This window comes from Ammospiza nelsoni, chromosome 3 (assembly GCF_027579445.1).
Source record: "Ammospiza nelsoni isolate bAmmNel1 chromosome 3, bAmmNel1.pri, whole genome shotgun sequence".
NCBI classification, from domain to species: Eukaryota; Metazoa; Chordata; class Aves; order Passeriformes; family Passerellidae; genus Ammospiza; species Ammospiza nelsoni.
This window is the reverse complement of record NC_080635.1, coordinates 44,446,215-44,518,303: the sequence shown is the minus strand read 5'-3', so window position 1 is coordinate 44,518,303 and position 72,089 is coordinate 44,446,215. Positions and strand designations below refer to the sequence as shown.

The 72,089-nt window shown below is 41.0% G+C and overlaps 1 protein-coding gene across 1 annotated transcript; it reads right to left on the bottom strand.

The window, feature by feature from the left end:
• Positions 1 to 40,601: 40,601 nt before the first annotated feature.
• Positions 40,602 to 71,841, bottom strand: KCNK1 (potassium two pore domain channel subfamily K member 1). The gene is made up of 3 exons (XM_059468851.1): positions 71,415 to 71,841; positions 46,157 to 46,552; positions 40,602 to 43,234 (listed from the first exon to the last, which is right to left on the bottom strand). Exons 1-3 carry the CDS (start codon positions 71,767 to 71,769, stop codon positions 42,975 to 42,977), a joined length of 1,011 nt encoding a protein of 336 aa, XP_059324834.1. The 5' UTR covers positions 71,770 to 71,841; the 3' UTR covers positions 40,602 to 42,974.
• Positions 71,842 to 72,089: the final 248 nt, after the last annotated feature.

Sequence of the window (72,089 nt, the reverse complement as noted above, 5' to 3'; positions counted from 1 at the left end):
CATCACAGAAATTCAATAAGGGCCTCAGAACTGACCCTTGATCAGATTAAAGAACTAAAGTCGAAGTCAGAGATAATCTATTTTCTGTGGCCAGTGAAGATGCACCCGTTTCCCTTGAGGATTGCTGTGGGCAGACATATGAAAACACTGTCATGATAACACCTCTGGGATAACATAATTAGTTTAAAAGGGGAAGTTGCTGTGCAGGAGCAATTACAGCTGGAGAGAGGAGTGAGAATATGTGGGAGTAACAGCCCTGCGGACACCAAGGTCAGAGAAGGAAGGGAAGGAGGTGCTTCTCATAGAGCAGGTTTGTTGGCAGTTCCCAGGAGGGGCTCATGCTGGAGAAGTGTGTAAAAAAATGCAGCCCATTGGAAAGACTCCTACTGAAGAAATTCACAGAGAACTTTCCTGCATGGGAGAGAACCCATGCTGCATCAAGGGAAGAGTGTGAGGACTCCTTCCCCTGAGGAAAGTGCAGCAGAGAAAACATGCTGAAGTCTTCCACAGCCCCCATTCCCTGTCCCTCATGAGGAAGATGCTGCTCATGAGGAAGGAGGTAGAGAAAATTCGGAGTAAAATTAAGCCCATGAAGAAGGGAGGGGTGAGGGGAAGTTGTCTTAAGATTGCAGGCTTTTTCCTCAGGATCCTACTGTGATGTGATCTGTAGTAAATTAAAACTGATTTCCCCACATCAAGTCTGCTTTGCCCCTTGCAGTAATTGTTGAGTGATTCCTCCCTGTCCTGATTGCAACTCAGGAGCCTTTCATGCATTTTCCTCCCCCTTCCCAGCTGAGGAGGGGAGTGACAGAGCAGCTGTGGTGGTGAGCACCTGGTGTCCTGCCAGTACCAACCCACCACATTTCTCTACTTAGCCATCAACACAAAAGAATTTTGTTACTGAAAAATATTGAGCTGCTTGAATTTTAAGAACTGTTTTTCTTGCTAGAATGTCAAGGCTGACACTGACACATGCATACCCTTCATTTACAGGGAGAAAATGCATTTGAACAGAAGGGAAAGCAGATCAGACTTTGCAATACTTTCCAAAATACCATCCATTTGCCTCGACTAGATAAGCTTTTATCAAGATCTTATAAAAAAATTTAACAGCATTTTTCTACTCTTGCCTGCTTTGATCAGTTGTGAGGAAATTAAAAAGGCTGTCACTATTTGGCCTTTGCACCAGAATCCTATTGAGATGAATGTTGCAATTAACACCTCTGAAAACATTTGCTTGACCATTCAAGCAGTCCAGAACATCATCTTTCTCCATGTAAACTTTTTTATAGTTGGCATTTTAGTAATATCAGTAAATGTCAGAGATATTAAGTAGAAAAATTGTTCTAATTTTCAAAACTCAACCTGTAGAGAATTCTTTTTCCTAACAGGACGGCATAACCTTTCACTGTCCTGGCCTGAACTGGAAACTTAAATATCATTAATCTGCAGGAAGAAACATTGCATCCAGGTTTTGATTTTTAAAGCACATTACCCTAACAAGTTAACTGTGTCCTGTTCTGACCTCCTCTGTTCAGGAAGGACATTGAGGTTCTGGAGTGTGTCCAGAGAAGGGCAATGGATCTTGTAAAGGGTCTGGAGCACAAGTCCTATGAGGAGCAGCTGAGGGAGAATTGTTTAGCATTGAGAAAGGAGCTCAGGGGCACAACTGCTTGAAAGAAGGTTGTACCCAGGTGGGGGCTGCTCTCCCAGGCAGCCAGTGACAGGATGAGAGGACTTAGTCTAAAGCTGTGCCAAGGGAGGTTTAGGTTGGACATGAGAAAAAAAAATCCTTAGACAAAGGGTGATTAAATATTGGAATGGGCTGCCCTGGGCAGTGGTGGAGCCACCATCCCTGAAGTTGTTTAAGGAAAGACTGGATATGAAAGTGTCATGGTCTAGTTTGCAAGTGGTGTTTGGTCATAGGTTGGAGTCAATGATCTTAGAGTCTTAGAGGTCTTTTCCAAACTAATTTGTTGTTTTTTTTTTTTTTAATTAAAAAGCCCCAAACCAACAAACCCTTGTTCTACCTATTCTTAGCAGCTCAGTTGTTAAGTTTAATCAAAAAGCCCTGTTAGAGTACAGTAGAATCAAACTGTATTCTAGTATTAAAGTGTTTGTCTACTCTTCATATGAAATAGGAGATCTAAAAATCTGGAGAAGAATTTGGGCAGGTGCTGTGGTTATGCAAATGTTAATAGTTGTGTTTGTTTGGGTCTTTAGTTTTTGGAAAAGTTTGATCTGTTAGAACATGGGATGTTCACCAAATCTTTTAGAAATTATGTATTTTTAGATAACTAATGCACCTTTTCCCAAGACAAAGTATTCAGAAAGTATAAAGTCAGCTCCTTTTTGTGTGTATATCTACTACTACCTATTTAGGACTACTTTACAAAATGAACTATTGAATTCAGAAGCAGCCACTTACTTTCATTCAAAAAGGGAATGTAGGGAAGAGCTCAGTACTTCATCATCATGTTTTTAATGCTATCTGGAGTCCCAAGCTGGTGGAGGGTGTTACCACCCCCTGTAAGCATTCCCAGTGCCAGACAGAAACAGATAGCATTACTGTGGTTTGAAGTCAGGTATCCTCTCTGAGATGATTAAGATAATTCAACTCATTCATCAGGATTCACAGGGTTTTCAGAATATTTTCCTATAGATTATCTGTCTTCAGGAACAAGAGAAAAAAGAACTATTAAATCAATATCAAGGAGATGGGAAATTTCACCTCCTGCTTTTCTTGAAGCATGGCAAGAGAGGGCAATCTGAAAAACCAGTGTGCACAGCAAAATACATGAAGATGTTTATAGAGGTTCCCTTTACTGAGCTTTAATTATGGTTTTCATAGCTCCACAAGACAAATATCTTAATTTTGCAGTTCCATCAGATCAGCATTAGCTATTGCAGAGATATTGTTGACTTTATACTTCAGTCTGTAAGATGCAGCAATAGTGATTATTTTCCAACGAACTGAAGATCAAACCCAGCTTACCCAAACAGACACTTTGGAACAGAGTGAGGATGGGTTTAGATGGGTCCCTCAACAGCAATAATAGAAACCTGCTGAGCACATAGATCACATGCCAGAGCAGGCATTAATGCCAGCTTTATGTTAGTCCTCCTTTTCACTCTGGATAGGAGTAAAAATTCAAACAATCACCTGATGGTGTTAGTAAGATATACATCATTTCCTCAGTCCCACTTTTCCTCCATGAATATCAATCCTCTCAAGCAAAGAAGAAACAGGGACTTCAGAGTAAGCAAGAGACCTGTACTCTACTCTCCTAAGCAATACAGTGTGAAACACCTGGGAGGTTTGTCTTTACTAACACAGATTATGCAATATCTATTTTCCCACACTAAAAATCTATACTTCAATGTTCAGTATTCTGTATTACAAAGATACATATCCTACTTCTTGTTAACACAATGAATATTTGTATTCCACTAGCAACTTGTGATAGGTCCTATGATCATGAAGAGAAAGAGCAAGTAGAGTATTTATATTTCTTGTTAAGATGGTTAAAAAATTGTTATAACATATTCCTCCAATTAAGTCAAGTAAACCATAACACAGCAGCATACCATAACAGCAGCCTAACACAGAATGTACCTACTAGAGATCACTGATTAAAAAGCTTTTCTAACACAGTTAATTCATGATGTATGGAATAAGGGGCTTCCCCTTCCAGCTTAATCAAGATTAACTGCTTGGATCACAAATACTCTCTATTCTCACAGTACTGAAAACAATTACACAAGTACAAAGAAATTTTATATAAGAACTATGTAACTGAAAGTAGGAATCAGCATTGATCTACATTATGTTTAAATTCTGCAGTTCTGTACAAAAGGCAATTAATATTCAGTGATCACATAAAACATCATCTGTAGAGTTGGAAGTATGCCTGAAGTGCATCAGCTTCTGACGGGGGAGGTCACTAGAAGTACTTTAAGGAGAGCTACTTTAAAATGAAGACCTGAGTGTTGTGGATTTCCTAGCAATTAACAAGTGTTTCTATTCTTTCCTTGAGAAATCCCAGTCCTAGGTTCGTTATCCCTATTTCTCATCACATGCCTAACTTATCTTTGGCGTAAAATCCCCAGCCATTGCTCAGAAGCAAGTTTCTCAATGAATAGCTCCTCTGGCAGCTCAGCCTGTCCTTCAGCAGCCCTTTTCAGGCTGAAGCTCCAGCCTGTCTCAACCCTTACCAGCAAAGACCTTATTCCATTTCTTTCCTTCTGTCTTCCAGTCTCTGCAGTTACATGATCACAAAAGTAACCACAGATTACTTCAGCTGAGGCAGAATTCCTAATGAGATTATTCAGACACAGCTCTTCCTATTTTGAGGGACATACACTTCGGTAGCAAGCATTCATACAGAAGCAGTAGGTCCACACTGTATTTGTGGAAACATAGAGCTATTTGTAATTGTTTAATTTAAAGTTTACTTCAGAAAGTATCACTGTTATGAAGAGCTCATGATACTGTGGGTGCAATACTTATTCAATATTTTTTTTCCAAAATAAGAATGAATCCCTTACTCAGAAAGTATCAATTTGGTTTTCTTGTAGCCTTTCTGTCAAATATTTTATAAAAAGCATTGTATGAATTGCCATTATCATGTCATCTTGGTATCAGTACGGTATTTTTAAAATATTTTCACAGTTAAGCAGCATCAGAGGTCCAACATGTTCATCCTCTATGACTTAAATTTGAAGTCTTGTGTGGTACAGGGAGGGTTGTGGATCTTGTCCTTTTCCCTCAAACAAGTATATCTTACGGCACCACTGAATCTCAGAACAGAGGATATTCCAAAACCAGTTTAATTATTCTGTGTTGAGGGGTGCTTTACTCTGATTAAAAGATGTGTTAAATTCTAAAAGACCTTATGTTTGAGTGAGGGAGCTGAGGAACTGTGGGGCATTGCCCTGTTGCTCACTAGCACTGGAGCCAGATATCCCTGCATGGTTTGGGCAATGTCTCACTTCTCAAGTCTCTAAATTACCAGTTTTGCACTGGATTCTCACCAGGAGTCTCTTTTGAGCTACATGGAAGGGAGAATGGGTCAAGCTCATGTCTTCTAACAGTAGACCAAGAAAAAGAAAGAACCAGATTCCAATTTCACTGCTCTGATGTTGTCATATAATTACAGAGCTTCATTTCCTGCCTATAAATGGAAAAGCTCATTGCAACACATTTTTGTGAGCATAATCGCATACCCGTGTAATTCAATCCTCACTGTATTTTATACTCTGCATTTACAAAGTTGCATTAGAAAAAAACTTGATGGTTGTTAGCTGTTAACACATTTAGGGAATTAAATCAAGCTTAAAAGCAATGCTGAAATATTTGACACAAACATCAAAGGCAAATTATAATACAAATATCTACCATGTACCCTATTCTGCAGCTCCATATTGCCTCTTTGGGTAGGAGAGGGAGCACGAACCAATTTACCTATACTAACAACAGCTTCTAACAGAGTTGTGCACCTGATAAATAATGATTTGCATGCCCCTCATTAAATGTGTGGCAGGTGGAGTGGGTGGCTGGGGAGGCAGAAAAAAGCCCTTTCTCCATGGTGGCACTTGGGTGTAGTTCCAAGGATGGCTTTGTCTTCATTTTGCCCAGAAGAGCAGACACTGACCAACGTACTCTGTGCCCCCAAACCTTCATCTGCAGGCATTCTGGGTCTATGGACTGTGCAACATAAGGCCAAGAAAGTCTAGCCACCTCTAGACTAAATTTCAAAAGACAAATGTGCTGCCTGTGGTCTGTCAGGCTGTTAAAAAAAAATAAATTAGCAAAACAGTTTAACAGAAGCAAAACATATACTCAGGTAAGGCTATTTATTCCTTGATGCCCAAGTATATGCAGTTGCCTCCCTCAAACCTTGTGAGACCAATTCTTTTATTCACACTATTTCAAAATCCCATTTTGTTGCTTCCTGCTGTGTAATGGAGGCATAACTACGAGAGGGGCCTGAACCTCTGTCTTACACAGTCCAGTCAGGTACAATTTATTTCTTCCCTTTCCAGTTCCCTCACCGTTTTTTCTCTTGTTCTTTGTGAATTTATAGGTGTGTTCTTCAGTGGCAAACACATCTCCTTTTTATTTCTGCTATGACTGACATAAAATGAGAGAGTCCAAACAAACTTAGCATGAGTGGTTGGCACTCTTCAAGCAAGCCCATGGGAACATACTTTGCATAAATCTGTTCACACAATGCCCATAAACTATTAGGTGGAAAGTGTAGGAAAGTAAGAAAGATATCAGTTATCTTAATACAATTTTCTTCTTCGTCATGAAAATCAATTATGTCTTTTTTCCTAGATCTGTGCCATTATTTGTAACCTGGACCATTTTAAAGCTTTATGAAGGACAAAACAATAAAGCAAACCCTAATCTTTATGTAGCATAAGCTCTGTGTGATGAGCTTAGATCTCAGAGATCCACGCAAACACTTTCTACAAATTTCACAGCATAACACTTTCAGAAGAACAATTGTCTTTCTGACAAAACACAGTCTCCCTGGTGAAAGCAAGATTGCACTTAATGATATTTTAAAAAACCTAAACCTCATTATTGAAAAAAAAATCTATTAAACAAGTAATGTAATATTTATTTAAAAGGCTTGAGAAATTGTTTATTCTGATTATTTTAAAATTTGATGCTTTCAAGTTGTGATTCCAATTAGTGTAGGATAATAAGACAGAATAATAAGATTGTGTAGGAAACAGGGATTCATAATGAAGTATTAGTTTCAACTGACAATTGCTGTGAGTCATTTCTTTTCCCATCCAACCTTCCACCAGTGTGTTCCTGATATCCAAAACCCCACTAAGCAAAGTTAATATTGTACATTGTAATAGGCAAAACAGGGAAAGTGAACCACAGTCCCCCACATGCTGAACCACAAAGTGGGAAGGGAAGAAGGAATTTACTACTAGACCAAACCAGAGGAAGAGATAGCATACAGGGGCAGGCTGAAGGACCCACACCAGTAATTATTCATTCCATGCTCACCAGTTGTCAGCAGCTGGCAGCTTCCTGAAGCACAGTTGTGCCAATGACACCACTTCTGAAAGAAGGATTTTGAGCTGACATCTCCCAGCTGAGGTCACACTGCACCTCCTCCAAAAGCCTTCACCTGCTGTGCTACAAGCACAGGCATCTCCCTCTTCCCACAGCCGCCTGCAGGAGCCCCAGGTAAGGGCTTTTTAGGGGTGCCTGGGGCAGAGACACCTACCCCACCTAGCCCCAAATAAGAGACCACAAATTAGCACCACTGATACTACAGCAATAGTGGGGGGGAATTTCATACCAGCAGATGGACTCTGGACCTCATTTTTGTTGGTATAAGGGACATGGGGAGTTTTGTTTAAAACATGATTCCTCACCCTTCCCATGAGAGCCTGCAAAGGGTTCTCTTACTCATTTCCTACATGTAGATCTCCTATGAACCTTTCTCATTTTTCACCCTTTCCAGGACAGTCTTGAGGAGCTTCCTTCTAGAGTAATCCTGCCTAATAGGCAATTTGGGCAAGAGGAGGAAGCAGGCTTCTTTTAACTCTTTCCAGGCTGCTGGAAAGAACAGTGGAAAGAAATGAGTGCTTGTACCTCCACATGGGTTATGAGGTGTTAAACTAATTGTATGGGAAAGTGGGCTGATCTGATGTCTAGGGGTAAAGGTGCAGAAGGCAGGGGAACCCTTTGTGGGCTGGTGAGGCTGATATTGCAGTAGAGCATTGTGCTTACCTACTCCATTTTTTTAAGGCTGTTACAAAATCAAATGAGTGCAAAGAATTGTTGTGAAGTGATTAAAGGGCTGAAGCAAATTCCTCACAGGGAAAGATTTTAAAATGTAGTTCATTTATTTTTTCAACAGTGAGGCTAAGAGTATTGCCTATAGTACACAGCTGCCTGCATAGAAAAAGAGAATAAACCCCTGTAGTAATTATCCATGTAATCCAAAACTATAAAAAATTTCAAATGAGAAAGCCCATGTTTTAGCATTGCATGCAATTTAACTTTCAGGAAACCACCCAAGGAGCAAATGAATGTATTCCTTTTTTTGTTTGTTATCCTCATTTTTTTCAGAGGTTATAATTTGGTATTACTTTTTTTTCTTCATAATTTAAAAACCATTATACCTTTGTGTCATCAATAAAAATTGTTATCCAGATTAGAATATATATTTATTTAACACAGAAAAAATGAGGCAAGTATGTGAGTCTGGTTGCTTGACTATTAATTATGACTTTGGCAGAAACCCAACTTTCAGTATCTTTTTTTTAGAAAGGATCATGAGTTTCTGAAGGCATTTTAGGACTGAGAGGCAGGGGAGGGCTAGAAATAAACTCCTCAGACAAAATAGAAGCAAAGTCATGTACTTTCTGGTTTGGATAATAACCAACTTATGGGAGATTCCTAGAGAGTCTGATATAAAAGTTAATGGGTTTTCTCCATGGCAGATCTCTTTAGAAAGTTTCCTCAATATCCATAGGGAACTTAAATCATCCTTCCAATTGCATTTTAAATTGATGTTCTTGAAATATCTCAGTAGAGAACGTATTCTGATTAACTTCTGTAGTTTTGACAATAGTGTTTCAAGCAATCTTCTGCTTTAATCTTTATTAAACCCTGTAAAGAGCCTTCCAAGAAAGTTTAACTGTGGTTGAAATTGTGTTAGCTTTGGCATAATTTTACCTTCTTCATGATGTGTGGAGAGAAGCCAGCAGCTCAGCCTGCCTCCCTCTGGAGCATTGTGCTGCCCTTGAGTGGTACGGGTGACGCTGAGGTGGAGATGTGCCTCAGCTGAGCAGGGCCAAGGGGAGCCCTGGCCTGTCACAGACATGTTTTATGAAAAATCCTTTTGGTAGGATTTTTTCTCCTGAGAAGGTGAGAGGCCTCAGAAACTAAATATAAACAATGATTATCTGCTGCTGTGGAATGCAACAGGTGCACCTGTGATTGGTCTCATGTTCATTGTTTTTAATTAATGGCCAATCACAGTCCAGCTGTCTTGGACTCTGGTCAGTCACAAGATTTTATTATTTCATTCCTTTCTATTCCTTGCTAGCCTTCTGATGAAATCCTTTTTTCTATTCCTTTAGTATAGTTTTAATATATCATTTTCTTTTAATATAATATATCATAAAGTAATAAATCAGCCTTCTGAAACATGGACTCAAGATTCTCATCTCTTCCCTCATTCTGGGACCCCTGTGAGCACCATCACATTTGCTGAGCCCTGAATGAGGAACATTACCACGCTGGCTGCCTGCACGGCCAGGCTGGGGACACGCTGGATGGAGTGCAGTGCACATCTCTTCCACAGCACTGCTGCTCTGTGTCTGTCCTTGGAAAGAAGGCATGAGTGTATGGATGTGGCCTGGCTACTTCTGGGAGAGCCCTGGGTCAGAAATGGCTACTGCAAGTGCCCTCTCCTTTCTTACTTAGCCTGAAGGACCTGTATATAAAGGTCCTTCCCTACCTTCCCGTGAGATTTTCTGTGGTACTTTGCAGGGAGCATAAGAAACTTAATGGAAAGTTCAACTAGCAGGTTTTTGGGTGTCTTAGCTTCTCCCTGACTTCTAAATCCAGCAGTCTGTGGATGTTGTGGCCAGAGACCATGGCTGTCATCTCAGCAAGACATCTTTTGCTCCCAGCAAGGAATGCCATGGGTACCAACTCCATCGATGTTCGTCTTGGCATGGTGTGCTTCTGGGAACTGCCACAAAGAGACAGAAGTGAAACCACTGGAAGTCTCTGTGCCACCCCAGGCGCGTCCTGCCTTTCTGTGTTCTGTTTGGCCAACAACCTGGCTTATAACCTGTTGTTTTGGAACTAAATCACTGAATTGGTGGCTAAGGGAAATACAGCCCAGCTCTGGCTCCTGGGGGCTTTTTGCCTATGTAGAGGATGGGCTCCAATGGCTCTTGAGAAAGTGACAACAGGGAAGGTGGAAGCATATGTGCAATGTTAGTAAAACCTAAAAGAGAGCAGTGGTGGAATGGCGGAGGAAAGCATCCATACTCTCTGAAGCCTGGGATTTTGTTACATTTTTGTGTTCCTATATTAGATAAAACTTCAGTAATAATGTTGTCCATTCACTTCAAAAATTTGTGCTGCAGTAGTTGTCCGAGTGGCTTCCTGCAGCAGCACAACCCACCAGCTAATGAAAGTCTGCTAAAAGAAACATCACATTTAAAAAAAAATATTTTTGAAATGAGGATGCCAGAAGGCAGGGACATGACCACACTGCAGGTTCACAAGGGCTACAGGATGACATTTTTGGTCTTGAAGCTGTAATTACATAACTGTAGATGTGTTTTAGCTGGAGATGACTGAGACCGTTTTGGCATTGGGTTCTGTAACACACAGCCTGGTGGCTGAAGGAAAAGACCCCTCAGTGCCAGCTCTGAACAAAAACTTGCATCTTGCTCAGTCTGTTTTACTGAACAGGGCAGGAAGTGCTTTTACCTCTATGCTTCTCTGCCCTGTGCTTACCATCGTCCCCATCAACCAAGCTGTGACAGGAGAGTAAAACTGATTAATGAAGCAAATTCTCCCTTCTTACCTCACAGTGAAGTTCTGGATGTAGGCATGTTTCTATAGTAACAATAATGTCCTCAGAAGAATTTGTTGGTTTATCTCCTGGTAATAATTCTTTGGAGCCTTACAATGTTTGGAATTTAAAATATCTTCTCCACAGAAAGCAGATTGTTTCTTCATTTATAAAGAACAACCAAAATTAAAGAACATACTGACTGACGTTTAATATTACTAAAATAGGATATTTTTACAATTTCATAATGCAAACAAACACCCCAAACCAGCCCTTCCCCACCCCCAAAATAACTAAGCATGGGAGGAACATCTGTGAAATATGCTGACAAGGATGGATGGTCTTTTCATCTTGTAGAGCAGGGCAACATCTCATGACAAGAAGGAAGGCAAAGGTGTTTTTTCTAGAACACAATAATTTCATTTCAAAATTAAACCATTCTATACACTCCAGAATACCATGCAGTATCTTTTGAGGATGCAGGTTTTGAGACACACTTGTCTTTTTTACAGGTGTCTTTGTACAAACACTCAGGAGCATGTATTTTTGTGACAATATGATAGAAAAACTGTTTGAATTTCCAGAAACACTTGGAATTTTTTTTTTTATTTCCCTGACAACAGAAAAATGATACAATGCAATTCCGTCATGCTGCCTCTTTTCAAGGGGTCCTCTACACTTTCAGAAGGATCAGTGTATTTCAGTTGATCTTTGCATTGTGCTGAAATTAGTTTGTTGAGAACAGAGTCCTTAATTCTTCCCATTATTTTTTCTAAATATGAGCTCTATGCTTTTTCTTCCCATCTAAAAAGATCTTTTCTTCCCATCTAAAACAAGTGAGTTTATAGGTCAAACCTGTTGTACAGGTTAACTACACAGAATATAGGAGTTTTATTTATGTGACATTCTGTGTCCTTGCAGAGCATGTTCTGGTACACTCCTGGGGTTCTGTAGACTGTCCCTTCCATTCTAAAAGGTGTTGGAGACTACTATTCTGGCCTTTATTTGTTTATTTTAAAAACTGTCCTAAATCTGGACACGGTTCTGGGCAACCTGCTCTAGTGAAAGCCTTGTTGAGCCAGGCTCTCAACTAGACTAGATCATCCCCAGAGGTGCCTTCCTGTCACCATTGAGCCAGAAATGACACAAATTCACTCAAAGGCTAGTTTGCAGAAGAAGGAGATTTTAATACGAAAATCCTCTCTTTTATAGACAGATTCGACACAGTCTACTTGAATGGCTGATTAACAAAAACATCTTTCTCACAGACATTTCTTGAGAAAAACAGAAAAACAGAGTAGGAAAACACCACCTGCAGGTTGCCTATGCTAACAAGTTATCATCATTTCTCTACAACTCCCTAAAAAGTCTCACAATTTTCACTGGAAGAAAATGAAGCCCTTTTTCTCACTCCCTGACCAGGCTGTTCCATCCACACTTTCCAACCTCAGCCATAGTGTGACTGGAGGGGGTTATGTTTTGCCTTGCCTGCAGCTTTCTGCAGAAGTATTCCCATGCATCTCAAAGCTGTAAGAGCAGGCCAAGGGTTCTTTTTAGACACACTCATTTTATGCAGTGCTGGCCACAGGGACAGAAGCTTGTCAGACAGTGGGAGGCAATGAGACACACAGAGATTACTCAGGACATGCAGAAGTCACTAGGGAAAACACAACTCTCCTCATTACCTGGGAGGAGGTAGCAAACACTCAGCAGGCTGCAAGGTGAGCAGCAGAGCTCTGGCAGATGCGCTCTGTGCTGCTCTGGGACCTCACGGCTGCACTCCAGTGGCCCCAGGGCTGTTGTGCCTCTTTCTGCTCCAACAGGGACCTGGAACAGAGAGAGGAAAAGCTGATGTGGCTCATCAGGAGGGTTTAGGAGACCTGCCAGTAGGATACAGAATCCTCTGATATCCTATATCCTCCTCAAACACTGTTAAACTGCTCTTAGGCTCCAGTTTTCAGTATCCATAATTGTTGGTTGACTTATCTGAACAGATACAAGCATAGATAAACTTACAGATTTTTACCAGTTTGAAAAACGTTGCATAAAACCTGTGAATAAGCATTAGTAATGGAATATTAAACTTTTCACTATAGCTAATAATTTGTTTAAAACTTATAATCCTTGAACACAGAGAGAATCTGAACTGTGGCAAAGAAGCAGCTACAAGTACAATGTACTCCATGATTTTTTGTGGTTTGTATTCTGTAAATACTTTCACTTGTGCTCTGACAGAACTATTAATCTGGGCAAGCAAAACTTGTCATAATTAGTGTTTAGAGACTATCAAACTGGGAAGCAAAACAAAAAAAGTAGTTCTATTTATGGGAGGAATACCTGTGGATATGACAGATGTCTATGTCATAGCTCCAACACATGGAGCCAAATAGCTCTGCAGAGAGAGGTGACTTTGCAGCCTTAAAGTATTGGGAATAACTTTAAGATAATTTGTAATTATTTGTCCTTGCTTTCGGTATTTTTCTCCTCAGAGTTTTCAAGATAATGCTCAGAAACTGACAATCACATTTACATCCTTCACAGAAACTATAATTTCTGTCATGATTTTGTTTATTACTTCCAAATATGCCAAATCCCCCGCACGCTACTTGTTTCTAAGCTGGCAATGTGCAAAGTTTTAGTCTATTTCAATGCACCTTTTTGGTATTTGAACCCAGGCACATAACATCTAAAAACCCATGAAAACCTAAACCAGTGAAAACAGCCATTTGTTTTTTCACACAGTTTGCTACGTCCTAAGACTTTAGATTTTACAGCTTCAGCATCTTTTGTGTTGGACTCCATAAAATAAGCTAAAGAATTATATTTTATCTTGGAGTTTTTTTAACTGGTGAAAATTTTTCATCTCCTTAAAACAAGGCACTGTAGAAGGTGTGTATGTTTTCTGTATGTAAGAAACATCACTATACTTATAACTCACAATAATAAAATGGATGGATAGGTTCTCAATGACCATTCATAATATGATGTTCACACTGATATGCATAGAAAACCTGGGAAATAGACAGAGATAAGATTTATTCCTGAGAAAATTGTTTGTTTTCATTTGATGACTTTTACTTGCTCATACTAGGATTCATGAAAATATTTTTCAATATACATGATCTCTATCTTACCTGTCAAGTTCTTACTGCCTGAAATAAAACCAGTGCACTCCTAGTGGATGGACTGTGGTTAGGTCTGCAAACAAAGACAAATCCTAATAATACCTGTTGGAATGTCTCTCCACATTTCTGTGGGATGAAGCAGAATTGATGTGTGCAGTAAGCACCTTTTTATGCAGTCCCCTCTTCTGCTGAGACTGAATCCTGGTTATTTTGTCAGGAGAGTCCTGCTTTTCAGCACTTCTCTTCTACAGGTCCCTTTTGCAACTTCATGAAAAGTTATAGGGTTTTTTTTTCCCCTCAAGACTATCCCAAATGAGTGTTGGATCATACAAATTCCTTGGAAGGGTATCCCAGCTTCTCTCTGAATAGTGAACATGCCAGACCACTTTCTCCTGAAATTTGTTGGGATATAGCTTTGAGTCTAACTGAATACTCATCAGCTTCTGAGGGATCATTAAGATAAATATTCTATTTTTCTGTCTAATATTCTGTCTATTTTAAGGTATTAGAAAGCAAAACACCAAGATTTTTAAGCCATGAAAGAAACCAGTTCCAAAGTATATAACCAGCTCAAAGTTTTTAACTGCAAACATCCCATGCCTTTCTGTCAGTGGTGTCATTTTAATACAACTCTTCCTTGTCACAAGATCTTTCATGAAAACAGCCCTTTACTCAAATAGCATTATCTGAGGGAGGATGAAGTTAAAGAGCTGTGATGGAGTGAAGTAAAGAATTTAAAAACTTGTATTATCAAAAGGAGTCTTGTGTGACTCATTCAGTTATTTCATGGCAGTATAAGCCCATACTTTCACCATGTTTTCATTGATTTTCATCATATAAAAATAATGCTTAATTTTGAGTTTAATGTGTTCTGTATAAAGACAGAAAGATATTTAAAAGTATAATGGTAATCATCTGCCTATAGCACAGAATGTGATACCTCGATGAATTTTATTGCCTTTCTTCATGGTACTCTGGAGCAGGAGTTGGGAGACTCTGCAGTCTTCCAAGCAAGAAATGGAATAGATGGAGCAGATGATTGGTATATCTTGGACAGTGAGGTTTTACTTTTTGATTAAGCACAATTTAATTACCTTTTGGCTTACTTGTGTAGCACTGGCTGTTCAGTATGGTGACCAGAGATGTTGCACTTAAAATTATTATACACCAGAGTACAATAGGGAGTTGGAAAGAAAAATGTTTGGAAATCAAGAAGGGAGAGAGCTATTATTCCTCTTGCAGCTTTACCATGCTGTGCTTACTGCACACTCTCTTGTGGTTGCTCTGCACAGGACCTTCCTCCTTCAGATCATGGGATGAACCTGCTTGCAGAGTGAGCCAAGGCTGTGCAAGTTGCTAAACCAACTCCTGTGCCTGTTGTAGGAACTGGAAAGTACTCAACAGATGAGTCAGAAAGGATGAGCTCATGGCTCCAGCAGATTAATGCTGCAGAGGATACAGTTTTCCTGTCATTGCCTCAGCCTCAGATGACTGTCAAGTGCTACAAGTCACCTACTGTAATGCACTAATAAGCTGCATTTGATGAAATCCAGGGTTAGATTTGCCCAAGAACTGGGTGTTTGCACACACAGCAATGACTGCTCCCAAAAACCCAGGCTAGTCCTTGTGACCCAGCTGCTCCTTCCCCTGGAACAGTGCACAGCAGGTAACAGTGAGCACAGGTCCTCTGTATTCAGGATTGCCCTCCCACATGGTTCATCAGGCTAATACTGTGAACATGAAAAACTTAATGGTTTAGAGCTCTCTAAAGCCACAGAAATATGAATTTCCACTTTGGAGGCGCTGGTGTGTGCAGTATAGTTGCTAACCATTTTGCTTTACCCCAAAACACTCCAAACCCTAATCTAGCCTGGAACCAGCAGTAGAATGAAAACCGCCCTGAAGATGATTTTGCAGCATCAGTAGCCTCTGTGCTGCTAACAAAAATGCATTCAGACAGTATTACTTTTGCAAACCAAACAACATCATATAGGAAGCTTTGACACTGTGACAGACCATGAAATTGCAATATTGTATTGCCTATGGATGCCTTAACATAGCCTTCATTTAAATGGTACTTTGGCTGGAAATAGACTGTGCAACAACAAATTGCATACAGATTTTTCAGGCTAGAAGATCTTTAGTGCTCACCTGGCAAATTCATGTCAGATAAGAACTTTTATTCCATGATCCCCTGATCCACACAAAGCTCCGTGCCAATCTCCACTGCCTTCAGTGGGTAAGGTATGTTTGTATAAACTGTAAGTCAAACTGGCATCTGGGTAAAAATAAACCGCATTTGCAGCTTTTTGGCCAGCTTTAACCTGAATACCAAAGAAAGATTATGCCTCTATTTCTAGTACTGCTCTCTCCTAAGTCTTTTTGAGACTGCACATTCTCCAGCTATCCGGAATGCAATCCTTCACATTTCCAAGACCAACAGGTCTTTCAAGACAATGGGAGGCAATGATCTTATTTTAAAGACAAGCAAAGAGAGGAAGATATGAAAACTGTCTAAAAACCTGGTTAAGCAAATGGAGTCCACAGTTCCTTACTTATCTCTTTGGACCTAAGTATCTAATGAAATACAGAAAACAATGTTCATTTAAACAAAAAAAACCCCACTATAAATACAAAAATATTGAGTCCAAGATTATGATACTGACTACATTATTTTTGTAGTAATCACAATAGATTTATGGAACATTTTTGTCTTTGGTTTCAAACCATTGACCAGTTTCAGGCAAGACTCACTTAATTAGTTTACTGCTGATGAAACTAAGTTAACTGTCCAAAGTCTATGCTGCTGAAGAATGCTCTAGCAAAGGGACAGAGCTCTAAAACCCACATACATTGCAGTCTATCACTTGTGAAATGCTTATCAGTAATATTCATTCATGTGAAGAGCAGAAATCTGAGATACAGTATTGGTTTCACTTCAGTCTGTTCACAAACGCTAGGAATTATTTTACAATTTTAAAGTAAGTTTTAAATTCAAACACAGTAATTCAAGAAACACGTTACAAAATATTGTTTCTCCTATAGCTACATGATTCTTGAAGAATATTTTATGTATAATATTAACAGAAATCTTTACAGACTTTGGCTGTCAATATTTTTTTGTTTTGGAAGGTGCAAATTCACCAGGCAAACAGTTCCTTTGTGTTGCTAACAATTAGTGTTCCTGGTAATTAATGTATTATATAAGTTGGGTTTTTTTTTTTTTTTATTTCAAGTCCATGCAGTACCTTGGTTGTCCATTCACTGCCTGTTTGACAACCTTAAGAGAAAAGATCTGCAGGATAACCAAAGTTCTCACTGCAGCAATAGTTTTACTTCTTTGAATGTCCAGGTATCACCAGCCTCTCTGGATTACCCCACATTTCTGGAGGGTGGCCTCCCATGTTACCTACATTGCAAGAGAAGGTAACATTTTAATGTTTGGGCCGTACTGCAGCAAATTTATGCACAAGACTGGACACCGCAACTCTAATTATCACTAAAGGAGAGAGAATTTTCCAGATGCATCCATTCCGTTACAAGCACACCTGGGATTTGATTATACCAAACACAGAATGCCCATAGCCAACAGTTTGTAGCTGTTTAGGGCTGGCAACAGGATCACAGTCACTGCAAAGAGAGTATTCACATGGATTGCTACTGTCACAAAGCCATGGCAAGCTCTGAAAGAAGTGTGAGAAAAGCTATTTTGTCTTATGTGGAGGTGCTGGCCAAAAAAAAACAACCCAGAACACCCCAGAAAACATACAACCAGCAAGAAGGCAACAACCAACATAACACTGCATGTCTGCACTGTGAAATATCACTGCAGCTCACAGGAGTAGAGGTGCCAGCCACACGGAGCACTCACTGCATTTTGAGCTCAGGCAACAACTGCAGCATAACACTCACCAGAGAAACCCTAGGCCTGAGGCAAAGCTAAAGCGCTGAGGAGTCATTTGCCACACACTGATAGGTGTGGCAAGGCTTGCCAGGAGGTTTTGGTCAAGTCTGTGCTGAGTAGTAAGGCCAGTAAGTAGTAAGGCCCTTTTTAATTGCTCCCTCACCCCCAGTTCAGGGTCCTGAAGCACAAGATAACAAAATAAGAAGATTTCACAGGGCTTCCTGGCAGGCAGACTTCACTCTGGTTAGGTTTCTCTGTAAGACATCACACAGTTATGTTGAACTGGCTTCTGTTGGCTTCAGCTCTTCGGAAAAACTCTTCAAGATTGTTCAAGACTCAAGATTCAGGTGGGCTGAGATTAGTACATTTTGCTCTCTCACAGGTGTATGTAGCTGCTGATGCTAGAGGCAAGAGCAGGACAAAGGAGGCTGAAGATCTGAAATACAGCAGGCAATGAGTGCCTCTGGTGGAGATTAGAGCCAATTTGTGCAGAAACACACTCTCTGAACAGCACTTATTTGTGCACTGTGGGTGTTAATACAACTCAGAGCCATCTTCACAAGCTGCATCAAAGTCTTTGCAGAGACTCTGAGGAAGCGTCTTATTCTCTCAAAGCAATTCCCATTAGTTTCCAGAGGAGATCCAGAGTGATATCATGGGAGGTCATGGGCCCATTAAAATTTGCAAATGGTAACTGTAGCTTCCCATTGGTGAAACACTTTTACAGAGATGCCCAGCAAATTTAGACAAAATTCAGTGTATTCAAGCCTGATCAGAGATCACAGTGAGTGAGAATAGTCACCATTTTAAAATCAATTGCAGCTTTCATGAGTTAGGTGCAATTTTCAGAGCAATTCTGCAGATAATCATTCTGCAAGATTCGAATATAAATTGTATGATATGAAAGAGAGAGAAAAAGCCAATTCCTTTTGAGTTCACATGATTGCAAGTGAAAGGCAGCAAGAAACATCAGGGAGTCACTTTTAACAGAAGTACAGATAGCAGGTGTTTAATTAGCCTCAGATCATATGTATCTGACTGAAAATGCGTCATGCATAGGTAGCACTTCTACAGGAGACTAGGCTGATAATCTGTACTTTCAGAAATACGTAAAGAAATCATCCTGGCCACAAATAATCACAAACTGACGGCTGCAGACCTGCACAGATGATAACTTTGGGCATAAAACATCTTAAACTATACATTCAGCAAGGCTGTAGTTTGTATATGATAGAAAAAATCTTTCTGACAGACCTTGCCCATGCGCAATTTACATTTGATGAAAACAACCTACAGTAAGCTTTTGTGTTTCTTGGATTTATTTCCCATCCATCTCACTGAGATGAAGACATGTCATGTTTAGGATCTATACTAGTACATTTGGGGGACAATTTTGTAGAGCTATATTAACAGCTATAGGTTTTAAAGCTGCTTGACTTCTTGTGCCAAGAAGAGAGAAAAGACAGTGATGGGTTGATCATGGGAAAGATGCTGGTGCCAGGGAGAGTTAAATGTATATAAGTATATTTAATTTCCATGCAAATGAGACATCAGTTAGGGAACACACATTTCTTCTTTATCCAGTTGTTACAGAATCTACTAGCATGGATGGAATCTACTGGCATCTGGGGACTTCTCCTCAGCCACCAGCCTGCAGGAGAATAAATAAACCCAGATTTTCATCTGTATGTTGTTTGTTTGAGTACACAGCTCCAAAAGAGACTGTAAACAAGAGCTCTTCATGACCCAAACAGATTTCTGAAAATGCTACTTGATGAAGCTTACAAATATCCTTGTGCCTTTCTATACCAAGATTTCTCCTGGCCTCCAATGCTTCTCATGAATCCCTGAAATGCAGGTTTTGGAAGTATAGGGAAACACCTCAGCCAGAAGAATGACAGCTTAGTCCAGAAATAAACCTGATTTATGGTTGAACAAGACCAAGAATTAAAGGACAATCTTTGGACATTCTGCTTTAAGGTAGAGAGATAAATGATCTTTATACTTGAATGCTCCTGTTTACATTATACCTGATGTCATCAGTTTAACAACTTAATATTTCTTTGAACAACCATGAGACAAGAAGAGGATTTCAGAATTGCTTCACATCTATATTAGTAGATTACAGGCTAAGTTGCAAAAATTCTCTGACTTCCATTTGTCAGGAAATAGAGATGTGACAGTTTATCACTAAACCACTGAAGATTTCTTTTTTTTGTGTGAGCTTTTCTCCATAAGTATTCAAATCCCTTTCTTTTTCACATACCTATGGACCATGATCAAGTTACCTCTTAACCTTCAACTGCAATAAGCAAATAGATTAAATTTTATATCTTTTTCCCACCATTTAAAATTTTTCTTAAACTCTTTTGAGCAAAGCATAGTACAAAAGAGTATTAGCTCTAGAGAAGGTTGTTTTATTCCTGCAGTGGTGGTATTATTCACCTGTACAGAAAGAGATTTCTGCTCATGTGATATTTCTCTGCTTATAGATCCTCTGGTCCAGGACCAGGTAGTTTCTTCACTGTCACAAATTGGTATTTGAAGAGTGCTATAATGCACAGCAAAGAAGAGTATTGTGTTATTCCCCTTCCCTCAGGAGAAAAAATACAAATTCATTAATTAATCAGATTTCAGTCCCTCTCTTTGTCTTTAATATTCATTGATCATGGACTGTTGTTATCATTTTTTAAAAATTAAATATTATTTACAGAATATTAAACAGGTCCATAACTGTAACAGCCAGTATAGTATCTTGACTAAATACTCTGTTCATGCTTCTATTATGCAAATGTCTTTAGATTCTAAATAGGTAAACTATAGTAAAAATAGAAAGTAAAAAATAACAATGACATATATATTTATACAGATATGTAATATATGTGTGTTAATAGGGATATCAATATGGTAAATAAGTACTTGTAGGCATAACCATTCTAAACCACAATATTTAAGTATCAAAGGAATTATTTAAAAAATACTTATTAATATGGGGGGTTTTGTGACATAATCCCCCCTCACTCAGTTTCCTGTAGCACATTTGCCTTCTGTTACCCCTGTGCTCTTCTTGTTCTCTTCCAGAACGACATTGTCCTCCTCCACGAAACCATAGTGTGATCATGCTTTGCTCGTAGGCACCTGTAGAAATTAATTTTTAAAGTAGAAACATGTTTTTAGAGATAATTCTGTCTAGCAGACACAGAATAATCCTGAGCCAGTGGCAACACCTTGTTTGGAAAAGCAATATTTAGAGATTAGACAGGTGTATTGCCGTAGGCAGGAGCAGCCCGATGGTATGAGACCTGAAATTCCCTGGGACAATGCAGATCCTTTCTGCACACAAAGGAGCTGCTTATCTCCATCCTTCCCTTGATTTGGGCAGGGTTGCAGGCACCCTGCAGGAAGTCCTATCACTGAACCAGGCACACACCATCCTCCTCCTCCTGTCTGTCTGTGATTACAGCAGATGGCATCACACCTGGGCAAAGTGCTGATCTCTTCTGCCTCTCACCAGCTGGTGGCTCAGCCAAGGCCCACCTTTTTCCTTTTAATTTTGACAGTGTCAATTAAAGGAAAAAAAAAATCCCAACACATAAATAGATCCAGATTTATGGCAAACTAAAAATTATATCCCAGCGTGTTATGGCTTTTTTTTTTTCAAATATCAGTGGAACGGGGGTTTGTGAAAGAGTTTCCACATATTACATAGATCAAATTGTCAGAGTTTTTTATTCCAAATCTTCATTAGACACGCAACAGATAATGTAGACCTCTGAAAAACTGCAAGTGGTCTGCAGCTTCTGAACCCAAGGCTGCTTTCTCACTTGAGGCAACTGAAAATATCTTTTTGTGATATGTAGACATAAAAAAATGAAATTTGCAATGGAAAGTGCAATCCCAGAAGGCCTACTTCTCAAGAGCTAATGGGATTTATAAATCCTATTTTCACATGCCACTTTTATACACCATAAACACATGAGCCCAGTTTCTGACTATTTATTTCCAGACTTTTACATCAGCTGCATGTTTTGATCTCCTTTTTTTCCCCAGTAGAACTTCTTCATGCTTATTAGGTAGATGCAAATCATCTATGAATATTAAGTAGCACAGAAAACAAGTAGAGATAATATATGACTTCCACTGATCTCCAAGTTACTTCCATATCCCATAGACTTTGAGCCATGCTCTTCTGGAAAAAGAAAATTAAGGTGGCTGCTCAGTCTGCCTGTGAGAAACAGATGTGGGAGCTGGGGCTTGTGTGTGAGCCTGAGAAGAAGAGTGTCTTAGCTGCTACTAGAGGATGGAAACACCTGCTGGCAGGTCAAACAGAATGCAAAATCCATGCTAAAACTGAAGAAGAGCACCGAGGTACATGACCCAAGCATTGGAGGGACAGAGGGCCTCTGAAAGTGAAACCAGGACAGTGGCCTGGGCAGTCAGTGAGCAGTCCAGCAACATTTTGACAAGAATCATCCTTCCAATGTTCAAACTAAAAGGTAACTTATGTGTCTGGTGAAGGTCAATAGGATAAGAGCACCTGAAAACTTCAGCCTATCAATTACTTGAAGAAAAAAACCCCTTTATGTAAGAAAATGTGTACAACACTTGGGCCAAGTGAAGGCGAATACACACCTTCCCTCCACAGTGATGAGGACAGCACAACTATTTTTTTTCATAAGTAAGTAAAACCTGGAAAGCAAGTTGTGGCATCATTTATGCTCAAGTAATTGAGACAAGTCAGGGTATGAAGGCACTGGTCCCAGACTGGTACTGAGGACCTGCTGGAGGATGAAAGCACTCAGGGAAGATGCAGAACCAAACCTCTATCCTCTGCAGGTGTCACCTTTTGAGGACAAGAGCAGGGAACAGCAAAGTGTTGAAAGAGATCAGGTAAGACTTGGGTGATACCTGCTAACACTGGTGCCATGGAGAGCTGGAAGAAGACATGAGACTGGTGACAATGCCCTCCCTCAAGAGTGTGGCCATGCTCAGTTAATGTCCTTGCTTGGACTTTCTGCAAAGGACGAAAAAGAAGTGTTGTATCCAGAGAAGAGGCACTCATACTCATTTTTTTAGTCAGGTGGGCCAGGAATGAAGCTGGCCACTGCTATTGGATACCTCACATAGCCTTTCCTGTGTTCAAAGATGCCTCAGGAGAGCTTCATCAATGAGTTTTGGTCAAATTAGGTGGTTAGTTTTGAACACACTGAAAGATCATTTTTAAAATCAGAAACGGTTTAATCAGAAACGGTTTCTTTGAATTGTGTATGCTTTCAAATTCCTTTAATTAATTTTAAAATATCAAATTTATAATTGTACTAATCTGTTGATAATATTTAATAAAGAAAGAGGTGATTAAAAGTTTCCCCTCTCAACAGGATTACTTTTCATACCAAACTGTCTTGTCAAGAACTCACAAATCTGAACTTTTCCTTTCAGATTTAAGTACTTCTTTCTTTTCCTTTTCTGCTCAGTCACCAAGCCAGGAGAAAGAACTCCATTCCATTAGCAGTCCCACCCAGATTGAAGGTAGCAGAGAATAATCTGTTGTGTGAGAGAGTGCCTTGTGTGATGCTGACTGTGCAGAGCAGGCAAAGGATGAACAGACAAACCAGACCCACATGGAACCTCTCCATGCCTCTTCCCCATGCCCTTCTGCTGACCCAGTCCTGTCCCTCAAACCCTGTGATCTCCCACACTGACAGGAGTTTCAAAATGCTGTTTAGCTGTGCTTCAGCTGCATCACTTTTCCATACAATCTTTCTTTCACCCATTGTGCCAAATGTGCAGCACAGTGCATGGCATTGGCAGTGCAGGCATTATCCAGCCCTACAGCTCTAGGGGAGTGTTATAAATTAAAGTCTGACATCTCCTGGCATATCAGCCATTTACCCTCGTAGAGAATTTCTACTGAGCACACCTGCAACAAATCTCTTTTCTCCTTTCCTTTTCTTGGATTATGAGCAAAATAAAACACAGCCTATGACATTAATGGTTTGTAATATTGGTTGAACTATCTGGATGCTAGGAAACACTACAGCTGAGGTAATTTTTTTCAAATAGTGTATTGAATTACAGGTTTCCACTTGCTTTTGTTTTGCTTTTCCCGTGGGACCCATTTGTACACTGAACAAAGTAGGAGCTTGCTTGATACAGCTATTCAGTGTTTAATCTCACCTTCATTGTTTTGTCTGACCACACTATTTCTGATTTTTTTTTTCATGAAAGGAAATCTGTTGCTTCTTTTGTGTTTTTCTGCACACTGACACTAATGGCTGGGTGTACATTTACTGCTGCAGAAATCTGGTGTCAAGGGACTTTTGCTTTCTCCTCCTTTCTAGGTGGAAAATAAAGAAAAATTGAAATGTCAGAGCATCCATTCATGGCATGGTCAGCATCAGCTGGGTGAGATTTCTCCTTACAGAACACTAACATTACACAAACTTGTAACACATGATAATGAGAGAGTTCTGTGACAGCAGATGTGCTGTGGGCATGGAGACACTTGGACTAGTTCAGGTATTGTAGGTGAACCAGCAGTGAGAGCCACAAAGGATTGCAGTATTTGCACTGTGCTAGGGAGCACCAGCCCGCTCACACCTCAGTGCCACCTCACCTAGGCACCACCTCTGGCTCTGAAGCCCAGTTCCTGGCTATTTAGTAGTGGTGTGTTGCGGTGTTGGGTGCCTTTGTAAGCCTTAAATCAGAAAATAGGGGGAATAAATTACAGGATTTGTCCGCACAGAAAAATGAGGGGTTTTGGTTTCTGCACAACCAGCTGAGTGCAGCTCATGCTGTTGGAGAAGGAGACTCAAGCAGGTTGTGTCACACAGGGAAGGACCCAGGTGGTGGTGCATGTTCACTGCTCATGGTTCATGTACTCAGGCAAAACTTTTGATTTCTGGTTCTGTTTGTGGCTTTTAGAAGCAACTACAGCACACTTGCTAGGTGATTATACACGGTAATTCTGAAATGAGGCCACTCTTTGTCTGTTCCCAAGAGCTGTCACAGTGTCCAAGCAGAGATTCAGGTGGGAGCTCAATGCCTGAAGGCAGTTTTGCCTGATGTCAGCATTTAATTGCCAGACAGCTCCCTCTCACAGAGGCTTAGAACATGGGTTTTGCAAGGTTTGACCCTCAAAACTGCATCTTCCTATGCAGAAAACCAACAACGCACTTTTCTTCCAGAAGCTGTCACTGGCAGCAGTAAATTGCAGAGCATTAAAGTCTTTCTGTCCATGTGATCTATAAAAGTTCAAATTATTGCCCCTTCTCTCTGTGTCTTACATCCTTGTGGTCCCTTTTGGCATGGTCCCTATTTCTGGTCTTTCTTCCCTTGGTGTCCCATCCTGTGTTGCTCTTCTCCTCTCCTGCTTCCCTCAGCCTGTAAGCTCAGCTTTCAAAACTCCTGCTCCACCATCTGCTCCCACAGGACCTCACCCACTCTGCCAAACAAATCTTTGTGCAGCGCTTGTTCCCAAACACATCAGAAAGTAAATCAGCATCCCAGGCTGCTGCAGACATGAGCAGAAAGTCCAGAGAGAGTGGTTTCTCTTTTGCTGTCTTCTAGACCAACAATCAAAGCAATGGATTCTTCTGCCCAAGAGCCCTGGCCATCTCTCTGTCAAGTGATGTTCAATTGGTCCCACAGCAAACACAGAGCACAGAGAGCAAGGGAGGCCACAGAGAGTATAAAAAGCAAATTGCCCAGCTACTGAGTTGATGAAAGCTTAGAGCTGACAGTGTCTGAAAAAGCATTACTTCTTCCAATGAACACCAAATATTTATTATGAAGTCTGGTCTGGCTTTGAAGGCAGTATCTTTTAAGTAAAAAAAATTGCAAATGTGTGAAACCTTGAATCTGGGTGTACTGTTAATGCCAGCTGAACAGCTTGGGAGACACTGGCATTCTACACACAGAGTTCAGAGGATTCAGTATTTTTCCTTTTTCCCTTTCACTCAGCCTTAGTGTTTTGGTAGAATAGAGAATTGGAACCACTATTTTTTGAAAGATAAAAACTTAAATACAGCCATAAAGGCTTTATACTCTTCAGTCTTTAGAAGGAAGTATCAGCTGTTAAAGTTTGTGCACAGGTGACCAGAACTTAGGCTGAAGTAACAGGAGAACATTGTAGAAAAGCACCAAATATTGCACAGAAGAGAGAAAACAACTAGCCAGCCAACTGAACTGGGATGCAGTAATCCATCAAGAACTGGAAAAAACTGCCAGGCATTTCAGCAAGTGAAACAGGAGCATTGGAAACTCCCTTTAGGTGAAACCCCAAGAGCTAGGGAGGTGCTGATTTATTGGCAGTCACTGAGGTCAAATCAACAAAACTGAGCCCTGTAGGTGAAAACTAAACAGAGGCAGGTTGGTCATTTGAGAAAGGGAAGGTGTTAAAAGGGATTGCTAGGTGAAACAACCCATGTGATTACTTGTCAAACATCCACGCAGCAACATCTCAACACTGCCTGGAGCAGGACAATAAACCTGCTGTTGTAGCCATGCTCTGTGCATCTGGATTCCTTCCCTTGTCAGAAGGGGCAAGAGGGTGAACTCAAATGTCAGCCTGGATGGGTTTGGAGGATGGAACAAACACCACCTTAACATCAAGGTCCTAAGCATTCTTCCTAACCAACTCAACTTTGTTATTTATTTTTGTTTTAATGAAGAGTCAGCACAAGAAGAAGTGTTTAGAAGTGGCTCTGTTGATGCAGAACACTGCTCCAAGCGTGTTTACAGTCTCCTGCCTTGCTGTCCTTTGTAGCAGCACTTGGCTTGGCACGGCCATGAGAATGATGTCTGTGCTCCAGCCACACCTTGGTGGTCTGCCTTTGCCCTGTCCCACTTGTTTCCTTCATTAATACACTGTTCAGGGAAGGCAGAGGGACTTGGCAAAGCTGGGCAGTTTCTGGAGCTGCTTCAGTAAAGAAGTACATGGGAGCTTGTGTCAGTCTGTCTTGTATGTGTGCCCTTGTCTTCTTCCTCCTTCATGACCTATCAAGTATCTTCCCTGGTCAGCAGAGCAGAAATGAAACTTTAGCAGCACAGAAAAATCCTGGGGATGCAGTCTCTTTCAAGCCAGTCCATGACTTTGCTAATCACCCCACAAAGAAAGTTAGGGAGAGAAAATAATCCTCTAGTGGGAAAAAACCCCGATAAAATAGATGTGTTTGTAGCTGACAGTCAGCTAAGGATAAACTCAGAAGCAAGAGCTCTGGCTGGCTGCAGCCATGCAGTGTGGTTTTTCCCAATCTAGTCATACAAAAGCTGTAATTTTGCATGTCTCAGGCAATTCCATCACTAAAGCTTGGCACAACAACAAAAAAACCCAAACAAAACAAAACTAAGGCCCTCTGACTCCTCTGCCACGTTGCTTGGTGTGGGATGCCACTGGGATATCCTCGCCTTGTGGGCAGAGAAGAGCCCTGCCAACATCACAGCTTCCTGCAGGCCACAGCTCCCTCAGCTGGGGCTGTGTGAGATGCGGGCACAGCATGAACCTCCCTAAAGGAAAACACACCAAGAAGGGCTACAGGCACATGGAGGTCTGTGATCGCAAATGCAGGTGCCCAAACTACTTCCCTGCAGGGTACCTTCAAAAAGGCTCAAACCCCTATTCCATGTTGGCTTTTGCATTGTGCCCTGTGTTGGTCCTCCAGGAGCAGGTCCAGGACCTGGGCTTGGTGCTTTGCCTTGAGAGGACACCCTCAGTCAGAAGGCAGTGACAAGCACCTTGGGCCAAGAGACATGCAATTTACGCAGGAAAGAAGAGAGGGGTCCTGTCCTCAGCTCCTGCTTCCTGGGGTGCTCAGGTGCCGTGTCCCCTCCACAGCTATAGGTCCTCCCTCTCTGCTGGGGGGTCAAGCAGAGCCTCAGGACATGTCCATGTGCTCCACAAGCCACTGTGTGGGTGAGGTTTTCATACCAGCCCAGACTGAACCTGGCTGTCCAGCTCCTGTGTACACTGCAGTGCCTCAGCCCTAGGGGATCATCTTCTTCCCACAGGCTCACCACAAGCATCCTGCTCTCCCGTGTCCTACACGTTAGCACCAAGCAGGAAATGCACCTGAAACGTTGCATGTGGGAAAGACATTTTCTGTGTGAAATTTCACTCAGCCTAAACACAGCCAAGTGCTGGCCTTAGGAGGAGATTGGACAGAGGTCATATCATTACAGGTGCGCTTTAGGGCAATATATACTTCCACCTTCCCACAGGGGGATGTCCCATGCAAAAATCTCTCACAAATAAGCATAGCAGAGACATATCAGACTTCCAGTCTCTGACAGCCCACATTTTGCTGAAGGTTGCTTCATTTTTTGGAACTTCATGAGCATTTAACCCTAATGCCTGACACCCCAACGGCAGTCAGCTCTTTGGTATTCACTTGGCATCACAATGGGAAGATTTCTTCTCCTGGGAAGTGTCTGGAGCAGCTGGGTTGGTAATGGTACCAGAGACTTACCATGGAGGTACTTTTGCATCCCAATAGGTTTTAAACAGGTTTTTTTTAAATAGTGGGGGGGTTTTGTTGGTTTTTGGTTTTTTGGATGGGATTTTTTTTTTTTTTTTTTTTTTTTTTTTTTTTTTTTTTGTGAATTGGGCAGGGACAGAGGAAAGAAGAGCCCAAGGGCTCCCCAGAAGGGAGTGGTTCAGCAGGAGGTGGTCAGAGGAGAATGGTGACAGGGGTGAAGGGAAGACTGGGAGAAGAAAGGAATGGGCAGTCAAGGGGAAAGCAAGGAGGACTTAAGGCAGTCAGAGACACTGATGAGGGATCACTTATGACAGTGATATGGGTGACAGCTGGGATTTTATGAAGCATTTGAAAGAGAGACGCTTTTTAGGCATTTTGAGTCTTTTCCACTGCTGTGTGATAAGGGAAATGCAGCTGCAAGAAGACATATGGCTCAGATAAGAGGGAGCTAATAAACATATGAATGAGGTTTAAACCCAGCCAGATCAAAGGAATATATTTGGCTATTCTCAAAACAAGGGCTTTATCCTTGCCTTGCTATTTCCCTCAGATAGGAAACTCATGCTTTAGTCCCAGGGCAGTTCAGCCTTTTTGTCTAGGTCTCCAAACAGCACTTGTGAGAATCTAAAAAGAAAATTGATCTTCTACCTTACACTTGCTTCCAGCACAGTTCTCTGATTCCTTTCTAGTCTCAGCTCCTCCCTCCCCAGCATCACCCTCAGTCCTTCTCAGCTGCACCCACCCCAGGCACCAGCTGCAACCAGCCCTGGCACCCCTGGATCAGGCCAGGATGCTCCACAGCTCTGACCCTGAACTGGAGGAAGGTATAAGTGAGCAAGAGATGCCCATTTGGGTCTTACCTTTTTCCAGGAGTGAGGCCAGAGCCATTGAACATCCATGGATGCAGTGACCTGGATAGTCTGCCTGCAAGGCTGCTCACACCCCCTGCCCCTGCCAGCACTGACAAAAGCCCCCATCACTCTCTGCTGCAAGCCCCCACTCCACATCTAAGGCTGTCAGGAATTGTTTCACCAGATGGATTGTTTCCCTTACATTTTCATGATATTCCTTTTAATCTCTCCACAGAGGAGTAACTCATGCCCTTCGAACTAGCCTCTCCCCACCCAGCCACTGATTGCCATCACCTACATCAGCTGCCTGGCTTCATTGAGGCCACTTAGAGGTGGAGCTGCCTGAACCCCAGAGGACACATTTTGTTCCTTTAAGGAGCTCCACAGATCACTCTGTGCCTGTACAGTCATGTTAATGCAGCAAAGTTAGCAAATACGTTCAGCTAAAAGAAAATTATAACATCTTAAAGATAGCATTGAATATGATTTGAGGGCAGGATCTGGTCTACTGAGGAATATTAACTCATTCTTTGAGGTAATATCTGCTTTATCTGTTGAAAAAAAATAATACAGCTTTGTTTACTCTCTGTTGGTATTTGCCCAACAGACAGTATTGTCTAGTTTTGAAAACACATCAGGCCACACAAAAGAGCTGCCAGGCTCTTACTGAGCTGATGATTCCTTTTTGTATCATCATTTTCCTTATCTTGGGATCCAGGCTGTCATCTTTACTTATTTTAAAATGAACTGCCGCATCTTTATCAGGATATTTTATCCCCTGGTCACTCTTCTATCTCTTCCTTATTCATAAAAGCAAAGAATTGTGATTCATTTTACTTGATTATTGGTGTTTTGCTTCATTGCTTCTTAAATTGAGGAAACTTTAAAAAAATTATATATTCAGCTTCCCTTTATATTCTGGCTCTCTAGTGTGAGTGCCGTTCCTGGCTGCTCAGCTCTTCCCAGCAGATCTTTCTCACACTCTGGGTGATCAAATGCTGTGTCCTCCTTCCAGTTTGCCAGGAACTTACCAGCTCAGTGATGCTGGAGAAGAAAGACTCCTGGAGTCTAGAACAGGTGATGCACAAGCCCAGCTGTTCTGTCTGCATTATTCCATTTCTCCTGCTTCATCAACCACAGATCTAATGTCCAGGTCCCTGTGCCCTTCCTCACCAGCCCAAACACCATGGCCCCTTCCTGTGTACACCAATTTCCTTTATTTTTATTGCAGCCTCTTACTTACAAAAATCAAAGTCTGATTTGCACAATCTAGTCCCACACAGCTTGGGCAATATATAGATAAATATATATATATATATATACACACATATATATAGATAAATGCCTAGGTAGCTACATTTCTATTGGTTCAGCACAACACATGCATCCAGTGATCAACAAAACACAAAATTAGAAAAGTGGGGGTGAAGTAAAATAGGTTTTTAGCATTTTCATTATCACAGAAAAAATGTAATAAAGTAGCTCTATACCAAAACACCCAAAGAGTCATCTTATAATCTACATGTGCCTCTCAAGAGCCATTTATTTAATATTTTACCATATTAGGCTTAAAATTAAGAAATATTCTGTGCAGAATTGCACAGGATCACATGAACCTGCAAATACAAGAGGATGGCCCATGCAGGTAGAGTAGAAGTGGGCCAAATATACAGACTAGAAAGAAGTGATAGTTCTGGGACACTGGGCTTCCATGGTACAGACAAGAACTTGATGAGAAGAGGCCCAAAGAGTGGTGTAGAGCACCCCACAGAGCAATCAGAGCTCCACACCAAAGAGCAGAGCTGTAACTGGCATGAGAGCAGAAGCTGAAATGAAAGCTGACAGTGGAACAAATGTTGGTTGGTGAAACACAGGCTGATTATGTACCAGTTAGCATTGATTCCTGTGCCAAGAATAACAGCAGGCACTGCAACGGAGTGGGGGAGTGTGAGGCACCAAGAAAGAGCTCAGCACAACAGAGCAGGAGATGATTAAACAAACAAACAAACAAACAAGCCCTCACCCCAAGGAGGAAATTATTAAAGCAGCATGAATGTGGAGCTGCAGCCGTCTTCTGTGGGAAGCAAATTCTGCAGTGAGCCCGCAGACTAGGAAAGGCCACAAATGGCAACTCTGCATTACTGGGGAAAAACGGATTGGTGAGAGCTGCTAGCCAGCATATGTTTGGCCTTTCTGAGAAAAGTGGCATAAGCACCTTCACTAATGCCCATGGCAGGGAGAAGAGAGGCCTGGAAGGAGGTTTGATTTCCGGACCATCTGCGATCCCGCCTGCCAAGCAAGGGGAGGCACCAGCCAGCCCAGGCCCTGGCCAGCATTCCTCCTCACAGGCCAGGGAAGGTGAGACAGGCTTCTCCCCACTTCTCATGTGCAGAGAATCTCATTTAACTCTTGAGCACTTGGGGGCCTGCTGGAAATTGCGCAAACAAAAGGCAGTGCTCACTTGAGCAGCGGCAGATGTGGGCTCTCTGTGACCACCCCTTACTGGGAGGAAGGGAAGAATAGCCAGCAGAAAAACCCAAGAGATTAAACCATTTTAGGTCTTGTATTTCACATGTCCAGCCAGTGTTTTGGCATCCATCAAGACACAAGACACTTCCTTTTTTCTTTCAAGCACACATGGCAAGTATTTTTCATCTCCTTTGTGACATTTTATCAATGAGCAGGGGTAAAGCTGGAAGATAACAAAACCATGCTCACTGAAAAGAATACGTGATCATGGAAATATCTGGCTGTTACATACAAATACATACAGGTGGGAAGTGCTGTGAAGAAAACAGATAGGTTGGCCTTGTCTCTACAGAAGAGTTTAGTACCATTACTCACAAGAGTTTGTCTGCAAAGTTGGGATGTACTTCAAGAATTACAAACAACCTGAGGACTTGGGCAAACAGGACAGTATAAAAAGATCAATTGGTAGGGGTGTTATCAGCCCACATAGGTATCTCAAATCACAAATTAGCCCATCTCCCTTCATGCCTATGGTGCAAAACAATGGCTGTATTTATAACAGATGACTGGATTCTGTCATCTATTAGGATGAATTAGGATGAATTACTACTCCTGGAGCTATGGAATGTGATGAGAAAAAAGTGTGGCATAATTCACCTGGTATCAAAGAAGAAGGTGTGTTGCCTTGTGCTGAGATATTTTCAGGCAATGGTGAGGAGGAGGAGGATCTGGTTACACTGCAAGACCCTACACTGCTGCTTAGGCCAAGTGCCACAGCCAGGAAAGACGTGATAGTGGATCCAGGAAGGGTCACATGAGAAGTTTTCGACGGTGTCATGGAAGGTCCTGTCACTGGCTAAGTCACCACAACAGCCTCATTGAGCTGTCAGTGTGCACTTCTCATCAGCTGCCTTTCAAAAAGAGGATTTTAAACAGACAAATGGGAAAAGGGCTGTTCATGAGTTGAATCCCTCTGTTTTTGAAGGGTAGATCAAATAGCCTGTCTTGTGTAGCTGTGTTAACAGAAGACTGACAGAAGGTTGGATTACATTTGAGCAATAAATACAGGAAGAGAGAGGAATTATTTCCATTTAGATAAAAGCTGCTACAAGATTAAGCAGCTGTACACTGACCCTGAAAGAGTTTGGCTTGGAAAGAAGAAGATATTTAACTTTCAGAAATAAAGTGCCAGAGCAGCCTTTGAATAGGGATGCTGGGAGAAGGTATTTGACTGTTACAAGATAACCTTGGATTAATTTAGAGAAGAGATTGTGTGAACACAGGGATGGTTCTGGAAATGATGGTGTAATAGATGGGGTTTCAATTGCTTTAGTGTTATTCAGCATTCCAGTTGAAAGGAGACTTAGTTCCATTTGTTTGTGACACAAGATTTGGCTGCTGAATCTCATGCTAGGCCAGGTTCCTGGTTATCCCCTGGTGCCAGGACAGATTTTCTCTTCTGTGCTTGATGCTGTTCATTTTAGGTTTGTTTGAACTTTCTTTAGGGCACTACAGCTCTTTCAGCCAGCACCAGGATGTTGGTCCAGGTGTGTGGATGCCTCAGTGGCACAGGGACAACTTTTCAGCAGTGCATCAATTTGCATCCCCCACTGGTCTCAGAGTGATGCAACAAGCAATTTTCCCTGCTCTTTTCCATGAAATTTTAAGTGGCATTAGATAAAATGGGGGAAGACTTTCATGTCTGGCAGCTGGCAGAGCATGAAACTGAAAAAGAATATGATAAAAAAAGGCACTGCCATTTGTAATTGAGATGTCCTTGTAACTGAGGGGCTTTTTCCTCTGATCTGAACCGAGTCCAGTCCTGCAAAGATTTTTGCACATCAGTAGATCTGGGTTGGGAGAGATCCTCTCATTTTGGGGAAAATTTGCCAGCAGAAACCATGACTATTTGTAAAGTACAGCTTTCAGTCTGTGCCCTTCCCAAGCTGAACACTCATCCAGGTTTTCTTGTTTTATTAGAACAAGAGAACTAAATCCTATTAAGTGACAATAAATTGAAAACGTTGCATATAAATACCTGAAAAGGTACAAACCATTTACACATAACCAACAGAGCTGTTATTTAAAGCGCATATTTTTAACCCAGGAATATTTCCCAGCTGCTAGTCTATAATCTAAATGAGCATGAAGTCTTCTTCCCTCAGCAGGAGTGCTATTTAGTGAAAATCTCCTTCAGAACCAGTCTTGGCAGCCATTAAACATGCTGGATGTGCTTAGCCTAAACCATTTCACAGCAGCATCTCTCAGAGGACTGATAACTGAGTAAGACTTAAACCTGTTAAAAACATATTTTCTGCTGTATTTTAAATGCATACCTGCAGCTGGTATGAAGCCCAAGCCTCTGTTTGTTTTGAATTTGTCCCTCAAATTGAATTGTCACAATTAACTTCCTGTAATCCACTTAGCTGGGTTTGAGGCTAAACAATACCACACAGAAGAATAGAAGTTAATGTTCTGATTTGTGCACAGCCTTGAAGTTCCAATGCAAAATAGGCCAAATTTATGTAAAGTTTGCTAAATTCCATGGGAATGTGCACTGTGGCTGCTGCATCAGGGCAAGAATATGAATTGGATCCAAGCAAGACAGGAACTGAAAATCACCTCTGATCTCACTGCCTGTTCTTGCTTCCTCATAGTCCTTTAGAGACCACTTCGTCATTACAGAGACGAATTTGGACTCTTGAGATTGAGGGAGAAGCTCCGTGCCTCATACATGCTTCTGATTCTGGGATAAACTGTTTGTGTCAATGCTTTAATCTCTGGTAAAATAGCAGCACAAATACAAAGGTTGTATTTGTTGCATTGCCAAATCTGGTTGCATCTTTGAAGTGTGATAGAGCCATGGTCTACCAAGCAGAAGGGTTTATAAAATCATTAAACAAGATAAACTGCGTTCTTTCTGAGAGAAGTGCACAAATACAGGCTGAAATTGAAGTGCTAATTCCTTGCAATACTTGACACATAGGTTTTCTACTGATTTTATATCTCACATCTAACAAGAGGTGAGGTTAAATGATGAGATGCAATTAAAATTGCCAGACTGACCACATGACCTCAGGGAATGCCTCATGGAGCTGCCAACACAACAGCATTAGCACACTGTGGTGCTGCTGATGTAACAGCTCTGAAAACATTTTTAACCAAGCCTGTATTGCATTCAAGAAGGGTGACACTTTCTGGATTACAGGATGGTGCAAAGAGTGACAGTGGCATAAAGGCAGAAATACAGCAGAAGCAAATTGTTCTCTTAGCTGTCTGCTAGATCAGTTTGGTGCAAACACATCATCTTGTTTCTTGGAATTCAATGAAATTATCTTATTGGGGGTCTTGCTGAACCAGGGTTGTGTGCTTTTCATTCATCCCTGCTTCTCTGCTCCAACTACCAGCTCTGGGAGTTCCATCCAGGCTTACATTTTGCAGCTGGGAAAGAAAGTCCTGGGTAACCATTTGCCCAGGGGATCTATTTTTGTCCAAGCTTTCAGGGTCAGTCTGCTGTCCTTGTACCAATCATTACATTATTCTGTTTAGTCACCAAGCTCACATCTAAGGGCATTCAGGACTACAACTTCTCAAAAAAGCTATTTTCATGTTGAGATTTATTTATGTTTCTATATATGACTTACAAATCAAAAACGGCAACTCTTATTAGCCTCCTTTGTGAGAAGATGAGGTAGCAATACTTGCATCATCAAAATTATCAGTAGCTTGGCAGATACAAGGTTTTGGATTGTTTAGAGGGGATTGGATTGCTTGGATTGTTTAGGGACCTCACTGCCTGAGTCAGGACATAGCCTTACCTCAGCACCAAGGAGTTAAAAGTCTCTTGCCTCATCTTGAATAGGAAATTGCAGCCTCAGTTGCATTTTAACAACAACTTGAGCTCACCAAGGGAGTCACAGTTCGAGTGTCCCCAAGAACATCACAGGGGCACTGTCTATCACAGGGGTATGCTACAGCCCTGGAGCAGCTCCAGTGCATGTAAGATTTTTTTTTTTGACCTGCACCCTGAAGTTAATAAAAATACATCTTCCCACTCTGTGCAATGCCCTCCCTGCAAGGGGCTTCACTCCTGGCCAAAGGTCATTTATACACTTGTATTTGTTCTCAGCACCTTGTTGATGCCTGAGGCACAGCCAGGAGGGCAGGAGGATTGATGAGATAGTCCCATTGCCCAAAATGAAGTGCTCTGAGATTGCCTGAAGTAAATGTGCAGTTGACCCTTCTGGGAGGTCTGCACACGTTTCTTCTGAGCTCTGACAAGCTCTTGCATCCCAAGGGTCTGCACAAGAGGCAAACAGCTTCTGCACAGCAGGCTGGGCAGACGGACTAGGAGGCATTTACAAAGCTCCTGGCTCTTGTAGGGTGCAGTAGACTGTGTTTAAAATCAATGTCTCTGTGTCAGACACTTAGGAGCATTTAGGGCAGAGATGCTGCCACAGATTCTCTGTCCCCATGCATCTCCCCCAGGTTAGTAGGGGTGCGGACAAGTATCAGGTGTGCTCCATGGGTGGGGAGAGGGATGAAGGGAAACTTGGGGATCCCCAAAAAGAGGGAAAGCATGGAGGATGGGGCATGGTGGTTAATGCCATCTCCCTTTTCTACTCCCTGGCCACAGCACAGCCCCTCTGCAGAGCTACCACCCTGGGTACTGGCAGGTGTGTGGCACTGTGGTTTCAGTGGTGTGCTGAAAAATGCATGTTGAAAAACTGGACTGGGAATGAGCTGAGCTTTTGACAAGATGTTCAGCACTCAGAGGAGCATGGCCTGCTTCACCTACTAAAGAGGACATTGAAGGATGCTCATATTTTCAGGGCAAGCTGGTAGCTAATATAATGGGGTCTGTCACCTAGCAGACAAGCACGTAGCAAAGTCCTATTGCAAGGCTGGTTTTGGAACAATTAAATAGAAATTGTGCAGTTAGCCAAAGAAGACAGGAATTTTTTAACAGGGAAGGTAATTAGCATCAGGGACAGAGGATGAGAGCTGGGACTGTTTCTGTCAGACCTGGAAATCCTATCTGCTCTAACACTGCAGATGTGTCTTGGCTGCTGTAAGAGGCCACAGAAGAGCATCAAAAGGGTCCTTTCTGCCTTTAAAAGACAGAAATTCATCTTCTCCCTCCACACTTCCTACTTGTTACAGATTGACTAGTTTTGTCCTAGTGACACCACCTCTGATAATTCTGCTGTCAAATTATTCCCTCCTCCCTTGACACTGCCTTGGGCACTGGCTCCTCCCAGGGGCTGGCTGGAGCAGGCTGACTGCCTCTGACCCTGCACGTCCCACCATGGCCCCCCTGCACTGGCCACCTTTGTTATTACCTTTGGCCTCAGAGCAGCTGTGGTCTCTGCTCCTGTGCCCCATGGAAGCTGCTCCCCCTGCACCACCCCACCTTCTTGAGGCTGATGTTGCTTGCAAACCTTCCCAGGGCAGACTGCCTGACTCCACACTCTGCATGGATCAGGAAAACCAGGGCATTTTCTCAGCTCTTAGCAGGGTCAGCAATAGCAGGTCAAGCTCCCCAGAAGAGGGGGTACAAAATGAGGGTAATTTTCTTCTTTCATATTGATTCCTCTCTCCACTGAACATGAAGCAGGAATTTGAGTTAAACGGAGTGTGGATTTTCATTTTTGCACAATAAATTTCCAACAGAGCTTCATTATCCCATGCAAATAGCATTAATCTGCAAAAGTGGCCTACTAAACATTTGAGGGACTTTATCCCAAAGGTGATGTTGTACTTCATTACTGGGCAATGATATTTTTTGCATCTCTCTTCAGAAAGCATGTCTCAAATCACAGCTGGCAATTGCTAAACAAATTGAACACATCTTTGCCCATAATCAGGAAACCAGCCCAGAAATGCAGGATTTGCTAATTCCTAGTTAAACTGACACTACAGTTTGCTGTCTTCTGTTTATGCAAACATGCTGATTAATTTTTGCCCACGTGGGGTTGAGATGGAAGCTTTACAGTTGTAGGATAATATGTCCAGATATAATATTGCAGGCCAGGATTCAATCAGTCTAATGCTCATAAGCAAAGCAGTAATACACTCAAAAAGAAAAATAAACCAATTTATTTCTTCTAGATGAGCTATTAGTTTTTATGTCATTATGTTACCATTAGCACTGGCTGACATGCAGTACAGATGAGTGAATAATACAGTCCTTTTGTGCCAGACATTGGAAATGGTTTTAGAAATAAAGTGGTGGCTGCAGCTACAGCTAATGGGTGGGGTGGGACTTTCCTGTCCCCTCACCTAGTCCGCATCACTAGGGCAGATGATGAAGTCCCTTTCTACTCTCTGAATCTCACCTTGCCACCTCCTGAGATGGCCCAGCTAGGTACTAGTGAGAGCTTAAGGACAGTCAGAGAATACTGTGAGCCATCTTCCTGAATGGAGAAGAGAAATTCAGAAGGTTAAGGGGGTAAATCAGTCTCAAAAAAAAAAAAATCAGGTATAGAGAAGTGACAGTTCTGTGTGCTCCTCCAGATACTTGCACCTATGCACTATACACAAAAGGCTATGAAACCCCTGGGATCAGCACCAAATGGATTTGGGGAGTTTTGAGACTCCCAGAAGAATGGGTTTCTCTCTTTTTAAGGTAGAGAGTTCATTACCATCTTTCCAAACAGGCTAGGCACTAAAACAAAAGGCTGACCCAAGGCCAGGCAGTGCCTTGAGCCACATTTGCCCTTGGAAAGTTTCAGCAGTGACACTGACCTATGCTCTGCTCATGGGGCTGAACACCAAGTAAACTTAAGACAGAAAAAGCTTGTTAGGATAACAAGCATAACTTGCCTCAGGGGCCACAGGAGCCATCTACACTGGGGAAATGCCAAACCATTATCCTGATTCATAGAATATATGGTGCAACTGAAGTAACAGAGAGCTGCAGATAAGTGTAGATAAATGGTGAAAAATGTCCACTGAACTTCATTTCAGATTACTTTTGGCAATGTCCTTGCTCTTCCTTCCTGCAACTCCTAGTGACAGGCAATGAAGCCCAGTGAAAACTGTGTGGTCACTTAGCAGTTTGGCAGGATGATTTCTCCCTGACATTGGCTGTCAGCCCGTGCACCTGCTCCCAGCCACACTGTCCCTCCTCATTACCCAAAGCTGTCATTTGGCCCCAAATGATCTCACTGCCACGAGTGAGATCGTCTTGTTATCAGCTAAGGCAATGGCCCTGGCAAACCTGCACCATCACCAGCAAACTAACTGGATTGCAGTCCTCACACTCAGTGGTAACATGATGACCTTTGAAGATAACTGTGGTAAGAACTCTGTGATAAAAAGTAAGTAGAATGGTAACTTAGGAAGCAATGAGACTGACACAGTAGGCATCAAAATTACAGACACCTAATCTGCATTAAGCAAGACTCAATGCTTTGCAGAAGCCGTCTCCAGAATCTCAAAAATATGGTTTCTGTTTGAAACAAGCAACAAGAAATTTTTTTTTGCTATCTAGAAGCTTTTTGACATATGCTGCAATACTGATAGTACTGGTAGTGCAGAGAAGAGAAACCCCATTTTCTTGTAATGGTGCACACTTGGAATAATACTGCTTCCCATTACAGTATTTTTTTTTTGCTTTATTTTGCTTAGAAAGCAGAATCTAGAAGAATGAATAATGGAATAACGTTAGGGCAGTGGTATTTTTAACAACTTATCTCACTACATTTGTGGCAACTGTTTCCAAGGCAAATTGTAACATGTAAATTCAAAATTTGATATTAGCAAACAGGTTTTGTGCAAGTTCCTATCTACCTAGAGAACAGCTCTGTCCAAGTAACAGCACATAAAAGGCTTTCCCCTTTCCCCTTTTTTCCTTCCTTCCATTTTTCAGGAGCCCATTCCACACAAGTTACCTGCTAACTGCAAAGCACCTAACTTGAAACAGCTTTGTGGGAAATCTCCATGTGATCCTGTGCAGGGCAATCTCTCACTGACCAAAGCAGAGAGCAGGCACATCAGTGTAGAATCTCTTCCACACACCACACCTACATTGACATCCCATTCCTCCTAGACACTGTCATGGATCCAGAGCTGCACACTGCTGGGAGCTGGAACATCCTGGGCAATGGTTGATACACACTTGCTTCTTCCAGAGACCAAACACTGGGCTGGACAAATATTTAATGCACTCCAGAACTGCTGCTCTTATGCAAGTCCTCTGACATAAGCACCCAGCTAGGGAAGTTTTGCAGTGCTGACATTAAAGCTGCAAACCACCCCAGTCTCTGGAATTATCTACTTAGAAAATAACTCATTTCAACCTCCAGCAAGTCTTCAGCACCCACACAAGGTGCCACTGGTGGACATCAGGAAGAAACTTTAGAAAGAGAACATGTTCATTAAGGGACAACATGGCTGTCACTCAGCTCCAAAATCAAAACTCCGGTGGGTTTTTCCATTTTCTTTCCTCCAACACAATGAATATCCTGCCAGTCCTTTCCCTTGAAATAACAATAAAACAAGTTTGTATTTAATGACTGACAGACAACGAGAAGACGGCAAATGTCAGCTGTAGCACAGGAATAAAGCTATTAATGGGATATATGCCTGGAACAATTGAAGACAGGAGAGTGAGGATAGAATCCAGGCAATTCTTTTATGTGTACAAGTAATTTGCTTGCATTTCTATCTCTCTCTTGTGACTTTTTTCAGCACCATTGCTTTATGAGCCATGCTCTCCATCTGGGTTTACATGCACCTGCTTCACAGTTTGCCTCCAGGTAAGGGATGCACTTTATACTGAAGTTCTTGCATGATAATCTTTCTCCTTCTGATCTGGATTCCAGTTTCAATTCATCTTACATGCTGGCTTTATGTGAAGATGTAAAAGCTGTATGAAACGAGGGCCATTATTTTCACCAGTTTTTCAGATTTCTCAAATTGGAGCAGTTGGTTCATAAGGACAGGATAAATGCTATGTCACTTTTTTTATTTGCTATAATCAGTCAGCCTCTGAAACAAAACCAAACATACCTTGGATTGCTCTTCTTTTTTTTTTCTTTTTTTCAAGGAATAACAATACTAAGCCACAATTAATATCAAGGTTAGGTACAACACTTTACAGAGCCTCCCTGAGCTGAAGAAGGCTAACTAAAGGATGCACAAACGCAGACAGGATTTCTTCAAGGCACACATGCCACTAAAGAAAATACTCCCACTTCATAGTGCAGGCAGGCAAAAGCCAGATTTTTTATTTAATTTTAAAATAACAAATATTAACCTACAATCACAGTATACTGCTTAGTTTATCGCTTCTGCTTTGAATTCTGTGCTTTCATTTCACGTGTCTACATTTTGCATTTGTGTACACGCTGCAAAAGTAACTTTGTATATCATTTAACATCTGTGCATATCCTTTAGAGCTTAATATTACATGGAAATTAAAAGAAATTTTGAATTTTAAGGAACTGAAAACAATCAATAAAGTCCCACGGAAAAAAAAATAGTATAAATGTTTCTTATAGTACAGTACTCATAATTTTATGTCAGTGTCATTTTAATGCCATAGTTTTCAAATATTGACTGTATAAAGAGGAGACTAGGGGAAAAAATTATCTAAAATGCTTTTCCTAAGTCTGTTAGACTCTGGTGATTTATGATATATGTACAGTATATAAATATATTTATGTATATATGTACATATATATTGGTTAACATTCATTATAAATAGAACTCTGTTAACCTAAGCAGTATAAAAATAGCCACTTTCCTGGGAACATGCAAACACAATATGCTCTCACCTAAACTATAAAACTCAAAACAACCATAACCTTTAGCTCTGATTTTCTACAAATATAAATTTCAATTGAAGACTTTCAGCTGATTTAACCACAAAGTAAGTTTTTCCAGTAAAGATATAAAAAATTGTTTGATGCTAGCTATAATTAAGCTCAAACAGTATATTTTGGGTTATTTACTTTCAAGTATTTTTCCCACGTGCGCTAAATCTAGACACGCTGCATTTGTTTTCTTTACAGTAAATTATTATTCAGCTCTAAACACTAAAAGCCAAATTACAGGCAATCTGGCATGCTTGCACTGCAGGTAAAAGGCTCTCCTCTACACTGTTCCTATGTGGGAGGCTGTCCTATTATGGCTATTTGTGCTCCAGATCTTTTGTTCACTGCAAAGCATTATCAGGATTCCCCTATCATAAGATTCTTAAGGCCAGAAGAGAAAGTACTAAAACCACTTAAATCTTGTCTCATGCTCACTGAAATTCACTCTGAGATCCCTGCATTCAGCACAGTGACTGGTAGCTGGACTAAAACACCTCTGCTGTTACAGTCAAAGAGGTTCCAGCTTCAGAAGTTGAGCAAGATCTTGACTTTTTAGTGACTTTTCCCAAGGGGAAAAAAATTCGGTTCCATCCGAACCAAATGTGACATTTTTCCTTTTTTCTTGCCATACGAAAAACTGAAAAATTGTTTTGCCCTGAAACATTCCCTTCTCCTCCAAAGTGTTCCGAGTACCAGTTAGAAAAGCAAAAGAAGAAACAGGAGCTCTGTTCAAGGTGATGCTGTTTCTGTTCCTCCGTGCACCCACCAGCTCAGCAGAGCACACACTGGGCTGGACTGTGGGAGGAACAGCACTGAGTCCTTCTGCTGAGCAGGTTTCAGCCATCTCTTAGCAGAATGCCACAAGCACATGACTGTGCCAGTCACGCGTGGCATCTGTTGACTTGTTTTCATTCCATTCCATGCAGCTAAATACCCACTCCTGCCCATTTCGGAAGACCGAAGTGCATCTGTCTTCCTTCCCTACCATGTCACCTCATCCAGAGCTTTGAGTCGCTTTTGGTATCTCTCAGAAAAGTATTTCATACAAAAAACAAGCAGCACGGAAGACCCAAGGCACACTTTCTTCAGGACAACATTTTTCTGGTGATTGGAGGCCCTTTTAAAGAAGTAGGAAATTAAGATGTAAATGGCATGGGCAAATGAGGGATTGCAGTATTATTTTTTCCTTCCTGGAATAATTGCTTACACCTCCTGGAATAATTGCTTACACCTACAAGTTACTGGGTAATAGAGGGATGACCTAGATATTCCCCCCTCCACCAGATCTAGAGATATTGCTCTGAAAATGTTTTCCAGATTAAGGTCCTAGCTATTGGATTAAAACTGTGACTATTGTAAGTGCACATCCCAAAATCTGCTGTCAACCAGTTGCAAGATGGGGCATTTAACTCAATGAGCTGGATATCAGTGAAGGCCTAGTCTCCTAAAGATGTTCAACAAAGTTGCTTGTGCAAGCCTTTCTCTCTGGCATCTCTGAATGTGGTACACCTAAATCCTTATCCCTCAACCAAAATGGCCTTATGTTCCCAGCCACATCTTACATTTATTCCCTCTTCCCAGGGTGGCTCCCACATTTTTCCCCAGAAGTCTTTTCTATGTCAGAAGTGATAAATCCTTGTTAAAGTAGCACAGTCTTCCAGCTTTTATAATTTGAGAAAAAAATATGAGGCTTTCTATTTCTTATGGTAAGTAGCATAAATGCACCAAAACACTGGTATGGATACCCGTGTATTAATTGTTTAGAGAGCTGTCATTGGAAGTTGGGGACTGGGAATTCACAAAAGGCTCGTTTGCCTTCTGATCGTCCTTCATGGAGGCTGCTTGGTCTGAGATGGAAGAGAAGGAGAGCTGGTCATGTTCCATTATATGCACTTGGTCCTCTTCCTTGTCCTTCTTCACATAAAACAACTTTCTAAACTTTTTGAGTTCATGGAGTTCACAGAAAGTCTCAAGAACCACCAACATTGCGATAAGGCCCATCAACAGATAACCTGAGTGCAAAAAAAAAAAATTTTAAAAATTAATTATATTAGCAAACCAGGTAGGGCTGGACCAGTTTCGAACTTGTGACTTTTCTCACCCCTGTCATCTCTGACCATTATGTTAATTTTCTTTATGGCATAATTTCAGAGCTTTGAACTGTGATATCCTTGGTTTTTTTCCTTTACTAATTCTACAACTAGAAGACCCGACATAAACAGAAAGAGTAATACTAGTGGCTTCAAATCCCTTACAACTGTGTGAGAAAAAAGTGTATGTAAAGGCATTTAAAAAACTGTAATAATAAAAATTTACAACATGCACACTCCCTTACTTACCTAGGACGTTAATGATTAAGTGGCCTTCAAAAGATTTTGATCAAAACATGGGAAATAAACTTTTATCACAATATTCCTATATATTACAAGCAGAAGTAAAAATATGGGAGCTAATTATGGTTATTGGTTATTCGTATCAGTTTAGCAGGAAAAATCACTTACTACCTCATGAAAACTTTGTAATTATTTTCCTCTAAAATTATTAGACATACAACACCCTGAAATACCTGGAAAAACAAAGCAACTAGGAATGTGTACAAACCCAATAAAACCAAAATGAAAAATTATTGTAAAATTACTCCTGGAATTTGAAAAACCTGACACAGCTACTCCATCTTTTGGGTGCATTTGCAATGTTTTACTGAGGTACACAGATTACCCAAAACCTGGAAGTCTTATCTAAAATGTATTACAGATTACTTTAGCCATGTACTGATTGACTGAGTTTTAGAATAGTCAGCTCTCATAGACAGAGACTTTTGGAAATGGAGATTTCTATGACCAGTAGTACACTGAGCTCTTTTTTTTTTTAATTCTCCATAAATGTGTATAGTTTAAAGGAAGGTCTTAAAATGATATTTATTAACCTCAGTAATTCATTAGATCCCTACTTCTGATCATTACAGTTCAATGAGGAGCATGACTACTTATTTATTTTATCATTTCAATAAAGTAAATGAAGCAGAAGCTAAGTCTATAACTATTAGCAGAATGCACTCGTCCAAGGGCTGCACACTGGACATTTTTCAACACAAGTGTGCTGAGAAATCAACACAGATTAATGATTATAATTTCCATATGGTCACTGTTCTGTTCCCTAAAGGCATAAATATCTCACCTGTAGTTACAGATTATTCACTGGCAGGAACACTCTCCTTTTCCTTTCAGAAGAACCATTAATCAATTTTTTAATACTGAATACTCATCTAAATCAGCACCACAGCTAAAATTTATTAATTTATTTTAAACTTTATGTCATAACATCAAATGGGAGCTATGCATTAACACAAGGAAGAATGACAAAGCTATATCAATTGAAAAGCATCTATAAATCTGCACTAAGAATTTGTAATTATCTCTGAGACTCAGTCCAGTGACTGTCACTTGATTTAGAACAGGACTTGTGCTCTTCTAAAAATTCTTGAAAAGCCTGTAGTACTCATTAAGCATTTTCTGATGAAGAAGTCCAAAATATCTTATACAAAATTTAGGTTCAGGAGAAAACACTGGTTCCTTGAATTGCTCACATGAAAGGAAAAATAATAATTTAAAAGTTACAAACTTAAAATCTATTGAAATTAGATATTCTAAGGTCATAACTTTGCCTAAAAGCTACTTTTTCCTTTTCCTTTTAGTATTTTCTTTAATATTTCCTGCAATTTACTTCCTAATTGTTGTACAGCTTGAAAAAGCTTTAACCTGAGCCATAATGTTTTCTTCAGATTTTGAGTTTTCAGAACAGCAAGCCTGTAACAAGGCCTTTGCCATGTGTGACTTTCCATTCACTTCACCACTTAGCATCCCCAAATCAACTCTGCAGATCAGCAGGTTAATAATTTAAAAATACCATTCATAAGATAAACATAACAGGGAGAGGAGGAAATCTGCAACAGCAACAGGGCTGGCAGGATAATAAAACAAAGTGTTCTGTTGGCTAGTTCAAGGCCCTTCTTCACAGAATGAAAAAACCTCTTCAGGTAAAACACAAAACCAAGTTAACAGATTCTTTGCCTACATCATGATTGCTGGATCATGCACAGAAGCATAGTTTAATGAAGACCAGCCTAAGAAAAGAACCTGACAGGAAAGGCCTGCTTTGGGTGTTTAGATCTTTTAACTGATGTCTCTGATGACCCAAAGACTGCTCAGGTTGAAGCTGTATGAGAAACTGCCATGTTTCAAAACACTGTCGCTGGAAAATATTGCCCTCAGCATACATTTACTCAGAATACCAAAATAAAGGTAATTTTCTTCTTAAAATCTTCACTTTCTTAAAATCACTGATCATTATGATTTCTTCTGTGTCAAATATAATGAAACAATTTAAATTTAGCATTCACAATCTTTCTTTTCTACCATCTCAGTCTACTTGTGCATTTTGCCAGCTGGTATGTACCAGTGCCAGCTTCAGCTACCTTCTGTTACAACTGGAGTCAGAAGCTTTGAAATTCCTCCCCGTTTTCCATGGCTTCTTGACTAATTTCTGTCCACCTGTCATCTAACCTTATGGGATGGCCTTAGGTTACTGGATCGTCTTGGCTCTGTGATGCACTGAAATGTTAGCCCAAGATGCTCTCAACTGTTTTAGTAACAATTACATGAGGGCTTTTTTTTCTACTATTAATAAGAGAGTAAATATCTATGATTAGAAAAATGGAATTCCTGTTTTAGCTTTTTCTTCCTTAACTATAAACACTGACCTTACTTAACAGTTTCCTCTTTACAGAGCTACCTAAATTATTGCCCAGTTTGCTAGCTGACAAAGCATCGCTATTCACAGGATGGAGAGGAGAAGTCTGATTGTCAGTTTGATGTTGATTTTTTTTATTTTTAATATAAAATGCTTTTTACTTAGCTGGTTAGTTTGACACTTACATGTAATTCCAATTTTATACAGCTCCCGGAATTTTTGATTGTAGCCTTCTCCTGGCACATAGTCACCGAGACCAATGGTGCTCAGGGAAATGAAACAAAAATAAAATGACTCCAAAAAATTCCAGTCATCTTCCAGGACAGAAAATATTGCTGCTGGGATTAAGAAGAAGCAGGAGACAGTGATGAAGCCGAGGACCATGGCATGGATGATTGCAACGACCTGCTTGGAGAAGCCCCAGTGGATGTGGAAGTAGAGCACGGGGCGCCGCGTGACGTACACGATGATGCGCTGCACCACGGCCGTCAGGAACAGCAGCGTGAACGGGATCCCGATGACCGAGTAGATGATGCAGAAGGCCTTTCCCCCATCAGATAAAGGCACCGTGTGTCCATAACCTGCAACAAAGCACAGCAGGCATGAGCTGAGTGAAAGATAGGAGCTCAGCTGCCAGCCTGATATGGGCTGTATTGAGTGAGAAGAATAAGATGCACTATCAGTAATTCTGGATTCTGCTACTCTTGACAAATGCTGTTCAATGGTCTGTTTTAAGCAGGCAAACAAAACTCAGTAGTAGCCACGAGCAAGTAAACGCAAATATTTTTGTATTTCAAAATTGTGATCATCATTGTATACATGCTTATTTCAGAGAAGGAAGTAAGGCCTAGTCAGGAGTGGAAGCTTATGCCAGGAAATTTGTATTTGATTCTGGGTTTTCCTGCTCAACTTTTTATTTAGTTTTACAAAGTGATGTAACTTTTCTACCCACCTTGTAAACTGGAACAATACACACTTCAGAAAAATCCTCCTACATCTACAGTAGTAACACATTCCAACACCTTTTGTGAAAATCAATTAAATTACATAGAAGTACTATAATTGACATTCAGAGCTATCTAATTCCATGCCTCCACAGATTATAATCTATTAAAAGGCATCGAAAAGGAGAACAAACATTTTTCACAGCAAAACTCCAAGGATTTAGCCACTGTGGCTAGACTTCTGCCTCACCATTTAGACACCAGGAGGATGAATAGTGTTGCATTCAGAGTACAGGAATAGATCCCCTGCTAGTGCAAGCAATCCCAATGTCACAAACCTGTGCAATTGTACCCAGTGCAAGTGGCCATGCTGCCAAAGTACACTCTGACAGACAGAATTTGGTTCTAAATGTGAGTCATCATCACAGAAGGGAACAGCAAATCCAACATAAACCAGGAATGCTTTCTTCTGTTTGCCAACCAAGAAAAGAAAAAAGAAAAAGAAGTATTTTGTTTTCATTGCAGCTAAGAAAAGGAAATCTCTTGGAATTTAGTTTGGGCACCCTTCACACTGATATCAAACCAAGCAAGTGCAGACAGGCCCTCCCAATTCTGCAGCCCCAGATCAGCCAGCTCATTTGCCTTATATTACTGCTGTACAGCAAGGCATTTTCCAGAGCTACTGCAACTAGCTATCTTGAGCAGCCCAGGCAGAACACACAGTGAATTCAGGGTTATGCTGCTTCTCATTTCTGAAGTGCACTCTGCACCACCCCAGTCTGCCCAGTGCAGCACTAGACCAGGCAGACATTCCCTGAGGCCTCCTGAGAACTCTCTACCTGCTCTCCTGTGAAACTGGCTGCACTGCAAGTCCCTTCAAGTTTTATACGAACAAAAGAGATTTCTTCTCTACTTTGATGGATTTAATAATAGAATCATTACTTTTTAATTTTTCCAGAGGAGTAAATTAAAAATAACATTTCCTTTTCTTAAGATGTACAAAGACACCTCCAGACAATGAGAGACAGGCAAAATGTCTTATCACTACCATGTTCAAAGTCTTGTAGAAGAAACACATGAGGTGTAATTTCTCTGTGTTAGCTAACCCAACAGGAAATTTCAGTTGTACTTGAATTTTAATGATATTATGAATAATTTACCCAAGCTCAGTCTTTTGAGCCCTGGTAAATTGTATTAATTAATGGCTTTTTTCCTGCTCACCTTCTGTTTATCTGCTTTGAGATAAGAGGATCAGAACTGCACAGAGCAGTTCAATCAGATTTATGAAATTGTAGACAACTATTCTACTCTGTGCCTAATAATGCTGGAGGTTTGACTGGCATTTCTGACTACTGCCAAGCTGAGGCCTTCTTGGCTCTGTCTATCAGAAGTCTTGGATCTTACATCCATCAGGGCATATCCCATCACTTAATGTTTGAAACTATGACTGAGCATGATTTTATCCACACTCATTTTCATGTGACACATTACTGCCCAGTTACCATCGGGCTCTTCCACCATCCTTACTGCCTTGATTAATGTTGTGTATTTAGTAAACTTAGTTGTTTCCCTCTTCCAGGCATTTAGAAATAAGTCAAACAGCACAAGCCCAACACACTTCTACAAGGAACACCACCTGTGACATTCCCCAGGGGAATGAACAAACCAGTCCTTCAAGAACTAACAACTTCTCCTACTCTGCTACCTTTACATATCTCAGGCTATGACAAGTGGAGAAGAAAAGGATTTCTATTTTTTCCCAGTCTGCAAATGCTTTTATGTAACTTTTCTTGACAATCTTGAGTGTCAAGAAAGTTGCCTATAATCTTAGTTATCACTGTACAAAAGTCATTAAAACACCCCAAACCAACACAGCTACACTTTAAAAGAGAGGAAATTACAGATCCAAGGCCCAAGATACTCCACTGTCTGGTTTCAGACACTTGTGCTCCTTTGCTTCCCATCTCTGCTCCTGCACCTGTTTGTACTTCAGACTGCGTCCCCTTCAGGGAGGTGTGTGCCCATTCTCCTTTTTCAGTGGAAACAACCATGATCAGGAGTATTACAGTTGCAATCCTAAGGTATTATTTTTGCTATGAGAAAAGGGCACTACTTACAAAGGTATTTTTTTATTCTATCCAGGGCACTTGCTATGGTTGACCAGAATTAAATCATCAATGCAGCCTGTCTGATAACTGTATTACTGATTATGAAAAAAACAAGATTTATTGAATGCTGTATTTTCATACCGTATAATGAAAATATCGGATAACAATCACCCATTTAAAAGCACTGACCCTTGAAAAATCGAACCCTCAGAAAACTTGGCCAAGCACTGCTACTCACAGTGACACTAGAGATAAAGGATATCACTCAAAAAAAAAAAAAAAAAAAAGGAAAAGAATTAAAGAATTCATCCAAGACCAACAAAATTTGCCCAATAAGTACCAATGATCTATCTAGCTCAATGTGTTGAGATGGACCATACTGGATTGATTACACAAAGAGCAAAACTCCACAAGATGTTGACAGTTGAGTTTCACTTCTGTTCACATGTGGGGATTTTTTCCTTAAAAATCTCTTATGGCTTGGAGGATTTCTACTATTATACGCTTATATAAATATAGAAAATGTCTTTAGCAGTTCTGATGTAATTCTGAAGGTTGTCACAAAAGTGAAAACATACATACAAAAGTGTTTCTTTTTAGAAATAATTTAAAATACTTATATTTTTTTACATTTACTTTGGTGCTGAGTTATACATGTCAATGATGTATTCAATAAAAGAATTTTCCTCTTGCTGTACTTCAAGTTAGAATTCTGCTCTTACATCTTTCTAAAAAGGCTCAGTCATGACTTTTCTACACTTCTCAGTATGTTGTATCCCTCTTGTGCAAGCTCCTCTTTCAGTTATTTTGTCTTCTGTCTTAGCTGTGACTAATTGCTCCTGTTAGATCACTCTGTAGGTAAATACATAGAATTGGCCATTATATTCCAGGTTAGATATATTTTCTCCCTTCATTTTTATACACACCATTGGACTTTGTTCTCCAGAGTCTCTAGGTAGCTTCCAACGTCTCCAATGCATTACAGCCTGTATCAAACCTAGCACTGGCTTTGAGCGTTTCACACTCTTCTGTCCTCTGTTAGCTTGGCACTTGTTGGCAGGGGGTGTTTTTCCCTTCCATCCTTCTCAGGCACTGCTTTGACCAATCTAAGCAGTTGTGTATCATCACTGCTTTGTCTCTTTATAGTTCAGTCTCTCCTGTAGCTCATTAACGAGCTCTTCTGTGTGTTCAGAGGCAGTGGCTGTCTTACAGGTCTTTCAGGACCCCAAATTGAGCATTTAGTGCCAGACTGCAGAGGTGCCGTGGTTCTGTGTTGTAATAACCCAGCCTAGACTTCCACACAAATGCCCAGATGATGCCCCAAAGGGTGGATATTTGAATGGTGGAGATGGATCTTACATCAAGTGAGGCAAGTAACAGACAAACAGAACTGCTACAGCCCACAGAAAGCTTCCCCCAGCCAGCCTCTCACAGGCTAAAAAATACCTTATGAAGGTATTTTTTTATATGGAGATGAAGCCTGACAGGTGTGTACCAGGTTGCAGCACTGCCTCTCTCTTCCACGGCCTATTCATAGTTTAGAGGTACTATTCATTCTACGACAGGCTTTGTCAAGCCACAGCTCCCTCTGGCCCCAGGCGACCTGCTGCAACACCACCAGCCCTGCGCAGCACCTGAGATTGTCAGGGCATGGAGAGGGTTATGTTCAGCACATCCAGTGTCCTCCCCAACATACCCATTCAGATGGCAGAATCACACCACGCAGCGTAACACAGCAAGTGTGCTCATCCCTTTGCTGGTCTGAGTCAGTGTCCTTGAAGAGAAGTCAGACCTTTAAATCACCTCATAATCTCAAAATGCCCCAATAAATTAAGTGCATCACGTACTATGTATTTTTAAGTTATGCAAAAATCTTTAATTCATTCCAAGCATAACATGACTCACTGGAGTATGATGAAGATGGTCATTGACAATATTTACATAATTTCTAGACTTCCATTTTATAAGCCTTTGACATTTTCCATTGTGTTTAACAGTGAAATACATCCTTCTTTATAACTGGTCAATTATCTTCCAAGATGAAAAGGAAATGTCAGGTGACGGTAGATCTGTGCAGTAAGAGAGATCACCCTGGTTGCTGCTATGCTCTTCCTTGCTATAGAAAATAATAGTTTGAGACCTACTTTTATGAAGAAAGATGTATTTCATTGTTAAACTTATTGGGCCACCAAACTGGAAACACTCTGGAAAAGTTCCCTAACACCGTTTTGCTAAACAAACCAGGGAACCTGGATTTCTAGCCAGGCTGAAATATGCCACCCTACATCGCAGAAATGAGGAGGAAAAATTCCACTGTGACAGGCATTTCTAAGCAGAGGAAATCCATTTGGAAATTACATTTTGCTATCTCCTCGGTTGAGTTAATGAAACTGACTTTGTGTGCATTAGAGGAAGGAAGAGGAAGAAGTGCTGTAAACCAAAATTGATGAAATAATCAGGGAGGGGAAGAATAGGACAGGATGGAGAAGGAGAAGGAGAAGGAGAAGGAGAAGGAGAAGGAGAAGGAGAAGGAGAAGGAGAAGGAGAAGGAGAAGGAGAAGGAGAAGGAGAAGGAGAAGGAGAAGGAGAAGGAGAAGGAGAAGGAGAAGGAGAAGGAGAAGGAGAAGGAGAAGGAGAAGGAGAAGGAGAAGGAGAAGGAGAAGGAGAAGGAGAAGGAGGAGATTTTGAAACCTAGTCCATTTCACTAATAAAAGCTTACTATGCAGCTCTCAAAGACTTGCACTGGCACAATTAGAGACGTGATGAAGGGTGTGGCAAAAACCTCTTAAACCAGTTTTGCCACTAAAGAAAACAGTCATTAGGTTCATTCTCACACCCCACAAGTAAGCATGATTTTAAAAGTGATTTAGACTTCAAGATGAGGTGATTTAGTATGGTGCTGATCCAGCCCTCTTGAATAATAATATACCCCTCAACTTCAATAGAATAAAAGTAGTAAAACAGTATTTAAATTAATGTAATCATGAAGATTACATCTTCACAGCAGTATCTCACCCCAACCACTTGTCAGAATAGAATTGTTTTGTTTTGCCAATTTCTAGAATGAAGGGGCTTCTTCCAAAAGTACAAACCAAGCAACCAAACTCTAAAGAGATTCCAACTGATTTACATGCATCTCCTATGTGGTTTTGATTCCTTCTGCTCTCTGCTGCCACTAGTTATCAAAGCCAAAGATTGCTAATTCTTCAGAATCAATGTCCTGCAGCTAGGTTTGGACTGTGGAAAGGACTGTGTTCATATAATCAACTCACAAATGCCACCTGCTGCACCAAGAAAAGCTGAAATGGCTTTTAACACAGTAAGTTTAGTAATAAATACTAAATACTAAATAAATACTCATATGAGCAATTTGGCTGATTGTCAGAAATATCTGAACCAAAGAAACAAGGCATGGATATATTTGCTTCTATGGTCCAAGCCAGTTTCAAAACCAGTGTCTACCAGAACAGCTGTATGTCAGAACATTTTTATCTTGCAAAGCATCCAAAATCTGCCTTGTCTGTTCCTGCACAAGAAGCGATATTACACTTACCCAAAGAAACTACATCCACAGATGCTGGGAAAGGGGGAAGCTAATGAATCAAACTGGGGAGAATGTTTGTATGAGGATAAGGGATACTTTCACACTTTATTCATATTAATATGAAGAAGAACAGGTTACTCTACAGTCTTATGTTTAGTATTGTTTAAACTGCCTGTGGATTTGTACCAGTGCTAGCAAACCACTGATGTTCACTTCCTGTTCTTATACATTCTGCATTGGCCTAAATAAGTGGTGTGAAAATGGATTTACTGTGTATGGACATGCCACATATCCTCATTCAGAAATCATGGTGATCAGTAATAATAATAAAAAAATCCAAAATATTACTACTTTGGATTAATTAATAATAATACAAAAAATCCAAAATACTACTACTCTGGAAGCAAGACTAGTAATACTTCCAATTTCCTACTGAATATGTTCTCAGTCGTCTGAAAAGCCTTCCTGCAATAAGCCCATCCCACCTCTGACTTCCTGGGGAGTCCTACATGAAGAGACAACAAAGGCTCTCATTGACTTTGACCTTTGAACAGAGTGGCACTTCTGGTGGAAAATAATTACCCATATAAAAAAATCCATTAAAAATTTAGCAAATAATTTGTGTATATATGATTTTTAGATAGATGTAGTAAGCCCATAGAATTTAACATGTAATTTTTTAAAACTAAACTAAAACAAATGTGAAAGTATTTTTGTATCCTGTAATAATTCAGTTATTTAATACTTATTGTGCTACCAAAGCAGAATGAAAATACCTCCTTGTCCTCAAAATGTTGAACTTAAGTAAAAAAATACTAGCCAGCCAGTGAACATGAATGGAAAGGTGGAAAAGAATGATCTGACAGGGGCAGTGTGCAACACAGCAGCATCCATATGCCACCTGCAATATTAGTCCCTAACTTACTCTCTCAGGTATTCATATACACTGGTGAGCTCCCCACAAAACCTTTCTTCTCCATGCTCAGCACTCCCAGTCACTCCCAACCCTCACAGGAGAGATGCTCCAGTCCCTTCATCCCTTAGTAGCTCTTGGATGGACTCTCCAGCAGCTCTCTGGGTTTTTTTGCACTGGGGGGTGCAGAACGGGAGCCAGCCCTTCAGGAGTGGCCTCACCAGTGCTGAGTAGAGGGGGAGGATCATCTCCCCCCCTGCTGGCAGCACTCCAGGTGCAGCCCAGTATAACATCAGCATCTGGGCATGCTGCTGGCTCACCTGCCCCCATTAATTATGCAATGAAAACTGAAAGTGCTTTAAGTCTTTTCAAATGAGTCAAACAAGTAGGATCAGAATAAGGCCATACATTATGTATCAATAATTTTTTTTAACTAGAGAAAAATTACTGAACCATTTATTTACAACAAGAAGTCCTGTATCTTTTTTGCTATTGTAAGATCATTTACATTTTTCTAGAGATACATGCTGTCATTTCAATCAGCAAGAGAAAATCTGCAGTCAGTGCAGGAGGATTCCTGGACACTACATATTTATAGATGGTAATTTACTATTCAAAACATTATCATCTTGATACTCTTCACATACCAGCAAGGCAGCAGGAGAAACTGTAAGATATCATGATAAAGAAAATGTTTTTGTATTGGGCTTGTGAGCAAAACTTTAGAACATTAAAATAGTTTGGTTGCAACAGGAGCTTAGATCTTACATCTGAAAGATATGAAAAAAAGTAGTATTTGATCATATTACTTAAGAGGTCAGATATCTGCCAATTCCTGCCCAAAATCAATTATTTTGACCACTGGAATGCAAAGTATAGGCATAGGAAAAAAGGAACAAAAAAAATTACACGGTCATCTTGTTAACATTAGTATTGTAGCACAATAAGTATTGATCCATAGTGCAGAACACTTGGTAGCATGTACCTAAATTCAAGATTATATTTAGGGAAGCCAGGGTTTACTTCAGATATACTCTACTCTGTCCACAAATACTGTAAGCCCAATAATAGCTGAGGTACTCTTTACTGCTTCATGTTGTTTAATTAGAAAGAAGTCCAGTCTACATGCTCCAAAACTGTTCCACAAGCCTGAACCAAAGCAGGAAGTCAAAATCATCTGTAGTGCACCCTTGATCTAAACCCAAGCAGAGGGCCAAGAAATAGGCAGACTTCACCTCTCTTCAGAATTTGAAGCTGAATTCAGTGCTTCCCTAACATCAGCTCCTCCAATGGTAACCCACAGCAGAGGTATGCCAGACTGGCTTAATTTCACAGCTCCCCATACTTCCCTGATGGGCTCCAGATTTCTGGAGGAAAGACTTTCAGTTATTGTTTCTGAATTTCCATCATAGCTCAGTAAGATGAACAGCAACAGTATTACATATCTGTGAGGCTACCTGAACCCCAGGTCACCTGATAAAGCACAAGAACACTCTGTTAATTAAAGGGACACTAAACACAACTCTGAGCCAAACCAAACAAATTGCTAGTATTTCCCAACTCTCATTTTCTGTCATCAGAAAGACCATCCTTTGTCTCTCTCACACCACCATGCAAGGAAAGGCACACCTACAGTCTGATGGGAATTGCAAATGGCACCAAGCTGTACTATTTTGTCCATTTACACTCACTGCTGTTTTAGACAGTATTTGCCCACAGCAAGTAAGTGAAAAACATCACAACCCTACAGCAGTGATGCTAATGATGAAGCAATTCCCATATCAGCAGTTAAGATGTGGAGGGGTGTGTGCAAGGAAGGACTTGTTACTAGAGCAGCATAACAGCAGATGGTTGCACTGCACAGGAACCAAATGGAGACATAAGATTAAGGACAGAAATCAGTATCTCCCCCCACATCTGAGATGATTATTATGAGTGTTTGGTACAGTATTATCTGTTCTCAACAAAAGTATCAGAGGGAAACACAGCTCAACAGACAGTAACTTTAACTGGAAAATGATAGCACTCTTTCCTGAACCACCCGACACTGGGTTTTGCTCATCTTGCCTGGATAGATTATGTATAACCAAAACAGGTATTATCAACCCAAGGGAACTGTTACACCCTTCCAGCAGAGCCTACATGAAAACATACATTCCTTGCCACCAGAAAGATGTCTACCATGTGTGAGACAGGGCTCCAGGTGAGGCACATTTGCCATTCCAGGGCTAGTAAATATGCCTGTATAAAAAACATGTTCCCTGCAGGAAGACTTGTGCTCTCCAGGCACTCCAACAGCAGGCAAAGCTTTCCCACTTTCCCTGCAAGAGAAGGTATTTTCAAACCCTGCCTGTCAGCTACATGGCTCCCATCAGACTGCCTGTTGAGAAACTCCTTTTTGTTGGGATATGCTAAACTTCCAGCCTGTCATGCAGTCTGTGTGGGCTGGACCCATGCTCCCACAGAGCCCTGACAACTTCAGTCATGTTTTTTTGAATGTGTCATTAAAGATTTCCTGTCCTCTGTGTGCTTCACAGTGAGCTGCAGGGCAGGAGCAAAGACTAAATGTGAGCGGCTTCAGCAGGCAGAGGTCTGCTAAACCTCTGTGCCAAAGCATTCGGGCTTTACTTCTACCACAGATGATAGTCAAGAGGTATGCATGAATTTCCAGGTTTGCCATTTGGGTTTGTGTTTCTTCTTTTCTTTTCTAAGCTAAGAGCACTTTTCGTTTTTTTTTAAAGCTCAAAATCTTTATACTGGAAATTGGTTCCTCTTAGTGTCATCCTTGATTTAAGATCCTATAAGGGTTTAGTTGCAATCCAACCTGGATCCATCTGGTGTTGGGCTATTTTTCCCACAGAGAACTCTTAATAACGGCACATTTCTAGAAATACCTATCCAAAACACAAACATCACATCTTTAGATCTGCCTCTAGCAAAGATTTAGCATAAATAAACAAATTCTTATATTGTTTCAACAATTCTTTTCTGTTACCTCAGATTCATTATCCAATGGAAAAAGAAGTAAAAATTACAAAAGTCTGTTGAATAAAACTCAACCAACAGGTCAAAAGCAAGGTGAGACTTCCTGAGGGCTACTCTGAGAATCCAGCCAGGAAAATTCCAATTATTCTTTTATTGGTTTACTTGCCCGCTAGGCAACAGATGGTCAAAAATCTGTATCAAAGTAGGGGCTCCAACAGACTACTTTATTAGTGAGGTATCCTAATAGAACAAACTACCTAAGTCTCAGAAACTTAAATTTGCTAAAAGAGAAATGTGAGTGAGTTTTATTAGGAAACTTTAACTTGTAGTCCTCTGAAACATTAGAAAACGAGATGAGATTTTTGCACTGGAATGTTCAGATATGTGTGTGCAGCAGCATTCCCTTATTAATGGATTTTCAAAGCCACTGATCATCAAGATTAACAAACAGTCAAAGAAACAACTTCTTTAAAAACCTTCCTAAGACCTTCAATACCAACTTCAAGGTATTGAAAGGGGTTGTTGTGGTTTAACCTGAGGTGGCAGCTAAGTACCATACAGCTGTTTGTCACTCCTCCCTCATGGTGGGGCAGAGAATTAGGAACTAAAAGTAAAACTTACTGACTGAGATAATACATTTTAGCAATTGAAACAAAGTGAAATACAATAACAGTAATAATAATAATGACAATAATTATAATGAAAAGGAGAATGAAAGGAATAAAAGCCAAGACAGACAAAAGAAGCCCACTCAATTGCTCATCACCTGCTGGCTGATGTCCATGCCATCCCCATGCAGCAATTGGTCTCTACCAGCCAACTTCCCCCAGTTCATACACTGGGCACCATGCTCTATGGCATGGAATATCCCTTTGGACAGTTTAGGTCAGGTGCCCTGGCCATGAGCCCTCACAGCTCCTTGTGCACCTGCTCCCTGGCAGATCACGGGAAACTGAAAAGTCCTTGACCTGGGGCAAGCACTACTGAGCAACAACTGAAATTTCAGTGTGTTATCAACCTTCCTCTCATAGTCAATACAGAACAGAGCACTGTACCAGCTACTAAGGAGAAAATTAACTCGATCCCAGCTGAAACCAGGGCAGAGTACAAGCCTTTTTACAGTTCTTCCAGAGGTTCACATCCTGAAATATTCAAAGTAGGACAAAAAGAACTTAACATGGACAATGTTTTGGCAGAGATAAAATGTCATGAATGATTAGACTTAGCCAGCAGCTTGTCCACGATATTGATCTTCTCATTTCTCATGTTGATTCAGAAAAACAACACAATGAGGATTTCACCTTGACTGCAGCATAGAAGTGGTATATCTCACACAATAGATCTTACACATCTAGATTTTGTCTGTAATTCCAGAAGTCTGCACCTATGGAGAAATTCCTTTTAGCAGCTAAGACACATTTAGCACCTAAATGGCAGTGAGCCTCAGAGGACACACACTTTCTGAACAGACTGAGGAAAGATGGATCTTTCTTTTTACAGAAAAGGTCTGCAACCACAGATTCATTCCATGCTGCAACTTTGTCTTTCCACAGCCCCTCTAATTTTAATGTAACAGGTTTTCAAGTTCTATCAATTACTTCAGCTTTCTACCACTTGAAAGACCTTGTGTATGCATGGTGTACCACAGGGATGTGCCAGGTGCTACTGCTGAACCCAGCACCTGTGCACTGTAGTGCTCTGCTTGAAACCTGGTACAGTTCACTAGAAAAGAGATTTCTAAAAATTTATAATTCACACCTGTTACCATCCCAAATGCACCCTGGGATGTGCCAAAAGCTTTGAATGTGTTGCAGTGGCACTTACTGCAGCGTTTTAATCACATTTCCAGTTACTGAAGAATACCTAGTCTTGCAAACTTAATTTCTCCCATTGAAATGAGCCACAATTTTTCTTCCTACCATCTGGAAATAAAAAGAAACAACCAGCTGCAAATTAGTAGGCTCTCCACCTCCACTCTGAAACAAAGATTGCTTTATTGCACCATCAGAAATTACAGAGCATGAAAACAGTGAAGGAAACTTGTATTGTGGGCAGTAAGGAATTATCACACAACATTAAAAAACTAGGCCATTTCACGCTGTGGAGTTAAATTCAAATCTGTAAGCAGCATCTTTGCATTAAAATGCAACCTCACGTAGAAGAAACTGTTATCTACTAGATGCAGCAGGGGAATAGGAATATTTACTTCTAATCTTGTTATTGATTTGACATCTGGAACTCAGGGAAATTGCAAGCATCAACTCCCTTGTTTGGCAGAGAAAGACACATAGTTCTTGCCTGTTTTTGTAAGATATTTCAATATTTCATATGTAAGTCAGTCACCATAATGTACTTGAATGTGGATATCTTCTGTTTCAATAGCTATTTTTCAGAAACATAAAGATTTTAACAACACATAATGCCATATAGAAGCAAAACAATTTAACACAAATAGGAAAAAATCACTAAAGCAACTAAAACCACACAGAACTGAAGTGCATCACACTGCACTTTCATGCAAGCATGTTCCATCTGGAATAATAAATTATGAGACAATACTTACATAAGGGACCAAAGTGAGATACTTTTAGAGATGAGATGACTTATTCAAAACTCTAAATTACAGTCCTAAATATGATGCTTGATGATACTCTCACATCTGAATACAGTCAAGTTGAATATATTCACCATTTCAAGCTCAAAATAGAATACAAATTTGCAAAACTCAATGGGGAAATTCCTCAACTGTTGTGAGAACTAGTTAACTGAACCATAAACAGATTTTATAGATACATTAGTCCTATTCAATTTCTCACACGTTTAAGACATCCCACATAGCAAACAATAATTGTGGGAAACACAAATTTGATTAGTTACACTGGAATAAGGACAAATGGGATAATCACAGCTCTGTACGTCCTACCACTAAATAAAGGGAAAGGAAAAGAACTGTGGTTGCACATACGATTTATGTTCACAAGCAGATGAAATGTAGAGGGTTTTGCTTATCTAAAAGTTATTTAGAAATAAACAGGAATGTGGCATTTAGAAAGGTAAACTACATACACAAGACATTTAGCCAGCAATGTAAAGACAAAGACAGAGCAACTTAAATACTCTGTGGTTTTCAAAACCAGTGTTGTCTGTTTAGACTAATGGCAATTTGTTTTAAAATGATGCACTTCACTTTGCTACAAAAATTCCTCTTGGTGGGATAGTTGATGATTCCAAAAATTCTTACAACTATAAGGTGACTTTCCTAGTGGGAATACATTCTAAACTCTCAGGGCCAGAATAAGATAGGTGTGCATATAATGAAAGCAGGCAACATTAAATCCAGTATGACAATTCATCAAAAAACACTCCAGTTGCCCAATCACAACTCTGAATTCACAAGTCAGTCAAAGACCATCAACACAGACCAAAGACTTTGAGACCCATTTCCTTAAATCCTTTTCCAGTAAGGTAGCACACATATCAGAAATGCTTAGCCATTCCTCTGTGCTGAAGGTTTCATGTTCAGCACCCTCCTGCCAGCACTTGCATTTGCAAACAGTGACCAGCATGGAAAAGGCTGGACTGACACAACCTGTAACTCTGTGAGGAAACCAGGGTGCTGTACATGGCATCCCTTAGACCTCAGCATAAAGGGGAGGGGAATGTAAAATTATTGGTAATTCCAAAAGAAAGGCCTAGCACAGAAGAGTCTGAGCAGCAATGAGTAAACTGATAGTTAACACATCTTTACAAGGGACAGATTTCTTTGAGTGTCTGGTCCCATGAACGCATCCAGTCTCCTGTACTTCTCAATGATAAGAATTTGTAAACTGGGTACAATGGTATGACTGCATTACTTCCTTACTAACTCCTAAGACAATGCAATTTACCACATGACAGTAGCTACCCAGCAGGAAAAAATGAAGCTCCCCTGAAGATATGCAGACCTGAAATACACTGGAGAGAAATATTTTAATGATGGCATCTGAGCTAACTAAAAGGAGTCCAGTTAAAATTCTTTCAGCTTTGCTAGCTGACATTTTAATCCTTTAATTTCCATGTGTGAAACAATGCTTCTTTACAAGGGACAGCCAGCAATTGTCAGATACATTATCAGTACAGGAAACACTTTCTTAGGATACCAGCTCCTTTCTTATACCTGCTGTTGATTTGGCTGTGCTTTTTAGATTCTTTCTGCGCTTCTATGACATAACTACATGAAATGCCTAACTAATCCCAGAGTAACTGCTAGGAAAAAGGTTGCTGTCGGTTCTGCCCCCTCTTGTATTGGTTGCAGTTTGCTCAAATATAGTAACTCAGAGCAAACTAATCCAGCAGGAAGGGAATATGCTCCTTCCAGTCTGATAAACTGACTTGACCTGCTGTTGTGGTCCTGTTGGCCACAGACCTAGCACAGGGCTGGACCCTAGGATGAGAATCAGGGATCCAACGCATCTTCCTACCAGTGGCAAAGCTGTTAGGTAGGCTCAGCCCATTTTGTTTTACAACACCCTGAGCAAACCCTTTGCTAGGTAAAAAGAGGCATCCAGCATGCTAAAGCAGAGAAAATATTGCCACCTTCTCACAAAGGCTACTCAGGCATTTGATCAGTTATGTGGGCAGCATTATCTGGTGTGTAGTGTGTTTTCTACACATAGTACACAACTGAACAATTCCCTAGAAGGGAGAGGCAACATTTCTGGATTCTCCACTGAAGCAAAGATACAGAAATGTGCATTGCACACTTTGATGTGGATTCTGTAAAAGTCTGTTCAAGTAGCTGTGATTTCCTCTAATATTACTGAGCAGAAAAACTATTACTAAAGGAAAAGAAGAAAGAACATCAAATGCAAGAAAATAAAAGCCTGCTGAAGTGCACCCACAGGATGGGAAATCAGCTTACTGTATGGGAACACAGCCTAGCAGCAGAAATGGAGAACTGCAAGACAAAACACACAGGTTCCTATTCTCAACCATACTAATGGCTCATATGTGATCTTCCATGATTGTTTTTCCTTTGTCTTAGCTTATCCTTTAGCAAAATACATACAGCAATGTCACTGTGATCTCTCAAGATACAGAACATAACAGCAGTGCACTAATCAGCAAAAAGCAGTTTCTGGTATGCACATGCTTCAAGATCCACTAATAAAACATTATGCAGAAATGTGAAAGATGATCACCATCTTCCTCATGACATCTAAGGACATGGAGTAATGCAAGGCTAAAACCAGGAGCTCAAACTTCTGTTTAAGATGTTGAGTGAGCTTCCATCTTTTGCTTTGATTGAGATTCAAGGCTAACAATAACTCCTAAGATAAATAACATTTTCCTCAAAGCACAATACAAAATAATCTCAGGTGGCAGCTAGGAAACCTGACCTGAACATTCAGGTGGCTTCACTGACTACACAGAGCTGCACTAAAGGATACAACTGAAAATTAAAGATGTATCTTTCCACTATAGGTAGGCAGAATGTAAATACATAACACTGAGGCCTAAATCTAAGGCCCGAGATTAGTCTTGGATTTAGTTTTTTCCCTTATCAACATGAATTGTTGATTCACACAGTGCTGCATCCTGTAGTGTCCACAGTTCCTTGAATATACAACCAGAGTTGCAACAGTGGACCAGGAGCCAGACTGAAGTCCTGGACTTCTCAACAGATGTGTAAATGCACAGAGGTAAACTAAACAATCCTCACATTAGAGAAATTCACTCCTAAGTACTAATCACTCAAATGATTTACAGAATTTTGCTTTAATTTCTGTGCACCACTTGGAGTTTACAGTAGCTGGCATTTTCAAATAATAACACAATTATACTTCTTTGAGCCCTGTCCATTTGCTATACTGCTCAGTCAGCATCCCAACACTAACCAAAACAGAGCCATGGAAATCACTGATCACAGAACTGTTAAAGCTGGAAAAACTCTCCAAGATCACCAAGTCCAACCATCAACCTATATAACATATATAAATAAACAACAAGACCTGTTGTGAAGTGTTTAAAATTTAATTGTCCATTAGTAAATCATATAGCCTAGAGCTTCTGAAACTCTACAAGAGATGGAAGTTCTTTGGTTTGCTTTAGAGTTTTCTCATTTCCTTTAGGCTGTAGGCTTCAAAGGAAAAGGTCTATGCAATTCTTGTACAGCATACAGCTGGGAAAATAGTTACTTTGAATAACATACAAAGCAGAGATTCCAAGGTCTTCCCATATTAAATAAAAGGATCAATTTTTAAGGCTCTTTTCCCCTTCCTGTGGAGAGAGATGTATGGACTTCTATAATGAAGTTCCCAAGAGTTAAACATCCAAACTATTTAATTTTTAGCAGATCTCTGGATATGTTGCTGCTTTCTGAACATGAGGTTTTTTCCACTTTAAAGCCACGTATAATAGAGTCTCAGTCTGTCAGGGAAGAAGTCAAATAAGATTTTTGCCTTGTGTTTGCATTTGGTGACTCTGAAGTAACATCTCCTTTTCAAACTATATGGTAAACAAAAGAGGATACCTACTCTAACTTGCTTCTGGACTTTGGCACTAGTACTGCATGTTGCAATGTCTGAGGCTGCCAATCACTCAACTGAGCAAAATAGGTGCTCACAGTGTGCCCCATAGTTTTAAAATATCAAAGAAAGTAGAAGACCAAGTGTCACATAAGAGAAAATTCAATACAGACTATAAAATAAAATCATACCTAAGTCCCATTCCAGTCAGTGCTGCATCATTTGAGAATTTCGGAAGGATTACTTTTGCCTCTTAATGCTGAGAAATCTTCTCATACTTGGAAATAATTATAGTTTTAGTATGCATTTCATAGAATCATAGAACGGTTTGGGTTGGAAGGGACCTTAAAGATCCTCTTGCTCCAACCCTCCCTGCCATGGGCAGGACACCTTTCACTAGAGCAGGTTGCTCAGGGCCCCATCCAAACCTGGCCTTGAACATTTCCAGAGATGGGGCCTCTATAACTAGATTTATCTCTCATTCTGCTAATTGGGAAAAAAAAAACCAAACATCAACAATGATGTGTCCTAACATTATCATTTCAGTAACTAATTCTGGTTGGTCTCTCTTTTACCTTAAACCCACTTACATGTCTAGTCTTAGAAACCTGTGAAGAAGCTACTGTTAAATTATTTAAGGTTGCTGTTATCATAACAGTCTAGACTCACAATTTGCAGGAGAAAGACGGAATTCTGCTGTAAAGTTCCTAGCACTAGATAGTATGCAACTTTGTCAGAGGGCACAGACTCAATTTCTCACACACAAGCAAAGGCTACTTGGAAGACTACTGGGCCAGCTTGTTCCGCTGGTAAAACCTGCTTCCCAGCCCAATCTGCAACTGGGATTTCCCTGGTTCCTCAAAGATGATGTGATAACTTCCAAAGCTGCTGCAGTGACTGGCACAGAATCAGTCTGGAGTACAGACCATGGTAATTCTCAGTTAGTAAATGTTTGGAGTCTGGTGACAGCTGGTGTACCACTTGGATTCATATCTGCTTTTCCTACAAGGACGCTGGTACATTCTGTTTTCAGAGATGAATGTGTATCTTTTACTTTCCAATCCATATGTTCTTCCAAGAGGCACTTGGATACTTTTGTGAAGCACAGCCACTTGAAAAGCTCTGCTCCATTGATTCCTTTCAGTGCTGCTCTTAACCAGAACCACACTGCTGTTTTGACCTCATAAGAAACAATCTGTTTAAGGTATATGCAGGGTTCTTCCATGAAAAAGATGGCTGGTACCTTTCTCCTAGACCTTCTGGGTCACCATCAGTAACTTCTGTAGGTCATCAGCTGAATTTTGTGCAAATATCCTAACTCTCAAGCAGCTGAGGTCAGACCCAGTGAGGCAGTAGGTATTTAGGTAGCCAATTCCCAAGAAAATTTTTTATTACTTTTCTTGAATCCTGAAGGCATCAAAACTCTCACAGGAATCCTAATTTTTCCTTAAAATGCTAAACTTCTACTTCTTCACAGGCCAAGAAATACTCTGGTCTTCATATGGTTTAGTAGCTTGTAACCTACTTTATAATTAACCTGGAGCAGTGACCAAAATAGACCTTAGTCCATACATATGACGTTACTCTATTTAAAAAACTCCACAGATTATTAAAATGATGATGCAGCGGGCCAAAGTGAAACAAGGGAAGAACCAAAACAAACAACAAGTAATGAAAACAGGAGTAACAATAGGTTTAAAAGACCTTTAAAAAATTATATTCAGAAAAAAGTGAAAATCCTACCAAGTAATGGCCAGGAATTGCAGGATTTGGTTGTTAAGTTTTAGAAATCCTGCTCTGAAAGTATACATTACTTAACTTAGGACTTGATTTAGAGATGTCGGTAGAATAATAATACGAATTCCAGCTTTACAAAAAGGCTGAAACATAGAAAATGTTTAATGAAAGGCAATTTTGCAGGAGATGACTCTCTTGCTTTTAACTGTTTGTGTTTCAGCACAGGAGGAATGACCCTAGGCCAAACACAGAAGGACTACAGAGGCAGCAGCTGCAGTCCTTCACCTGCTGAGAGCTGCTGGTGGGGCTCCTTATCACTGGCAATTTAGCAAGGCAAGAGGAATTGGAGGATACAGAAGTGAGGACAGTTTGTAAGAAAGACATTCCACCCATCAGCAGCCAGCAGTGCTGGTAATACAATAATACAGTCTTGGTAATCCATGGCTTCCCCAGATGCTGTCAGGAGATGTTTTTCCTACTCACTGGCCTGTAAAGAAGGCCAAATATTGGTTTACAGTGACTCGACAGCCTTTGTTTCAGCAAGCATAAGCAGGATTTTTGGCTTAGCTAATTGCTCTAGCCCCATGAGAAACCAGGAACTACCATCCTGCCTGGAACACGGGACAGGGAGAGACCCAGATTTCCTCTCTGCCACTGCTTTCTGCAGTAGAAGAAAACAAGACCTTTGTCCTGGGCACACAAGAGATAACGTGATCAATCTGGCTGTAGCTCATCTCTGTTACTTATCTCTGGTAACTGAGTGCCTTCTGTCCTGAAGTCCAGAACCTAATACCTTTCTCAAAAAAATGTTTATGAACATGGATTTTGACAAAATAGAGAGGTTTTGGAGATATTTACACCACACATTTTTGGTATGTGTATTTTGGTAGGTTTGCTTGGTTTTGTGTTTTCAGGGGTTTTTTTTCAGTTTGCTTGGGCTTTTTAACTGGTCAAGTCCCCTCTTTCCTGATTGTAAATGTGATTTTTTCTTTTTCACTATTTCAATGAACTTTCCCATTATTTTGTGTTGTAAGGCAGAGATACCAGAAGCATCCAAGCTATTTTCTCAGCATGACTCCACACATACTCAACTTTCACAACTTCCCTAGATGGTGGTCTTTTTGTCTCCTCTTCCTAAGGAGTTCTAGAAAACCCTAGTTCAAATCCTTGTACTGAGAATAACATTCAGCTGAACTCAACTGAAATCTCTCACATCCCAGGAGACAGCATCTTGACCCTGGGGCCAGACTAAAATATGACAGCAGCAAATCTGGAACTGCTCCATGGGTATAGAATGAAGGAAGAAAGCAGACACAGAGGCAGACAGAACGACTCTTTGACTTTGTGCTTGTACCACTTAATCCAAGAAGTAGGAAGCCTGGTTCCAGGACAGTCTATTGATCTGGAGGCCAACAGCCTTGGGGCCAGCAGCTGTGACCGCCCTGTCCCAGAAAACCCTGTAGGCTTCAACCCCTTGGCTTCAGATCCAAACAGTTAGCTTATAGAATGTAATCCTTTTCCTCTGGCATCTTTCTCAACCTACCTTTGCTCTTAGAATGTCTGCTGGATAAAAACCACTATGTTGCAGAGTACAGCACAACCTCCCTTTGCTTCCGAGATCATCCCCAGCAAATTACCTTTTCCTGTAGATGTTATTTCCAAGTAACAAACAACTCTTAAAACAAAAACAAAGTTCCCAAAGTTTGGCATCCTCACCCTGGTGAATAGCTGCAATTCATCATAGCAATTTAAATAATCTATGAGTGCTGCAGTCAGGGCAACAGCACAATGAAGCTTCAGTGTTCTGCTGGAGTCAGGGGTGACTGCCAGTGAGACAGATCTGAGTTTAATCCATCACCAAGTTTGTATATTTTCAGATAAGATGCAACAGAGAACCTTATGTCAGGTCTCTAGACAGACATTTGGTATGAATTATGAAACACATTTATTTGGTGTGAATTAATGAGATAATACTGGCATCACCAGGGACACAGCCCACATATTCTGACAGCAGCAAAAATAACATATGCATTTTACATTGAATTCAAGCATGGGACAGAAAACCTTGTTTTCCCTAAAGTCTCTGTAAACTGTCCTCTTATTTATTATTTATTACCTTAAGTTATATTCACATCTTTCTATACAGGATTGAGAGATCTCAGTAGTTTCTTCCACCTGAGGGCTCTACTGTAAGAGCCTACAAATCTTATGATGTCTTTGTAATGCTCCACTGTCATGCTTTCATGGCCCTCACTCATCTTCTACGGATTTGTTCAGATCTGTAATGCACACTAAATATGCACTGGATGTGGGGCCTGTTCCCCTGAGGGAGAAGAAAGGCAAGAAAATCAAGCACTCGTGAGAAGAACATGGAGAAAATGATGCAGACTGCCAGGCTGCTCTTCCCCTGGCCTCTTCATACAGAATGCACTTTCTTTTGCAGTACATCACAACCTCACAGCCTGCTACTTGTCATAAATAAAGGCATAGTTTAGTTTCTCAAAGCAAGTAGCAATGCTTATGAGAGTCAGATCTAACAGAGAACACCCTTATAAATCAAATTATAGATGCATTAACTCCTCATACAGCTTGGCAGTTAAATAACCTGAATGCAAAACTTTTCCTGAAAGCCATATTGTATCTTTACTTGCCCTTCCAACAAGCACTTTCAAAGTAGCAGCCTCTATAAGCATTTATCTGCAACTACTGAATTACTACTGCTCCTTACTCCATTCAAAATACAAAAAAGACACAAATTCAGCCCATTGTGGATCTTGGGTGACAGTCTCTGAATGCAGCACAATACACCCATGCTCAGCACCAACAATGAGATTGGTACAGGCTGAATTCTGGACAAAATGCTGCTTTCACAAATCACTTTGCAGACAACCATGTTACAGGCTTCAGAAGTGGTGAAATACAGACAATCCTTCCCTCTCCTATTGCCTTAACTCCTGTGGTTCAAATGACAGGCCAGCTGACCTCAATCAAAAAATTTAAAACGTGTTGGCATGGTAGAAGAGGCAACTTCTCACCTTTCCTCTGCAAATCCCTAAATCAGGACAAGGCTATCCTCACCTCCTTCTCAAGGGTATCTTGCCAACCCTGTCACAGCAGAGAAGGATACAAGGCAGCTGTTCCTCAGCATCCCTTTGGTGTCTAGATGTTATATGAAACCTCCAGCCATGCCTGTAGGTGGCAAGGCTTGTGAATGAAGGTAAAAATACTCAAAGCTGGACAGTCAGAATAAGTCTTACAGCCCGTTTGTAGAAAATGCCACGGAATATTTTTGCACTGAGAAGACTCATACCAGAAACAAACATAAAACTAAAGGCCCCAAGTTCCTAAATTGGCTGCTCCTTTCCTTCCCTACCTATTTTCCTTCAACAAGCAGAAGTCAGTGTACTTACTTTTCATATCTGTCAACACAACCAGTATCAATTTTTTTGGCTGCTTCCCTCTGCTTACAACTCGTGTAATGCAGTATTCCCATATTGTACCAATACGGGATAAGATGTTAGACACTGACAGCACACCAAGATGAGTGAAAAAACCACCTGCAAGGGTGAGTGCAAAAAATTACTTCATTTTTATTGTTAGAAATAAAAGACTTTAGTACAGATGGCACCACAACAAAGCCAACCAGAAAGAACTGTTTCAGCATAATGATTTGATGGCATCTAGCACTGAGACAAGCAGACCATAGATGTGTGTCAGGTATTAATTACAGGGCATTTCCAAGGCAGACACTACTTAAATGCACACAACTGTATATTCTTAGTGTTTAGCTGTCAATTATTAATGACCAAAGTGCTTCACCTTACACATTGCTCATATGGCATTCTGCACAACTGCTTAAGTTGCATAGGGAGGAATAAAGTCAGAAGAGAAACTTGCTACCTGTCACTGCTACAATCTGCTGAAGCTTCACCACCAGTCCATTTCACTGCCCTTTGCTTGCCCGTCCTTCAGGCAGCTTGTGACAGTCCTGTGACAGCCCATGTGCACAGCAATATTAATTGCTTTCAAGTAGCAATTTGCCTTATTCTGCAATCACCTTTAAGATTTTTTTTTTAATTCATAACTGGCTTTATCATTTTCTTCGTGGATTTTATCTAGTGAGTAAGAAGCCAAAGACTATAATCAGGACAGGAGGGAACAAGAAGAAAAGTGAGGGTTGCCAAATTTAAACACTTCCCCACATGCCTTATATAGAAAACTGAAAGGCTATGAAAGAAGCCTTGTCCTCTGTACAAGGGGTAGGTGTGCATTTATTTACATATGAGAGACAAATTCAGTCAGCTGAACATAAGGAACACCCAGCTGCTCCCTGTAATTTCAATTACACACAGAAACAACCCTCAGCTGGAGCCATCAGTAGCAGGGTTCTCTTTTCTGCTTTTGCCCTCACTATACTTGGCAAAGGGAGGGCATTTCAGGTGTACACTTTATAACAATACAGCAAATTTTGAATGTTCAAGCACTTCTGAACAAGTGTTTGAGGTGGCCGGGCAGGTTCTTCTGCTTGTCATCCCTTTGAATGACCATTTCAAGAGACTTGAAAGATTTCTTGCACAGGTGCAGAGTCAATTGAGGGGAAAAAAATGCATCTCACCAGAAATACCTGCGCTCTGGGGAGAGTTTGAACAAGCACTGGAGGTACTGTACTGGTCTGGATTTGTACTTATCTACTTGTACCAACTCTAATTTATATTAAATAGGGATTAAGTGCAGCTGAAGGCCACTGCATAAAACAAGAAACAGATGGAATTGGTTACAAAGGGCCCAAGGCAAAGGACTATCAGACACAGAAGGAAGTACCACCACTTCCTGCCTGGTCTATTACATCAGTGATGACTGGATGACCTCAGTTTATGAGGCACACAGAAATAACAAAAGTCAACTCATGCATATCAGACCTCTGGGTTTTCTGCACACATGCCATGTAAGTGGCCTTTTCTAAAAGGTTTTCCATTTGGACAATGGTACCTTGAGTCTTCTTCCCTGGCAAGGCCTCTGTGATCAAGCCAGCTAAACATGCAGGGCCAGCTTACGCCTTGCCCTTCAGCAGACAGGCAGTGGGAAAGAGACATCCCTGCCTGAGCTGTACTACTCAGCCAACCACCCTTAGCTGTGCATCTGCACCAAGTGTTAAGGCATCACCAACTCAGACCCAGCCCCACTGTCCCAACTGCGAACATTTTTTGACTGAGTCATTAAAAAAAAAAAAAAGTAGGACCTTTTTTAATTCCTTGTTTTTTATTATTATTTTAATGTGAGTTACTACACTACAGAAAAACTAATTTGAATATAAAAATAGCTCTTGGACAAAATAATTTACATTTTATAGTACCTAACAGTACAACTGATTAGAAATGAAAAAAAGCAGGTCAATTCAGCTCCTTAAGTTTTAAGTGCTTTATAGCTTTACTGAAAGAAAAAATTTAGGTGCTGAAGTACTATCACAGTTCTATGCTTTTTTCATCAGCAGCATTCCTATATGTTGATTAATTCTTGGAAATTTATTCACTGAAAGCATTTAACTGCTTCAAGTGTGTAACTTTCTCTTCTTACAAACTCTAGTAATTAAGAAGTGGGGAGGGGAGGTGCTGGGGGGACACCCATAACCCTGTTTTACTTTTTAAAAACACAAACTTCCTTATAACCCTAGTCTGTATGCTCAATGGCAACTATTTATAGGACAAGCGCTGCCTGTTTGAGATCAGTCAGGAAGCACTAACTTATGAACAGGTAAGCAAATTATTAAATGTCATTATTAGTATCAGCTGATTAAATTTCCCATAACAGAAGGAGGGCTAACTTGGGGGCAAGGAGGAAAAAAAAAAAAAGAAACAGCGCATCTTTTATAGCAATATCAATGTACTGGCAAGACACAAAGCCCTCTCTGGTTGGACAAATTTTGGGGTGATTTTTTTAAAGCTTTTCTTATTTGACAAGCCCTTATTATTTGCATCAGTGACCTGCATTCAAATCACCAGAACCCAGCTTCCCCGCACAAATCCCCTGCACTCATCCTTTAGAAGGCTGTCCACTGTGATGGTATGTGAAATGTAACTACAGCAAAAATAAGTGTTTGTAGAAACTATGGTCAGAGGAACGTTTCCTCGAGTTTTTCAAAACACCAATGCAAACTGCTATCTGGAAGAAAGGAAGCAGTATCTTTCAGTCACTTATATGCAAATATTAAATGGAAATTGACAGTAAAACAGGAAAATGAAATTTAATTCATTATAACCGGGTTAGCAGTCCATCCCCGTCCATCCCTGTGTGTGTATCCCCCCCAGGAAAGAATCAGCCAGGAAAAAAAAAAAACACCAAAGGAGAACGCAAAGGAGTCACCTCCAGAAGCATTTAAAAGTTCAAAGAAAGAGCCGGGTATCTCGCCGGATTTTCGAGACCGCCAACGATTTCAGGGTGGAGGAATGGGCAGCCCGGCTCCTGGCGCCGAATTCACGGGGGTCAGGGATGGGTGATGCACCCTGACAAAACACGCCCGTGGCAGGGGAGAGTTTGGGAAGTAGGCTCCCTCCAGAGCCCCCCTCACGCCCAGGGCCGCGGGGCCGGCGGTCGCTCCGTGCCCCCGGTCCCGGCTGCCCCACACCGGCCCCGCCGCCGCCGCGGGGCCCTCGGGGGTCCGGGCCTCCCCGGAAGGCCTCCGGCAGCGGGCGAAGCGCCTTTACCTTACCCGTGGTGGAGAGGACGGTGCTGGCGAAGAAGAGGGAGGAGGTGAAGTCCCAGTTCCAGTTTCCCGAGGCGTTGCTGAGCACCGAGACGCCGTAGTTGCTGGCCTCCAGCACCCGCACCAGGAACTGCTCCAGCTGCTGCTCCGAGAGGCAGGCGTGCTCCTCCAGGAAGCGCTGCTTCAGCTTGCCCAGCTCCTGGCGCAGCAGGTCTTCGTAGGGCAGCTCCACCGAGGAGAAGACCACGGCGCCGAACACCAGGTAGAGCAGGTAGCCCAGCACCAGCAGCGCGAAGCACCAGGCGGAGCGGTGCTGCTCCACCAGCCGCACGCAGGAGCTGCCCGCCAGCGACTGCAGCATCTTCCCGAGCCGGGGCCGGCTGAGCCCCGGGCTGGGCCGCGCCGCTGAGGGGAGCGGGGGCTGAAGGAGCAGGGAAGGGAAGGGGCAGTACGGCCGGCGGCTGCCCCCCGAGCGGCGGGCTGGCTGGGAGGGCGCTGATGTGGCGCTCACGTGGACGCGCGGCGCAGGTACCGCGGCGGAGGGAGGGACGCAGGGAGGGAGGGAGGAAGGGCCTCCCCCTCCTCCTCCTCCTCCTCCTCCTCCTCCTCCTCCTGCTGCTGCTGCTGCTGCCGCCGCCGATGCTGCTCCCGCCGCCTCGTGCTGGGACGCCGGCGCTTTCT

Excerpts from the sequence above, each read along its gene's own strand:
- KCNK1 (XM_059468851.1), bottom strand. The coding sequence starts at position 71,769 with ATGCTGCAGTCGCTGGCGGGCAGCTCCTGCGTGCGGCTGGTGGAGCAG. Across the intron at positions 46,553-71,414 it reads CACCGTCCTCTCCACCACGG|GTTATGGACACACGGTGCCT; the intron begins GTAAGGTAAAGG and ends GCTTTGTTGCAG. Across the intron at positions 43,235-46,156 it reads GTATAAAATTGGAATTACAT|GTTATCTGTTGATGGGCCTT; the intron begins GTAAGTGTCAAA and ends TTTTGCACTCAG.